The sequence below is a fragment of the Acinonyx jubatus genome, chromosome C2 (assembly GCF_027475565.1).
Source record: "Acinonyx jubatus isolate Ajub_Pintada_27869175 chromosome C2, VMU_Ajub_asm_v1.0, whole genome shotgun sequence".
NCBI classification, from domain to species: domain Eukaryota; kingdom Metazoa; phylum Chordata; class Mammalia; order Carnivora; family Felidae; genus Acinonyx; species Acinonyx jubatus.
Genome location: NC_069384.1, coordinates 120,772,581 through 120,844,669, shown reverse-complemented (window position 1 = coordinate 120,844,669; position 72,089 = coordinate 120,772,581). Strand labels below are relative to the sequence as shown.

General features: G+C 42.3%; 1 protein-coding gene and 1 long non-coding RNA gene across 5 annotated transcripts; one reads left to right on the top strand and one right to left on the bottom strand.

The window, feature by feature from the left end:
* Nucleotides 1–24,944: 24,944 nt before the first annotated feature.
* On the bottom strand, nucleotides 24,945–54,684 carry LOC106985012 (uncharacterized). Of its 4 annotated transcripts, XR_008297968.1 has the most exons (8): nucleotides 43,945–45,574; nucleotides 43,123–43,540; nucleotides 42,935–42,968; nucleotides 41,020–41,163; nucleotides 39,652–39,836; nucleotides 28,648–28,794; nucleotides 28,229–28,341; nucleotides 24,945–27,520 (listed from the first exon to the last, which is right to left on the bottom strand). It is a non-coding gene; the product is annotated as an uncharacterized LOC106985012 (long non-coding RNA). The 4 variants fall into 4 exon arrangements; XR_008297967.1 differs by lacking the exon at nucleotides 43,123–43,540 and having other exon boundaries at nucleotides 43,945–44,784; XR_008297969.1 differs by lacking the exons at nucleotides 42,935–42,968; nucleotides 43,123–43,540; nucleotides 43,945–45,574 and adding an exon at nucleotides 53,894–54,684.
* Nucleotides 44,074–67,808, top strand: TRIM42 (tripartite motif containing 42). Its single transcript, XM_015083235.3, has 5 exons — nucleotides 44,074–44,644; nucleotides 48,443–49,140; nucleotides 54,775–55,598; nucleotides 58,500–58,724; nucleotides 67,564–67,808. Exons 1-5 carry the CDS (start codon nucleotides 44,304–44,306, stop codon nucleotides 67,648–67,650), a joined length of 2,175 nt encoding a protein of 724 aa, XP_014938721.3. The 5' UTR covers nucleotides 44,074–44,303; the 3' UTR covers nucleotides 67,651–67,808.
* The last annotated feature ends 4,281 nt before the right edge of the window (nucleotides 67,809–72,089 follow it).

The window sequence follows — 72,089 nt, the reverse complement described above, 5'->3', positions numbered from 1 at the left end:
CAGCTCACCTTTCTGTACTGCATACCTGCCAAGTTCTATGGCCCAAAGTATGCAGATTTTTGTGTTAATCCTCAGATCAATTTCCCAGGTGTGCAAAATGGTTTGGTGCTGATCTAACTGCATTTCAGGGATGAGAGAAGCCAAGAACTTCCAAAGCATGTTTTGTTCTAATATTCGGTCTAGGAACCTGGTTCCTGACACAGGACTCCTAAATCCCTCGGAATTTCCTGGGTGAGAGGATAGTCTTTTGTTCTACTTAGGTAACTTGGTGGGCTCCTGGATGGGAGCTGCTCACCAGAAAGACTGAATAATGATTAGAAGCTTGGAATTTTCACCCCAGTCCCCATCCTCTGGGAAGGGGAGAGGGGCTTGAGATTTGAGTTAATGGTCAATCAAGCTTATGTGATCCTCCATAAAATTCTCAATACTGGGTTCAAAGAGCTTCTGGGTTGGTAAACACACCTGCATGGCAGGAGAGTGGCACACTCCAATCCCAAAGGGCTAAGAGCTCCTGTGCTCAGAACCCTTCCAGGCCTCACCCTCTCTCTTCATCTGGCTGTTCATTTATATGCTTTTCATATTCTAATAAACCTGTAAACCTAACAGTTTCCCAGAGTCTATCAGCCATTCCAGCAAATTATCAAGCTCAAGGAGAGGACTATAGGAACCCTGATTTATAACCAACCAGAAGTACAGGTGACAACCTGGGACTTGTGATTGGCACCTGAAGTTGGGCAGTCTTATGGGACTGAGCCCTCAGCATGTGGGATCTGATTCTGACTCCAAGTAGATGGTGTCTGAATTGAAATGAATTAGGGGCACCTGGGTGGCTTAGTCGGTTAAGCATCCAACTTTGGCTCCAGTCATGATCTCATGGTCGTGGGTTCAAGCCCTGCGTCAGGCTCTGTGCTGACACCTCAGATCCTGGAGCCTGCTTCAGGTTCTGTGTCTCCCTCTCTCTCTGCCCGTCCCCCACTCGCGTTGTCTCTCTCTCAAAAATAAATGGATATTAAAAAAAACATTCGAATTGAAATGAATTACAGGACACCCAGCCAATGTCACAGAGAATTGTTTGATGTATAGAAAACCCACACATGTGATCAGAAGTCTCTTGAGTGAGTAAAGGAGACCCAAAGGTTGGGGGGGGGGGGGTTCTCTTTACATAAGGCCAAAAATCTTTTTTAAAAATGATCAAAGTGTCACTTTCAATATTGGAAATGGTAGATTCTGGGCCCAGAAAAGTAAATGAAACTATCACCTAACTTTTCTTAAAAAAAAAAAAAAAAAAAAAAAATCTTACCTATGAGCTTTGTTTTCTCTAAATGATTAGGAATTCCCGACATAGAACTTGGTACTGAATGCTTTTCCTTCCAAATAAAAATGTATTGTATAATAAAACTGGGAAATTTAACATTTCACAGCCTAGTAATTTCCTTATAAATTAGAATGAGAAAAAAATTTGTTGGTGAATTAAGTTTTTGTTGAAACTCAATTTCTTATAAGTGACTGTGTTTTATCTCTGTAGTATTTGTGCACTTATTACAGAAAGCAAGGATAGAAACATATCATGACATATTTAAATTATGCTACGATTGGGTTTTACCACAAAAGCAAAATAGCTAAAACTTTTTTACTGTAATTTTCTCAATTTCCTATACTTACTTTCATATAAAAATGACAATAAAAAATCCTCTAGTTACTCTTAATTAAATTAATATTGGAAAATATATAAGTGGAATGTCAATGTGGCATTACAATTAATATTACAAATATGATGTCAAAATCTAAATTACTAGGGTTTAAAAAAAATAAATTGCTTCCAATGAAACCAGACATTGTAAAATGATACAGATGCATTTCCATTTGTATTTGTTTAGATAATTTGCAACGAAAGTATTTCATGAATACTTGTTCATATTAATTGGAAGGTATTTTCTTATTGTTTTGTTTCTCTTTTCCAACCTACATTGGTTTGGGGGACTTTGGATTTATACAATATTGGGTGTGGCAGAGATACACCGCCCACCATATATGGATGTACTCCTCCACATCCCAACTCCTAGGCAGTTAGATGGGGTTGTGTGACTTGTCTGGGCCAAAGAGCTGGTCATGAAAGCAATACATGCCCTTCCGGGACAAAGCACTATAGAGCCAGGGCATGATACAACAGCTCTCTTTTTGTCTGTCCGGTGCTTGAGGAAGCCAAGTGTTCCAAATGGTGGAGCTTCAAGATGATGTACCTTCTGTCAGCCTGGATCCCTGAATAGCCTTAGGGTGCTAAACTCCAACGGACCCTATCCCAGATAGGAAATATGACTGGGAAATAAACTTCTGCTGTGTTAAACTACATAGCATTATTCTAATTAACTGAGATAACGAGTATCTATACTCCTCTACACAGAATGCAACACAAAACTACTATTCCAGGAGTTAAATATTGTCATTAGTAAATTCAAATGCATGTGCAAAGTAAATTCACATTTTAGGCCATAGAGATACCTACAGGATCATTGTAGGCAAAACCTCAACATTTTGTATTTATCCACATTCTCTGCTAGTTTCAGGAAATGTCTGCCTTAGGTACGGAGAACACTATGGTTGTATGGTCCCTCTGAGACAAAAGTAAAAAGAGAATGCAAGTAGTGGAAGTAGCTGGCCCCTCCAATCACCAGATGCTGCCAATGTGGAAAATCACGTGGAACTGTAAAAAGGAAAACATGCTTGCTGTTATCTGGCTTTCCCCAAGCTCTGCCTCCTCCTCTCCTTTTCCAGGTCATGCCCAAATTCAGGAAAACTTCCCTGGAGACTGATCTTTCTCCTACACTTTACCATTTTCTTCCCAGTGTCCTACACACGCTTCTCTTCTCTGCCTTCAGTATTAGTGTTTTCAGGGTTTGGTGCTATGCCCTTGATTCTCCCACCTCCCGCTGACTCCTTCGAGGAGCTCATGCCTGCTTCTGGCTTCACTGACTTGCAAAAGTCATCACTAGGGCAGATTCCTCACCTGTGCGGTGGGTGTGTTTGAAGACCCTTCACGGGGCATCTTTACTCTAAGAACCTCAAGCAGCTCATCACCTTATCTGCTTCTCTTCCTCTGTCCCCTCATTTGACATCACCATCAACCCAAACACCTGGGTTGTTACCCTTGGAAATCCCCACTCATCCAAAGGTTTTTTTCCCCCCTCATTCCTTTTTTTTTTTCCTAAAAAAACAAAAAACAAAAAACTACTACTCTACTCATACGCAGCCACTCTCCCACAGGCTATGCACCAACCTAGTCTCTCCCCACTCCTTTCCAATTCCACCCTGCTTCCAGTGAGCCTTCTAAATGCAAATCACACCTACATCTTCCAGTACCTCCCAGGGCCCATCCTCCCTTTACCATGGTCTCTGCGTCCTTTGCCATCCCCCCTCTGCTTTTCTTTTGAACCTCTTTCTTCTCCTCTCCTGGCACTCGGAAGTCCAGCCATACCAAACTGCTTGTGCATTCTGTACTCTGCAAACACCCATACCTCTGGGCCCTTGCTCTCAATGTGCCCTCTACCTGAAATGCCTCTCTCGTCTTTTTATCCAGCTAAGCACTGGCCACCATTTGGGTTTCAGCTTGGACACCATATCCTCAAGGATGCCTTCCCTGCCCTCTCTGCTGAGCTAGGTCCTGCCTCTCTGACTCTCCACTGTCCTTGCTTCCCTCTGACACAGATCCATCTTATCACCCTGCGTGGCCTGTCTCCTAGCCTGGCTCCCTTGCTCCCTCCCTCCTGTATGAGCTCCTATGGGCACCTAAGGTGGATTCCCCAACAAAGCTGAGGGTGCTTTCCTCAGTGCTCCTCACTTGCCTAGCCTCTTCCCAACACCCTGACAGCAGCCCCAACAATGTGTTCTCATTGTCACATGATTTGTCCAAAATAAGATATGTGAACATAATCAGTTAATAATGCTATCGTTCACCAGCTGACTTCCTCTCTGGGTCATTTCCCTTCCTGTAGGTGGCATTGGAGCAGCTGTACAATCAGTTTAGTGGGCATTTCACAAAAGGGCTGGGTGGTCACTTACTGCCCACTGTGCTGATCCCTCCAGCATCTTGTACAAAGGCACAAATCCAGAGATGACATGTATAAACATGATCCACAGCACCTGGGGGTGGAAGAGAAACCAAGTTCAAAATGCACGGAGTCAGAGCTGGTCTCTTAAACACTCTTACAATCACAGGAAGATTACAATTTTAAGTAAAGGCTTCATTGCCCATCCACCCTCTCCTAGGCAGTGCAATCCTAGATAAAAATGTCTCTCTTCTCAGAATACACCTAGTAATATTGTATATACAATGATAAAGTTGGCATACATTTAAAATTATTTGTTATGGGAATGTAACAAAATAAATTTTATAATTCTTGTGCTATAGGGCACAAACCTGCAGCAATAATACAAACAGAAAACATGTCTATGTAGAAAACAGCTTTATTTAAATGTCCCCGCGAATCAGGGCATATCTTAGTATATCTGACACAATTTCTCCTCTAAAAAATCTGGAAGTTTCAGATAAAACTGCATACAAATTTACCACGGATGCAGGAAAATGGCCTGAAGAAATTTGCCTGGCTAAACTCCTACACAGTCAATGTAGATCGTATAAAAATAAGTTGATTTCACAATTATGCAAATATAAAGTACTAGCATTTAAAAATATGTTTGGATTTCTTTGTGTTCCTTAATTACAGATTTTGTGTATTTTTTGAGAAGTAACGATCATTCCAAAACTCAAATACAACAGAAAGGAAGTATCCTAACAGAAGCCAAAAATATCAACTGAAAGACTAGCAGAGGCCTCAAAACATCTAAACTTTTTTTTTTTTTTCCGGCTGGAGAGAGAAAGAGCATACGTGTGCGCACATGCACGCGCAAGTAGGGAAGGGCACAGAGAGAGAATCCCAAGCAGGTTCCCCACCGTCCACATGGAGCCCAATGCAGGGCTCAAACCTATGAGCCATGAGATCATAACCTGAGCTGACGTCAGATGTTTATCTGACTGAGCCACCCAGGAGCCCCAAAATGTCTAAAGCTCTTACATCGCACTAGATTGAAATGCTGACGTTCCAAATGAAGATAAGGAAGGCATCATGGTATCCAAAAAGCGCAGATCATGGACTAACAGAAGAGATTAAAAATATATATATATGAGGAGGATCAGAACACTACCAAACAAGAAATAAGCAGAAGGAAATACGTTCCATATACTGGACATAGAGAAGTTTTCCAAATTTACAACAATCCTCACATTTCCATGACATACTCTAATGATTCATGAGGATGAAAAATGTTTTCCTAAACTACCAATAACATACAGCAATGTCTGATAAACTATGAAAGAGGGGAGACTGAATCACCTTTCTGTCCTCACAGAAAAAAACATTACAAAATTGTCCCCATCTGAATTGACAATCAAAGAATACACAATCAAAATAGGTTAGTAAAAAAATTTCCAGAGCTGCATCTGGCTGTTAATTCAAGCACATTATTATTTGCCTGTTTTTGTCAGCTTTTAAAATCTGCAATGTCTTTCTTCCTCTAAATAAACATGTACTTTTTACCTACTTTTGTGTTCATCATCTTGTATTATTTTCACCAAAGCTGGGTCCACTGCCAGGTGCATGGGGACTCTGTTTCCACGTTTCTCTCCACTGCTTCACCCTGTGCCTCGCTCAGGAAAGCAAACGGCCGGCTTTGTGAGCCAGCTGTATACTGTTACTGCCCTACCTCGAGTCTCCTTAGGTCACTTCTCAGTTTCACACTCTGCCAACGTCCAGTCCTTTCTTGCCCCAAGGGCTGTGATACCTGGACCTGGGGAAACGCCAGGTCAGAGTGCACACACAGCTGTACATCAGAGAGGAGCAAATACCCTGGGAGCTCTGGTTTTCATGTCCAGAGCCCAACAAAGAGCCCCACCTCCGGGACTGAATCACTGCAGTCAACCCAGCATCACAGAATTGAATAATGACCTGTAGAACCCCCCTGCTCTGTGCTCCCACTCTGGACAGTCTACAAGCTCGTCTGCTTGTTCATGAAACAGGGCTCCTCACCGTTTGCTAAAGAGGGAAAAACTCTCTCCCCCTCTCCCACCACCATTTCCTTGGAAATGTACGCTCAGTGAGGATGTTCAAGCCTGCATCTAGCCAGGTCCTCACTGCCGCTCTTCCTGCTGGCTGCCTGAGTCCAAGACAAGAGCTGTCCTCCCCCTTGAAGGGCTTTTGGATCTTGTTGAAAGCATTTTCTCCTGGGTGCGTTTAAAAGGACCCAGGGCATTGCTTAATGGCTTGCCTCAAACAGTATCTTCCAAAGGGAGGATACTGCTGAGCAGAAGCCATGCATGGAGCCAGGCCTCCACTACACGGACCAGTTCCACAGGCCAGCACAGAAAAGGCCTTTCACACAGAGTATGCAGCAGTCAGAAGGAGCTACAGCTTGTGCAGGGACTGTGCCTCGCCTTTCCTGCTCTGCTAGTAACAACCAGGGGGCACTTCTAGTAAGAATAGCTCTAGGGCAGAAGCACAGCCTAAGTGCCTTATTTTTATGCTTATTCTTCTCAACAACGTTTGAGGTTGTACTATTATTAACCCCATTTTGCAGATGTGGAAATTGAAGTCCAGACGGACTAAGCGATTTGCCCAAGGACAAGCAGCTGGGGATGATATTAAAACAGACATTTAGACCCTGTGTTTAACATTATTTTCTTAATTATAAAATAACAGTGATCACAGCAACCTCATGACCACACGTGTACTTGGTGCCAGCCCCTGGGCAAGGCGATGGCAAGTCACAATGAGAAAGATATTTTCTTTGCCCAATGCCTGTAAGGAGCCCATGGGGTGGCAGGTGGGGACGGACACAGACATTTGAGGAGGGGATTTACAACACAGGGAAAATGCAAATACAACGTGTGTTAATGGAAGGAGGCCTGGACAAGTAAGGAAATACTCCTAACGCAGGTCTAAAAGAGAGCTTTTGGGGCACCTGGGTGGCTCAGTTAAGCATCCAAAACTTTTTTAATGTTTATTTATTTTTGAGAAACAGAGAGCATGCACAAATGGGAGAGAGGAAGAGAGAGGGAGACACAGAATCCTAAGCAGGCTCCAGGCTCTGTCAGCACAGAGCCTCATGTGGGGTTCACACTCCCGAACTGTAAGATCATTACCTGAGCCTAAATCAGATGCTTAACCTACTGAGCCACCCAGGTGCGCCGAGCATCCAAAACTCTTGACTGCAGCTCGGATCGAGATCTCACAGTTTATGACAGGCAGCCCCTCCTCCGGCTCCAAGGCTGTCAGCACAGAGCCTGGTGGGATTCTCTCTACCCCTCCCCCACCCCTTCCCTGCCTGTGTGCTCTTTCTCTCTCTCAAAATAAATAAACTTCTAAAAGAAAATAAAAGGGAGGCGCTTGGGTGGCTCAGTCGGTTAAGCGTCCAACTTCGGCTCAGGTTATGATCTTGCCTTTGAGCCCCGTGTCGGGCTCTGTGCTGACAGCTGAGAACCTGGAGTCTGCTTCAGATTCTGTGTCTCCTCCTCTACCCCTCCTGTGGTCACGCTCTGTCTCCGTCTCTCAAAAATAAATAAACGTTTAGAAAATATATATTTTTAAAGAAAATAAAAGAGAGCTATTTTGTTTCCCATAGTAATTCTCTACAGAAGTCCTTCTGAATTACATCTACAAATGAGCTGATTTTATAGAAGGATGCGACAACAGAGAGGTACAAAACCAGCATCAAATCTTCATTTCTGTGTGTCTTTCCTCATTATTCTTCATAGCAACTCCCATTTCTTTTATTACACCCATTCAATTACCACCATTTCCCAGGCTAAAAAAAAATACTGAAGCTCAAAGAGATAAGGGGACCAAGGTCAGGTTACACAGCACAACCGACATCTGAATGCCCATCTATAAAATTGCCAGGTCCACCCGTTCTCCAGCACCGGCACTGTCTTTTTTTCCAGAATACAGCCGTTACACCACCAAGGGACCAATGCAGGGCCTGGGACACGACAAACTCCAGGCTGAATCCGGAGATTTTGAGTCCTGCCCTCCTCCTGCTCAACCACAGCTGTTTCACCTCACCAGGCCCAAGATTCATTGCCACCGGCATTTGGGCCTGAGCTCAGCTCTCTGGGGACCATGCTGGAGGAGCTCAGTGACTCAGGGCCTCCACTCTAAATTCCTATTAAGTACTCTAGATTTAATAGCTGCTATTAATACAAATTATGCTTCATTAAGCGTGAAGCTAAGGAGAACTCAGCTCGGAGGCTCCAGTTCAATACAGGGCTGAAGGACAAACAGAGCAGCTATTTTTAATACTGGCAATGTCAGTGGGGAGAGAGCAGCCTGACATTGCATGTGCCTGTCGCTACTGCTGAAATTGAGTTTTTCACATTTTCACATAAATATCTCTTGTTTTCAGCTCAAGGTGTATAAGAGGTAAACCTTTCCAATTCTTGAGGGATGGTAATACCCAGAACATTCTTCCTTTCAGAAAACATTTTTCTAAGAAACCTGAGAAGGAGGGGGGAGGGAGGAGCTCTCAGTAGGTCTTCTGGCAGACCCTGCCCCACAGCTCCCAGCAGGCTCCACCTGCCACAGACTGGGGGATTAGCAAGGTCTGTCCTGCTGCCCTTGCAGTCACCTTGCTGGTTGTGTAGGGGTCTCCAGAGGCAACTCAAGAGTAGGCAAAAATCATACCTGTGGCATCCTTCTAGATTAGGGTCAACAAAGATTTTCTGTCAAAGGCCACAGACGGGGTGCCTGGGAAACTCAGTCGGTTAAACTTCTGACCTCAGCTCAGGTCGTGATCTCACAGTTTGTGAGTTTGAGCTCCACGTCCGGCTCTGTGCTGACAGCCCAGAACCCACTTCGAATCCTCTGTCGCCCTCGCTCTCTGCGCTCCCCCTTTCTCATGCTCTCAAAATAAACCAAAAAAGCCAGAAACAAACTATTTTAGACTTCACGGGCCCTGCGATCTCTGTTCCAACTATTCAACCCTGTCATTGTAGCACAAAAGCAGCCACAGACTACCATAAAGGAATGAATGCCCATGACTATGTTTCAATAAAACTTTATTTACAAAAATTGGGGGGTGGGCCAGATTTGGCTCCCAGGCTATAGAGTCTCCTACCTCTGTTTCAAATTTTCTGTTCCATCCTAATGTTTTTGCAATGGGTATAAACTTAGTCTTATATAAAGTTCTATCACCTCACCTAGATCTGTTTACTCCCTACAAAGTTGCAACCACTGGAAATCATTAATAAACAAGTCTCTACAGGGTACTAGTACAAGATTATGGCATAATCATGTTTGGATTCGTTGAATTTACTCATTATCTCCATTATGCTCAATGAAGTCTGAGATACACATTCACGGGGGTGCAATTTGCTTTTGCTGAGAAGTCAGTGTGCATGCTTTTATATTTTGTATAGCACATGATCATTTTTATTTGTTCTAAGAACCTGCAATGGGTTCTGCTCATGAAATTCTCCAGTTCATTCACTGTAGTAGGTGTATTAGTCACGATTCTCCGGAGAAACAGAGCCAATATATATAATGTTGGTTCATGCAATTAAGGAGGCTGAGAAGTTCCATAATCTGCCACCTACAAGCTAGAGAAGCCAGGAAGACCAGTAATGCAGTTCAAAGGCCTGTGAGCCACAGAGCTGATAGGGCAGATTTCAGCTGAGTCTGAAGGCAGAGGACAGAAGATTGATGTTTAGTTCAGCCATCAGGCAGAGAAAGAATTCTCCCACCCTCTGCCTTTTTGTTCTATTCAACTCCTCAGTGGATTAGAGGGTGCCCACCTATGCTGAGGAGGGCCATCAGCTTTACTCTACTCATTCAATTTCTTCTAGAAATGCCCTCACAGACACCCCTAGAAATGTTTACCCATCTGTCTAGGCATCGAATGGCCCAGTTCAGTTGATGCATAAAATTAACCATTTAATAGGTTAGATACTTGTTCAGGTAATATTTATTTCCACATCCTTTGGAGAAGTTCATTGCCCTGGAGTTTGATTTGATTTGCCTTGGCCAAAGAGAGGTCAGAGTACATTAAAGGACAAGAGGCTTAAAATCACAGAGTTGTGCCTGCCTTTCACCAGAAGGATGTGCCAGTAAGGTGGTAGAGCATGTGAGGAACAGGTCTACGTAATCCTCAAGAGGTATTTTTTTAATGTTTGTGTATTTTTGAGAAGGAAAGAGTGAGCAGGGGAGGGGCAGAGAGAGAGGGATAAACATAATCTGAAGCAGGCTTTAGGTTCTGAGCTGTTAACACAGAGCCCAGTACGGGGCTCGAACCCACAAAATGGGAGATTATGACCTGAGCCGAAGTCAGATGCTCAACCGACTGAGCCTCCCAGGTACCCCCTCAATAAAAGGTATTTTAAAAAAGAATGCTTCAGTAAGATTTCCAGGAAAAAAACAAAAACAAAAGAAATTCTTTAAAAAGGATTGCTAGGCCAGATGCAAAACTAGTTACTGTTCTACAGAGCGATAAAACCATCATCTGTGGGGGGTTTGTTTTCTATCAAGCAGAACTCAAGTTAGCAAGTAACTTTACAATGTCTGAGCTTTAATAAATGGTAAAACACAAGGTCAAACACAGGAACATCTCATAAACAATAATTCTTGGTTGAGCCTGTTAATTTAAAATGTCCCATATTTTTGCCTTATTTTCAAGCTTCAAGAAAACTTTCTTTACCCTTGTTTGAGGGGTACACCACACTCAAGGAGAACAGCCTTGGGTTATAAAGGAAACACGGTATCCTGAACAAAGAAGCCCAGGAACGCCTTAGGTAGAGCAGACCTGGCGATGCTCCTGCTGATACATCACACTATGCAGATAAACTACACGTTGTGCGTTCCTTGTTGCCTTGGCTATTCCAGCAGGAGCAGGGGATGGATGGGAAGAAACCCTAAGGAGAAGGAAGACCAGACTCATTCTCCTATCCTCATGGCTTTTGAGGATTGCCCTGGACTGACCACTGTGGTAGCCTGCAGCTCTGCTGTGTTCCTTGACCTTGGGGCCACCTAGAAGCATGTGCTGATACAAATGTGTTAGGATGAGTGGTCAGCGGCTTTTACTGGCTTTACTCTAACTAGATGTCACCAAAGCAAATAATGTAACACCCAAAACCTTCACAAAGATGCAAATAATCACAAATATTTTATTGTTTCTAATATTACACTGTCTTTAGTTCTTTCCCTTCCTAGTGACATAACATCTCAGAGGGAATTAATGGGGCACACGTCAACGCTGAACCTCACTCAGCCTGTCAGACCCAGGCAAAGTTAAGTGCACTTAGATTTATCTTGGTAAATGGATAAGCATCATGAAGACCTCACACACCCAGAACAGGTATAAGGGGTGCAGGAAAGTTTCCTGAATCTCTCAGGGCTCTACCAAAATTCATGTTTCTTCTCAGTAAACTGAAGACCAAACTTTTACTGCAAAGGGTCAGACGGCAAATATTTTGGGCTTTGAGGGCCATACCATCTCCAGTACAACTACCCAATTTTGGCGATACAAAATGTAAACCAACAAATAACTGTAATTGAAGTCCAGTAATTCACAACAGGTGGCAGGCTAATCTGGGGCCATAGTTTGCCAACCCCTATTCCTGACTACAGCAGCCTCCCTAAACCAACAGGACAAAGCCCCCTCCCGTGGTTGCACAGCCCTGATACGCCCACTTCCTACACCTCCATACCTGTGTCCCTAAAGCTTAAAGCAAAATCAACTCATGGTTGCTTTTCCCACCATCTGTGGGAGCTCATCATGTACAAGCAATTAGCACAGAAGTGAGGGGCTGCACACAACATTACCTCCTTAAAAGTGGCCAAGGGAAAGGAGAAGGCTCAGAAACTGCTGCAGCCTGAGTGGCTGGGACTACAGCCCCACTCACCAGAGGGCGACTGGACCCAGTTATGGCCCCCAAGGCCAGGCTCAGCGGCAGGTGCATGGGTGGAGCCCCAAGGGGCTGTAGGGAGGAGGCAGTCCTCGGCCAGCCCCACACAATGGGCCAGCAGCGACACTGACAGGGACGTGAAGGTGGAAGCAGTCAGAGGCTGGGATCGGGCTTGAGCAGAAGCCCAAAGCTGACTGTCCTGGAAGGACCCGTGGACTGTGAGGAGGGGGTAATGCTCCCGCGGCAGCAGCCAGAGCCCCTCTTCACTTAAACAGCAGCAGACCCGAAGTTGGAAAAAACTGGCAAAGGAGACGTCACACAGCCCCATCACTACTTACCTTCAAATACCCTTAAGGGTGCCTGGCTCAGTCGGTTGAGTCTGAGACTTCCCCTCACGTCATGATCTCATGGTTGATGAGTTCCAGCCCTGCGTTGGGCTCTGTGCTGACAGCTCAGAGCCTGGAGTCTGCTTTGGATTCTGTGTCTTCTTCTCTCTGCCCCTCCTCCATTTGTGTGCGCTCTCTCTCTCTCTCTCTCAAAAGTAAATAAGCATTAAAAAAAACTCTAGTAAATTGCACAAAACTAACTTGTCTTGGGGGAAGCAGGGTGGAAAGAAAAAAATTCTGGAAACAAGGCCTTTGAAATGCTGAACTCCAATTCCCTTGGAAAAACTGCTAGTAAACAACCTGTACAGAACTTTCTTTTAACTTTGAAGGAAAAGGGAGAAATGAATTCTGAAAACAAAGCCTTTGAAAGAAAGTCTTGGAAACAGCCTCACTTCTGCTCCTAAAACTCAGCCCGCCAGTCTACAAACGCCAGGGATCAACAAATACCAGCAGGTTAAACTAAGTAAGTGCTTTGTTGTTCTGATCTGTAACATAGGCCTTCCCACGGGAAAGAGACAAAGCTCTGATTCCCCTCACTCTCCAGCCCCCTCCTCACCCCATGCCCATGAAGTTCCTAATGGGCAAGCAAGGCGGGTTCATGGGTCAGTGTATTCATATCCTACCTCTGTCATTTCCAAGTAGGAAATCACGCTCCATTTAAATTAACCAAGACTAAATATTGACCCTCACAACTGCCATGATGAAGCCAGTTCAAGTTCTAAGTGACGAAAATTCATGGTTTTAGGGGTGATTTTGGAATTCTAATCTTATGGAAGGTCCATTTGCGCTACAGTCTCGGCCCTCAAATGTTAATAACCTGAATGTACAAGTGTGGCCTTGTAAGTTGAACATTATCTTGTTGAGAGTGTTTGTGTCTTGTTGATTGGAGCTTCACCTGTTTTAAACCTAAGTCCAATGTTTATCTTGTTGAGGGTGTTTGTGTCCTGGTGATTGGAGCTTCAGCTAGTTTAGGCCCGAAGTGAACGTGCATCTTGTTGAGGGTGTTTGTGTCCTGTTGATTGGAGCTTTGGCTGGTTTAAGCCCGAAGTGAACGTGCATCTTGTTGAGGGTGTTTGTGTCCTGTTGATTGGAGCTTCGGCTGGTTTAAGCCTAAATTGAACGTGTATCTTATCGAGGGTGTTTGTGTCCTGGTGATTGGAGCTTTGGCTGGTTTAAGCCCGAAGTGAACGTGCATCTTGTTGAGGGTGTTTGTGTCCTGGTGATTGGAGCTTTGGCTGGTTTAAGCCCGAAGTGAACGTGCATCCTGTTGAGGGTGTTTGTTTCCTGTTGATTGGAGCTTTGGCTAGTTTAGGCCCTAAGTGAACATGTATCCTGTTGAGGGTGTTTGTGTCCTGGTGATTGGAGCTTTGGCTGGTTTAAGCCCGAAGTGAATGTGTATCCTGTCGAGGGTGTTTTTTGTCCTGGTGATTAGAGCTTTAGCTAGTTTAGGACCGAAGTGAACGTGCATCTTGTTGAGGGTGTTTGTGTCATGGTGATTCAAGCTACACCTGGTTTAAGCCTTACATCCATATAGGTTATAAATGGTGACTCTCTTCTTTATCCTTCTGGCCCACATCCGTGAGTTAATTTGTGTTAGTTTGATCATTTGCCCAAGACACAACTCACATCCCATAATTCCAAATAGACAGAGGACTGGGACTTGGATCCAGACAGCATTATAGGGGTTTCTGGGTGGCTCTGTCAGTTGAGACTCCGACTTCAGTTCAAGTTACGATCTCACAGTTCATGAGTTTAAGTCCCATATCAGGCTCTCTGTGTCAGCACAGAGCCTGCCTCAGATCCTCTGTCCCCCTCTCTCTGCCCTTCCCCTGCTTGTGCTCTCCCAAAAATAAATAAATATTTTTTTTAAAAAGATAGCATTGTACAAATTGGTGCGGCCACTCTGGAAAACAGTGTGGAGGTTCCTCAAAACATTCAAAATAGACCTACCCTATAACCCAGCAATAGCACTGCTAGGAATTTACCCAAGGGATACAGGAGTACTGATGCATAGGGGCACTTGTACCCCAATGTTTATAGTAGCACTCTCAGCAATAACCAAATTATGGAAAGAGCCTAAATGTCCATCAACTGATGAATGGATAAAAAAATTGTGGTTTATATACACAATGGAATACTACGTGGCAATGAGAAAGAATGAACTATGGCCCTTTGTAGCAACATGGATGGAACTGGAGAGTGTTAGGCTAAGTGAAATAAGCCATAGAGAGAAAGACAGATACCATATGTTTTCACTCTTATGTGGATCCTGAGAAACTTAACAGAAACCCATGGGGGACAGGAAGACAAAAAAAAAAAGAGGTTAGAGTGGGAGAGAGCCAAAGCATAAGAGACTCTTAAAAACTGAGAACAAACTGAGGGTTGATGGGGGGTGGGAGGGAGGGGAGGGTGGGTGATGGGTGTTGAGGAGGGCACTTTTGGGATGAGCACTGGGTGTTGTATGGAAACCAATTTGACAATAAACTTCATATATTGAAAAAATAAAAAAAAATTTTTAAATAAAAAATAAAAAGATAGCATTGTAAGTACAAGTACATCGTTTGAAGCCACTTTCCTTACCTCCAATCTGAGCACATGTTAATGACAGATGAAATATAAAAATAAATATAAAAAAATTATAGCCAAAATCAAGATGACTGTGTCTATGGATGTGAATTGGAGGAGAAATCCAAAGTGGTGACTAAAAGCTGGAACAGCTGTCTTGCTAAGCTCTCAATGAGTCTGGGATGTCTGAGAGTTTTGTTCTTGCACAGCAGGCAGGCAATATATGCGTTGAACACCAGGTGAAGGACCCAAATCAGGCTCACTGCTCAGGGTTTCTGGGAAAGGTTTTCTTCCAAATAAAGCATTTGTGGGGAAAAAAACTGCTGTCTTCTGCTTATATCTCCCATGTTACCTGGGATGTTATTATGCAATGACATGATGCCAGAAGCTGAGACAGCCTCTTGCAACTGCTGAAGAAAAGGAAAGATACTGACGTGGAATCCTGATGTTGTTGGACCACTTAATGAACCTGGGACCACCCATCCTCTGTACTCCTAAAGTCAGTAATACATTTCATATGGTTTAACCAGTGTTGGTTGGATTTCCTCCTACATGAAGTCAAATGCATCCTCTTTGAAATACCTTCCAAGGATAGGGAGGTGGGGCAAGACCTCGCTCTTAAGATGAGCCTGCAAACAAAAATTCCAGTACAAATGAGGAAATCAAATTCGATAAAAGACTCAAAACAAAATACACTAATAAATTACCAAACATGAATTTACTCCAAACAACAGTAAAATTATAATCTAAAAATGGCTTTAAATAATATGTCTAGGATCCTCCGTGAGAAGAAATGATCAATAAAGAGACAGAAATTATGAGACAAAATCAGGCAGAAATTAAAATAACAATAAACTATTGAAAAAATAATTTGAAACCCTGAAAATGAAATCTATACTCATTGAAATATACTTAATAGGCAAAGTGTACAAGAGACTGGACACAGTGTGAAAATGGACTCAGAGGAAGTGAACTATAGGAAAACCATAACAAGGATAATTATCAGAAAAATCTGTTAAGAGACATGGATGAGAGTGAAGAAGCAATACTTGAGAGAGAAAATTAGAACATTTCTAAGATTTAAGAGAGACATAAATTCTCAAAAGTTTGCTCTGAGCACAAAGCAGGATTGACACAAATTAATCCAAAAGTTGATATGAAAAAGATAAAGAGAAAAATCTTTAAAATACCCAGACAAAAAAAGATCGCTAACTAAATAAGGCATGGTGATTAGACTGCCCTGGGGTGTGGCTGCAAACTCTCCTTCCTCATCCTGAGCTGTCCTCACTGCTCTGATTTCAGTACATTATCTTTGCTAACACCCTCTCAAATCTTGATCCTGTCCTTAATTTCTTATCCCTCCCCCCACCCTGCTCCCCACATTTCTTCAATATTCAAAGCCCACTTCCCTCCCATTTCAGCTTTTTTGTTCATATCCCCTCTTGCTCAACTCCACATCAGCCATGCTCCCTCAAAACATCATCTTTTTTTTTCATTTATATCTCTATTATTTTTCCAAATAAGATTTGTGGTGCTTTGAAATCTGTATACAATAGACAAAAACAGAGTAATTGATTAGCAACCATCAGAATAAGGCACTGAAGCCACAATTCCTAAAAATGGACATTACATGGTCCTTCACTCTTACTAAGGTCACACAATTCGATGGGACCTTCCAAGTGACCAAAGCAAAAAGAGAAATACATTCAGCACAATATTTTTACTTTCCATAAAATACAAGTGTACTAGTTGGTAAGGAGAAGTATTTCCATACAAAAGTCAGGCATATGGGACCATGTTACAAGCCCTCTCTTGCTCTCACCCTCAATACCATTTCTGTGGCACCAAGCAGGGTGGGCAGGTGTTAAGTCACAGAAACACAATTCCCTGGTGGCCTGTTGAAGCCTCTGAAGGACTCCGGCTGGAACAAGAGCATGATTTGGCAATCATGTCTTCTCCCACCGAGCAAGCTGCAGCTGACCAGAGCACACAATTCCTCTGAATGTGCTTCTTTGGCAAATAGATATTTATCACACGTGCAATTCTTCATATTCAATGTACCTGTGTAGCTCCTTTAGAGCCTTTTAAATTTTTCATTTTTTTTCTCATTCACTTATTTTTAAGCATTTTAAATATGCTTTGGTCAATTCCTCTCAGGGCATATCAGTTGGACTGGGTAAAAATCTTTGACATATTAAAGAAGACAGGAGATAAAACGATGCCTCAAAGAATGCAGAAATTATATACAGGACCAGTTGTAACACTAGTTACATACACTGTCCAATTTTGTGATGTTAAGCACGAATAAATTTAAGCACATATGTCATTAGATGACACAACAATCCTAAAAATTTACGTGACATTCCAAAAATAAATTATTAAGCCAAAAAAAAATATCTAAAATTATCAATAATAAAAAGGAAATTTGAATCAGCCATGCTAGAGGAAAGGCTGAATTACCATTTAATTCTGTCTGTAAACAGTGATATTACAAAATTATTGACATGTGAAAAGTCAATCAAAGAGTATATAGCCAAAAAAGCAGCAAGAAAACTCCGTTCTAACTTACAAAAGTTTTGCTGAAAAATCAGCTCATAGTCTTATAGGTTTACCCTGGTAGGTAAACTTTCTGTTTCTCTCTTGCAGCTTTTAGGATTCTACCTTTAACCTTTGACATTTTAATGATTATGTACCATGGTGTGGACATGCTTGGGTTCGTTTTTATTTGCCATTCTCTCTGTGCTGCTTGGGTTTGGACATCTATTTCCCTCCTTAGGCTAGGAAGTTTTCAGTTATTATTTCTTGAAATAACTTTTCTATACCATTCTTGCTCTTCTTCTGGGACCCTTATAATGTTTGTTCACTTGATGTTGTCCAAGAGATCTCTTAATCTATCCTCATCTTTTTTTTTTTTTTTTTTTTGCATCTTTTTTTCTTTTTGCTGTTCAGCTTGCGTGCTTTCCATTACCCTGTCTTCCACATCACTGGCATATTCTTTTGCATCCTGTAATCTGCTGTTGATTCCTTCTGGTGTGATTCTTATTTGTTATTGTATTCTTCGACTCTGATTGGTTCTCTTTAACATTTTCTATCTCGTTATTGACAGTGTCATTGAGTTCTTCCATTCTCTTCTCCAGCCCAATGAGTATCTTTATAATCATTACTTTGAATTCTTTATCAGGCATATTGCTTATCTCTTGCATTTAATTCTTTTACTGAGGATTTTTCTTATTCTTTCTTTTGGAGCACATTCCTCTGTCTCCCCAATTTGCTTGGCTTTCTGTTTGTTTCTATGAATTAGGAAAAATGACTATTTCTCCTAAAGTTGAAGGAATGGTCTTGTATATGGTGACTCCTACAAAGACTGGGTATACTTGATGACTTTTGGTCGCTGGCTGGAGCTATGACTATATATATGCTAGTTATTACTCTTTTAAACCATGACTTTTTACACAAAGAATAAAGAAATAATAATAATGTAGAAAAAATAAAATAATAGAAAAAAAAGAAAAAAGAACAAGAAAGAATAAAGCCAAAATGAAAAAAAATAAGAACAAAGCAAGATAAATTCTAAAAAAGTCAAAAAAATACAATAAAACAGTAAAAACAAAGCAAAACACAAAATCACAGCTTCTTTGTGACCCAGCACCACAGGGTGGCTAGTGTGGACTTGTGGACCCCAGACTCACTGAGGTCACAAGCTTGCCAGGAGCTGGACCCTGCTAAGGTAGAGGAAAAGAGAACATTCCTGCAGTTCCTCAGCCCTTTTAATCTACAGCATTTATTTATTTATTTATTTATTTATTTATTTATCTATCTATCTATCTATCTATCTATTTTATTTATTTTGTGTTTCAGTGTGACTAAGGCTGGTGTGAGCCTGCAGACCCTGGGCTTGCTAAGGTCCCAAGCCCTCTGTGATGATCTGACCTGCCAGTTATGGCATCGGGACCCTCAGATTATGGCCTCTGAACTGGCCCTTTATGGCAGCCAGACCCTGCTCTGGTCTGAACTCTTGATGGAGGGAGAGACCACAGTTCCCCAGTTCCCCAGCACCTCTAAACCACAGCTTTTCCTCTGTCCAGTGCATCTAGGACTGGTGTGGGCCTGTGGACCCTGGGCTCACTAAAGGTGCAATTCACAGACACGCCTGGACCTGCCCGCCAGAGTGTCCGGACCCTGCTCCAATCCAAGCTTCGCCAGTGAGGTGGGAATAGAAACCGTGTCGTTCTCCGGTCCCTCTGACCTGCAGAGATTTCCTGGGGCTCCTCTGCCGCTTGGCAGAGTCCTAGTGTTATCTCTGTTATATGCTAGTTGCTCTTTTAAACTGCAGCTTTTTTCTGTGCCCAAGGACAGAAGAATCTCTTCTGCTCCTGTTCCCTCAGTGTTGTCCCTCCCCACTGCTGCTCGCAGCACTGGGGGTGGGGGGTTCCCTTTGTTACCATGTGTCCACCTCTCTTGCTGTTCTTTTGCTGTTCTCTGTCTTTGGTCCTTCAACAGCAGTTCAGTCTGCCCTCAGTTCTTCATGTTATTATTTGGTGTGTTCCATGGAGGAGGTGAGTTCATAGTCTTCCTATGACACAATCTTGAACTGGAATTCCCACCTTGAAGCCTGCATTCACAAATGAGGGATATGCATGCAGACTAAGGTATTCTGTCCACCAAACACTACCAAAGACTTGTAGCCAGGTGACATTTCCACTCACTGACTCAAAAGTTTTAGCCGTCAAGGTCATTGGCCTTTTGGCTTTTAACCCAGAGGCCTGTACTGATTGGTGAAGTTGTCCAAGCAGCAGCAAATGGCCCAGCTTCAGCCTTTCCCTTGAAAATTATTGTGTTAAGGCTACAGAGTCTGAAACACAGGCTGCTCCCCTCCATTTCTCAGTTCGCTAGGTGTTTGGTGGGGTTGTGTTCTAAAGACAACTCATATGGAATATAGTCCCCAAATGTAAGACAGCTAATCATAGCTCAGAAAATCAGCTCCAGACCCCAAAGGAAGTTACTTCTCCATTATAGGCCTTCAGACCCCAACCATAATCTACACCATTGGATCTCTGGTTCACAGACCTTCAAAGTACACCACTGGCCTTCCTGAGTACTCCAGTTTGCAGAGGATCATGGGACTTTTCAGCCTCCCAATCTCATAAGCCAATACCCTCTAACAAATATCTTTATTCAGTTATTCATTCTTATTATATATATAAAATACATATATATTCTTATTATGTATATGATAGATAGATAGATAAATAGATAGATAGATAGATAGATGATAGATCGATCTTCTACTGATTCTGTTTCTCTGGAGAACCCCGACTAATACACCCACCACAGTGCATAAACTGGGGCATCTCACTAGTAGAACTCATTGTGGTGCACTCACTGCCAGATTCCTAGAATAAATAAAAATGATCATATACTACATAAAAAAAACTAAATTCCACCCCTAGGAATACGTACCACAGACTAGGTTGAGCATAGTGGAAATAATAAGGAAATTACCAACTGTGATAGTTAATTTTATGTGTCAGCTTGGCTGGGCTACAGTGCCCAGATATTTGGTCAAACATTACTCTGGATGTTTCTATGACAGTGCTTTTGAATGAGGGTAACATTTAAATCAGTAGACTTTGAGTAAAGCACAATGTCCTCCTTCGTGTGGGTGGGCCTCGTCCAATCAGTTGAAGGTCTCCTCTGTGAAAGACGGCATTGTGCAGCAGACAGCCTTCAGACTTGAACCGCAACACTGCTCTCTCCTGGGTCTCTATAGCCTCATCAACCAATTCCTTAAATAAATCTCCATCTCTTTCTCCTACACACACACACACCCTATTGATTCTATTTATCTGGAAAACCCTAATACACCAATGAAGATGGTTTAAAGTAGCATATGATCCAAAACTCCAATACAATATGTCACATCTTTGAACATAGCCTATGGCAAATTCCTTTTTGTTGTTGTTGTTGTTGTTGTTCTTAATATCACATTACAATAAAATTATGTAGACCAGATGTTGCAAATTTTGGGCCTAATCTAACCCACAATGTTAGACTTGCTTCGTTAGACTCCCAATGCAAAGTTTTTGTTAATTTTGAAAGTATTTAACAATTAAAACTCAGGATATTTCACTGCTGCGTTCACTTTTAGATTCAGATTTCTGCTTCTCTTGGAAAACCAAGGGAGCTAGCCACATGGAGCTGGCACTCGTGTTTGGCAAAACTTGGCTGGAGCTGAGGAGCTGCTGATTTAGACGGGGTACATCCCCCACAGCTCAGCCCCCACAGCCCCACCCTCCTGTCTGACACTCTCTATCTCCCTCTTCTACAACACCTACCTGGCTCCTGAAGGCATTTAGGTGTGTGATCCCTGATAACAACAAGAGGATAAGGAAGCCAGGGTAAGACTAAGAGGAAAAAGAAGACAGGGGGTCCTGCCTTTCTATCCATCTTCCATCAGAATCAGTGCTCACTGGCCAGGTGACTTTTGACAAGTCTATAACTTTTAGGAGACTTGCTTTTCTCCTGGGTAAAATAGGGCTAATGGTATAGATCCTGCACGATGTTTATGAGGATGAAATTGTATAATGTTTGCACAACACCTGGTAGCTATTATTATGATTTAGTTTATTCAGACGCAAGCCATATACTCCATCCAGGAAATATGGGGCTAAGCCAGCCAGAGCCTCGCACAGATCAGAAACATGCTGTGAATGCTGCTTCCTTATGCAACTTGAGCAATGTGGAGTTTGAAAATGCAGTGTTCGATATTCTGTTAGTGCCTCACAATGATTTTGGGAGGTTGCTATTGCTGTCACCCACATTTAATAGGTGAAAGTGCTGAGGTTCAACAGTCCTGGCCCCTGTTCTCTCCTTCCTACATCTTTGTATCACAGCCCTCACCAAATGCATTATGACAATTACTTATGCCCATGTCTGCATTTCCCCCTGGGCAGTGAGAACCTTGAAATGAGTCGCACCATAGCCCTGGCGAGTCACAGAGGGCCAGGCTCAGGAAAATACTTGGCCAAATCAGTCAGTCCATCAACAGAGGAAGGGGCCCAGGTCAGACATTCAGCACAAGTCCCCGAGGCAGATGCTGCCCTGGCCTGGCTCTGAGACCACTGTTCTCTCTCCTTGACAAAAACAGCAATGTTTTCCCTTCCACCTCTTCCATCTGCTCTGGGGCTCACTACTCCTTAACCAGCTAGCCATTGGGGGTTTCACCTGGGCAGTCAAATGTGGATCCCAGGTAGTGATGGGGACTCCAGCAGAAAGAAATGTGACATCACACTCCCATGATGTGCTAGAGAAGTGGGAAACTTCCAGAGAGTTGCTGGCACCTGAGCAACCCAGGCTGCAGACCTGACCTCCAACCTCACCATACCCCACCGCCTCCCTAACCCAGGTCCTACAGCACTCCTCCACCCAATTCCCTGCACAACAACACGAAAACATTGTATCAACACAATAGATGCTTCAACAATTTTAAAAATCAGATTTACTGCAGTGTAACTTACAAAAAGTCACTCATTTTAAGTGCACAGTGTGGTGAGTTTTGACAAAAGTGTGCAATCTTGTAACTACCACCACAGTCAAGATATATAGTTGACCCTGGAACAACATCGGGGGTTAGGACTGCCAACCCCCGCCCACAGTTGAAAATCCCAGTATAACTTTTGACTCCCCCAAAATTGAACGAATAGCCTACGGTTGATCAGAAGCCTTATCAATAACATACACAGTCAATACCACATATTCTGTATGTTATACATATTATATACTGTATTCTTCCAATAACATAAGCTACCGAAAAGAAAATGTCATTAAGAAAATTGCAAGGAAAATGGGGCGCCTGGGTGGCTCAGCTGGTTAAGCCTCCGACTTCAGCTCAGGTCATGATCTCACAGCTTGTGGGCTCAAGCCCTGCGTCGGGCTCTGTGCTGACAGCTCAGAGCCTGGAGCCTGCTTCAGATTCTGTGTCTCCCTCTCTCTCTGTTCCTCCCCTGCTCTCACTCTGTCTCTCTCTCTCAAAAATAAAGATTAAAAAAAATGTTTTTAAAGAAAATTTCAAGGAAGAAAACATACATTTACAATATTGTACTTTATTTATTAAAAAAATATCCGTGTATAGGTGGACCCCACAGTGCAAAAGTTCCTTGCTTCAGGCTACTGATGTGCATTCTGTCGCTACACTTTGGCTCGTTCTAAAATGTCATAAAATGGAAGGTTAAAGTGTATAGTTTTTGGAGTCCTCCTTCTTTTGCTTACCATAGTGCTTTTAAAATTCAGTTCCATTCTTGCATCTACCATTAGCTTGTTCCTCTTTATTGCTGAGTAGTACTCCATTGGGTGAATATACAACAGTTCATTTCTCCATCACTTGACAGACATTTGTGCTGTTTCCAGGCTTTGTCTATTTTGAATAAAGCTGTTATGAACTTTATGTAAAAACATTTATTCAGGATATGTTTTTATTTCTCAAGGATGAATATCCAACACTGCAATGGCTGGGTCATATGGTAGATGTATGTTTCACATTATAAGGAAATAGCAAACTATTTTCCAAAGTGGCAATGACATTTTGCTCTCCCCCTAGCAATTGACAAGCAGGCCGGTTGTTCCACGTCCTCTGTGGCACTCGGCACAGACAGTCTTTTAAAAAAAAATTTTTTTTTTAAAGTTTATGTATTATTGAGAGACAGAGCATGACCATGGGAGGGGCCGAGAGACAAGGAGACACAGAATGGGAAGCAAGCTCCAGGCTCTGAGTTGTCAGCACAGAGCCTGATGCGGGACTTGAACTCACAGACCATGAGATGATGACCTGAGTCAGTCAGATGCTTAACTGACTGAGCCACCCAGGGGCCCCTCTCAAGCAGTTTTAATTTGAATTTCCTTTAGGAAATGTCCTTTAGGACAATTGATGTTAATCATCCTTTCATATGTTTATTTGCTATACCTATATCTTCTTTGGTAAAAAGGGTCTTACTAAATCTTTGTCCATTTTTTTTTTAACTGGGTTGTTTGGATTCCCAATACTAAGTTTTAACAGTTCTTTAAATATTCTGAATCCAAGTCCTTTACCCAATATATGGTTGACAAATATTTTCTCCCAGTCTGAGGCTTGTGTTGCCATTTTCTTAACAGGGTTTTTCAAAGGGCAAAAAGTTTCATTTTCATGAAGTCCAATTTATCAATCTTTTTCTTTTATACTTTCTACTTTTTTGTGCTTTATCTAAGAAATCTTTACCTAAGCCAGGGTCGCAAACATTTTCTGTTTACTTCTAGAAATTTCATATAGTTATAGCTTTTATATGACAGTATGACCCATTTTGGGTTCCTATTTATATATTATATGAGGTCAAGATGAAGGTTCATTTTTTTTTCCATATAACTATCCAATTGCTTCCACTCCATTTGTTGAAAAGACTAGATTTTCTCCAGTGAATTTTCACAGCACCTTGTTGAAAATCAATTGAACATGTACATATGTGTCCATTTCTGAATTTTTCCTTCCATTTCATTGAGTTATATGTCTATCTTTATGACAAATCCACACTACCTTGATTACTGTAGTTTCATGTAGTGAGTTTGGAAATTAGGTACTGTGCATTCTCCCCTGCTATTCTTCTCTGCGAAAATGGCTTTGGTTATTCTAGGTTTTTTGAATTTCTATAAAAATTATAGAATGAGCTTGTGAAAGAAGCTGTAAGGAGCCTACTATGATTTTGATTAGAATTGTTTTGGATCTACAGATCAATTTCAGGAGAATGGACATTGTAACAATACTAAGTCTTCAAATTCATAAATCTACTCATATTACTCTATTTCTTAAATCTTTTTTAAGCATACATAAGCATATACATATAAGATATATACATATAAGATATATACATAGGCATGTATAATCAAATACAATAGAAATCACTTTTTAATATTTTATTTTTTTCTGAGAGACAGAGACAGATGTAGCATGAGTGGGGGAGGGGCGGAGAGAGAGAGGGAGACCACAGAGCCCGACACAGGGCTTGAACCCACGAACCGTGACATCATGATCTGAGCTGAAGTCAGATGCTTCACCAGCTAAGCCACCCAGGCGCCCCTATGACACAAGTCATTTTAAATGAACTGTTACCTATTAGATCAATTAAAAATAAGAAAAATAAGTCTTTATTTTACCTTCATGTATTCCTTCTTCAATATTTTCCTTCCTCAGTATTCTTGTTTAGATCCAAGTTACTGATCTTTGTACTATTTTTCCTCTCTCTAAAAAACTTCTTTTAACATTTCTTGCAAGGTATACTGGAAACACATTCTCTCAATTTCTGTTTGTCTGAGAAAGTCTTAATTTCTCCTTCACTTTTGAAGGATAATTTCACAGGGTACAGAATTCTAGGTCAATTTTTTTCCTCAAGATTTTAAATATTTCACTACACTCTCCTTGCTCTCATGGTTTCTGAGACATCAGATGTAATCTTGTTCTTTTATAGATAAGATTTCTTCCCCCTCTGGCTTCTTTCAGAATTTTTCATTATCTTTGATTTTCTGTAGTTTGAAAATAATATGCCTATGTGTAGCTTTTTGGCATTTATCCTGCTTGGTGTTTTCTAAGCTTTCTGGATCTGTGGTTTGATGCCTGACATTAATTTGGGAAATTTTCTGTCACTATTGCTTAAAATATTTTTTCTGTTCCTTTCAATCTCCCTTCCCTCCTGGTACTACCATTATTTGTATTTTATACCTTTTGTAGTTGTCCTATAGTCCTTGGATATCCTGTTCCGTTTTTTCCAGTCTTTGTTCTCTTTGCTTTTCAGTCTTGAAGGACTCCACTGAAATTGCCTCTAGCTACAGATTCTTTCCTCAGCTGTATCCAATCTACTAATAAGCCCATCAAAGCAATCTAAATTTCTCTTACAGTGTTCTTCATCGCTAGCATTTCTTTTTGGTTCTTTCTTATGACTTCGATGTCTCTGCTTACATATACCATCTGTTCTTGCATAAAGTCTATTTTATCCATTAGCTTCCCTTAACATAACATAACATAACATAACATAACATAACATAAAAAAATAAAATAAAATAAAATAAAATAAAATAAAATAAAATAAAATAAAATATTATAATCATTTTAAATCCTTGGTGTGATAATTCCAACATCCCTGACATGTCTGGTTCTGATGCTTGCTCTGTCTCTCAAAGTGTGTTTTTTGCCTCTTGGTATGCCTTGTGATTTTTTTCTTGATAGCTGGATATGATGTACTGGGTAGAAGGAACTGCTGTAAATAGGCCTTTAGTAATGTGGTCATGAGGTGTGATGGGAGCAAAAGCTTTCTACAGTCCTGTGATTAGGTCTTAATCTTTTAGTGAGCCTGGGCCTCTTGACTTTGAACTTCACATGCGTTTCTTGGTTTTTTCTTCCCCACCTGAGGTGGGACAAGACTGCTACAGCCAGTTAGAACTCGTGCTCTCCCTTTCCCCCAGTCAGTCTGCAAAATACCCCAGCAAGTTAAGCTCTGGTTAACTAGTTTCCCCTGAGTGCAGACCTTGTTAAGAACAGAGTACCCAGGCATATTTCAAAATGATTCCTTTTCCCTTCTGCCTGCCAGAATCACAAGGGGGCTTTTCCTGGATATTTACTGTGGGAAAGTAGTCTAACTCCTAGAGATAAATCTCATAGAATTATGAGATCCTCCCCTATGACTGGGGTCCTCCTGGAGTTTTTAACTCTCATACTTGTCCACACTGATCTCCAGCAGTTTGTCAATTATAGTTCAGGGTTTCCTACCCCGGCACTGGTTCCTGTGCTGGCTTCTAGTCATGACTCCCTGCATTTGCATGTCTGCCTCACAAGTCTTGGGTATAGTAACTGGCCCTGTGTCCTGTGTCCTCCCCTCTCCTATGGATCTAAGAAGAGTTGTTGATTTTTTGCTCATTTAGCTTTTTACCTGTTGTTAGGACAGAGTGGAGACTTCCAATATCTTTACTACAGAACCATAAACTGGAAGTCTCTTAAGTCTTTAAAAATTTTTCTCAGCAAATATTTTTCAGTACACTAAAAATATATTCAATATGTACAGATTTTGTGTGTAAATGTTTTCCATAAATATTTTATATTTTCTCTAAATGATTTTATATTTTTGATGTTATTTTAAAAGGCATTATTAATTTCAAGTCTGATACTTTTGTTGCTAATATAGGGAAATACAATTTATTTTTGTACATTTTGTACATTTTGACCCTATGTCCTATAAGCCTATAAAATTACTTAATTGTTCTAATAGCTTTTTAATAGATTTATTAAGATTTTCTATGGAGACAATTATGTCATCTGGGAATACAGTTTATTTCTTTCCCAATATATGTTATCTCTTACTTCTTTTTCCTGTCTTATTGCACTGGCTATGACTTCTGTACAATGTCAAATAGATGTGGTGAAAGTGGTCATGCTTTCCCTTATTTCCCAACCTAGAGGGAAATTATTCAATCTTTCACCAGTAAATATGATGTTAACTGCAGGTCTTTCATAAATGCTCTGTCAGGTTGAGGAAATTCCATTTATCCCTGGTTTCCTGAGAGTTTTCATCACATGTTGTTGTATTTTCTCAAATGTTTTTTTCTGCATCTACTGGGATGAATACATTTTATTTCTTTGTTAGTCTTTTGCAATGGTGAATTATAGTGATACATTTTAAATAATAAACTGACATACTGCTTTATTTCAAACTGAAATGGCCCATATATCAATAGGACAATGGTTTAAAAAATGTGACTTACATACATACATTTCTCCTTTATTCTCTATTGTATCAGCAACAAGTAGGCAAGAAATTTAAAAAATACAAACAATACACATGGGGAAATCACAGGAAAGGAAACCCCAGGTTATTGATGAGTTTATGAATTTTTTTTTTTTTTAACCTCACTGGTAACCAGAGATTGTACAGTGAAAAAAGAAAATGCCATGTTTCATCCAGTGATCTCAATAGTCATGAGCTTCTGGTTACTTCCCCCTCAGGAGGACACAAGATTTGATGCCATGATAAGACACCCATTTATTGACAAAAAATTAAACAATTACTATCTAATGCCTGGCTGAGAAAAGCGTAACTGGTGTTGCTGTGTTTGAGGGGGCACGCAGCAGACATGATTGACAAGCAGCGGCCCCACACCTTCGTCCTTACCTGGAAGAAACTCTTACACAATCCAAGGACAAGGATAACCATGCCAGAATGTTTATCACTGTGTTGTTTGTGATAGTTATGGCACTGAGACCCCGCATCTACTGAATAGAAGTTTTTCATGGGAGCTTGTGGATTGAATTGCTTCTACTTACTTGTATCCATTCCTCCATTGCCCTGCCTTCTGGTCTACGCAGCATAGCTCCCTCTTCCCAACACTCTCAGATCACTCACTGTCCTAGAACAAATTCGCCATTCTATGTTCACGCTAAAATATGTGAAATAATAATAATTAATATTTCATGATTAATAGTTTGCTTTCCTTCTTGGAAATTTGATGAGCTTTTGAGGAATCACTTGGTTAGCCTGAGTCTGTTAATAAAAGATGCCCAAAGAAATTTATGCTGAAATTTATTTTTCACCCCGAAAAGTTTTGCACTGCAAGAAGAAGCAGTCCAACATCTTTGAAGCTATGGGTATTTCCCTTAGAATTTCAATGATGAGGTGGCGTCTCTCCCACCGAAACCATTAGTAAAAGGCCTGCTCAGCATTTCATGCCTTTATCCTCTCTTACCTCCTTCCTCAGGTCAGGTGCTCAGATTCAGACGGAAAGTAAGCTAATGCGAAACAATAATGTATTTTCCAAAGGTTTCTCTTCCTTTTTCTGTCAATGGGCTGACTTGGCATTTTGTTGGCAGCCTTCAAAGCACTTCACACGTCCCTGGAAAGTGTTGAAAGCTTATAAGTTCTCAGCACATATAATAAATAGGTTTTCAAAACAATCTCTTTTAAAATTGCCAACAATATATAGACTGGGTGAGACACTGTTTCTTCTCTGCTGGTTTTCCCTGGGAGATATTACCAAATAATTATAAAGACCATAGAGATTGAGGTAGCAGTTCAGCCACGATAAATCACTGAAGTTCTGTGACAGGCTTGTCATGCACAAAGAAAAATATGTTCCAGAAATGACAATACACTGACATGAAATTACTTCTCTCAAGCTGGTTTTAGGTCTAGAAGTTCAAAATTTTTGGTCAGATCAGGTGTGGTGAATACCTACAGCTTTTGCCCCACCCTCACCCCCACCCCTCATTTGCCACTCTGCTCCTAAGTAACCCCTGCCTCCCTCTGGAGAACTAGCCCCTCCCACACTGAGACCCCATCCTCTGAGTCCGAGCCAACCCCAGGTCCAGGGTTGAACATAGAACTTGAGTCTAAGCCAATCAGCACACTGCATTTCCATGGCCCTATCCATTTGCTTAGGAATGGTCACATGAGCCAACAAGAGCCAATAAAAATGTAGTTAAGCTTCGGGGAAACAGGTATTTTCATTTCTGGATTTAAACTGTGGGGAGGAAAGCATTGGAGATTTGTTCCCACCATCATGTTATACCACATGAAACCTGAGGCTCTAGTCAAGACAGAAAGAGGCAGAGCAGAGATGTGGAAAGAAACTGAGTCCTTAAATTCAGCAATGTCTGAAACTATAACTGTACGGTCCTGTTAAATGAAACAATTTTTTTCTTTTTTCTACTTAAGCAGGTTTTTTTAAAGCTTATTTATTTATTTTGAGAAAGAGAGAACCAGAAAGGATGGGCAGAGAGGGGGGTTGACCGAGGATCTGAAGCAGGCTCTGTGCTGACAGCACAGAGCCAGACGTGAGGCTCGAACTCACAAACCCTGAGATCACAACCTGAGCCAATGCTTAATGGACTAAGCCACCCAGATGCCCCATAGCAGGTTTTGATATGATATTCTTTTACTTCAAAATCAAACCAAACAAAAACCCTCAGTGTTCCACCATATACCCTGATTTTAGGTTTGAAAAATATATTCAGTGTAGGTAAAAGTATAAATTAAGTGATGTGATAAAGAGCCTGTATTTCTACATTTCCCAAAGCAGCAAGCACATTCTGGCCACACTCTAGCTTTCCAAGATGGGGTGTGTGTGTGTGTGTGTGTGTGTGTGTGTGTGTGTTGGACTGACTGAGTGGGCCCAGAAAGAATAATTCTGTCGGGAATAATTCATGTCAACTGTTAGGGAATCCCTGGGTTTCAAAGCAACAATCACTGGAATTTGGAAGTTCTCTAGTAAATATGCAACTGCCTGTCAATGCTCAATGAGTAGAACTCACTAAAAGCTGAGCCACAGGATAAAATGTCTGTGAGCAAGAAGGCTCTCACTGACCATCTCCTGGCAAGGCCACCTATCTCCCTGAAACAGGAACAAACCTGAGAGAAGGCCCCTCCATCCCCACCTCCACATTGCAGATGCACCCCTGGAGCAGTGAAAAATCAGAGTCAGGGCCTCAGAATGCCTTCCACATCAAAGGGATGTGAGGGTGAGAGCTGACATGGGCAGCACGAGTTTACAGAAGAAACTCATGCAGAGCCTGAGGTCCATGGCAGGAAGAAGCTGGCTTTCTCCTGACAGTACAAGTTCAGCATTCTCAGCAATTCAAAACTCTTTGTAGACAGGGAAGGCACAGGACTCCAGAAAGAGGAGTCCTCACAAGACCTAGAATTGAAGGAAGAACCGAGACTTGAACAGGAATGGCTTCAGAAAACTATAAACTGAGCAAAGTTCTGTTCTCACTACTGAAGCCTGTGTCCCTTATCAGCACCTCCTTCCCAGAGATCCAGGGCTCTTCCATGGCTTCAGTCACTGAAGAGATGAGCCAGAGACTTCTTTGTACAAAGGAGTTAGAAATCAGTGTGAGCAAAGGGACACGAAGGAAGGAAGGAAGGAAGGAAGGAAGGAAGGAAGGAAGGAAGGAATAGAGTGGGGAGAGAGGAAGGAAGGAAGGAAGGAAGGAAGGAAGGAAGGAAGGAAGGAAGGAAAAAATAGAGTGGGGAGAGAGGAAGGAAGGAAGGAAGGAAGGAAGGAAGGAAGGAAGGAAGGAAGGAAGGAAGGGAGAAATAGAGTGGGGAGAGAGGAAGGAGGGAAGGAAGGAAGGAGGGAAAGAGGGATGCAGAGGGTATAGTGAGCCTTCGGATGAACTCAAGTGGTGAAACTTCTCAGGCATTGACAACATTCTCAGGCACTTCCCCAACTTCCTTCTCTATATAAGGAATGAAATTCCACTGCTGGAGTTGTATTCCTTTAGCTTTTGGCTTTAATCTCATTAAGATACAGATGTCTTTGGAAAGAAAGTGGTTCAGACATTAAACTGTTGCTCCTCTGTGTGAAAGCTTTTTTATTACAGAAGAAAGTGTGATATCTAGGAACAAAAATACAAGAGGAAGACAAAGAAATGGGATGCCAAAGAGGGGAAATGGTATTTGGGCAAGTGGTACCCTGGGATGGGCAAAGCACAGACTTTGGAGTCAGAAAGACATGAATTCAAATCTTGATTCTCTTACCTACTAACCTTTACATTTGGCTAGTTACTTCACTTCTTTGAAATTCTACCTTCTTTGTGAAATAGATATATATATGCCATCTCTGTGCCTTAGATCATTGCATCCTCTCTGTCTCGAATGCCCACATAGTCCTTGCCATTTGCCTGCTGACTCCTATCCAGGCTATATTTGATCCGTGTCTTCCTCAGGAAGACTGGACTACAGCATCCACTTACATAGAACAGAGGCAACATCAGTTGTAACCATTGCTATTCCGCACTGTGACCTCTCCCTTTGACTGTCTCCACTACAGTGAGATGGCTTTGAGACCCAGGGTCTGTGTGTTACTCACTGGTGCATCCCCGGTGCTTAGGAAATCTGAAAACATCAGGGAACGGGATCTGGAGAGCTCTCTCCTAGGAGAGATGGAGACACTGGTCTTGAGTGAGCCAGGGGAGAAGCAGGGACCCCTGTGGAAGGCTGTTCCTCCACCACATGGGGAAACAAAAAACAATGTCCACAGAGCTGAGAGAGGGATAGGCAGCCATACCACTTTTCCTTTCCCCAAACCAGCTTCTTAACCTGGAGCAGAAGCCTGAACAGAGACAAGGCAGGAATTGTGACCACTGTTATTAGACAAAGTTGAATTCAAGGTCAAAAGCACTGTGTGCGGCCACTTCACAATGATGAAGGATGCAATCCACAGTGGAGATAATACTGTCATGATCCATTAGGAATCAAATAACAAAACATCAACATCAGTAAAGTAAAACCATAGGAAATACAAAGAGAAATTGACAAAAATATGAAAGTAATAGAAGGTTTTAATACACGCTTTAGAGCTCTGACAGATCAAGTATATGAAAATAAGTAAAGATATAAAATATGTTAAGGATATAATTAAAATTATGTCTTTCTAGGTTGCTATGGTGCATTTACAAAAGTTATCATCTTTTGGGCATAAATTCCAAGGTGTTATAATGCGAAGAACTACATTCTAAGATTGCAATACAATAAAACAATAAATAAGTAGCAAACAGAAACATAGAAAAGTCAAATACTTGCAGATTTGGGGGAAAACATCTCTCCTAATTAACTCTTGGGTCACAGGTAATAGATAAATTACAACTATCAAATATTTAAAAAATAAAATAATAGCATTACCAATTAGAACTGGGAAATGTTCAGGGTCCCTGGGTGGCTAAACGTCTGACTCTTGGTTTCAGATCAGGTCATGATCTCATGGTTCATGAGTTGAGCCCCAAGTGGAGCCCCTGGTGGAGCCCTTGCTTTGGGCTCTGCTCCAACACTGCAGAGCCAGCTTAGAATCTCTCTCTGCCCCTCCCCCACTCGTGCACACTCTATCCCTCTCTCTTTCTCAAAATAAATGAACAAACTTAAAAAAATAAAAGGAACTAGGATACATTCAAAATTGTACTTACAGGGAAATTCACAACTTCAAACACTTATACTATTAAACAAACAAGAATAAAAATAAATAAGCATTCAACATAAAAAAGTTCAAAGATAAAGAAAAAAAGAAGTTGAAGAAAAATATAAACTCAAAAGACCATGAATCTGTGATCAACAAATAGTAGGATTAAATTAAGAGCAGTTTCTTTGGGGAAAAAAATCAATACAACGAATACATCATTGGGCAGCCTAATCAGGAATGAAAGAGAGAAAGCACAAAATTATAACCTTAAGAATCAATAAAGGAGAAAACACAAATGCAGAGAAAAATCCAAAGATACATAGGAGAGCATTTTGCCCAACACTGTATTAGCAACTTTGAAAATATGAATAGAACATATCTTTCCTTATCCCAAAATGTCATATTAGTTTTCTTTCCCACAGGCTTGCTGCTTCTAGATGACAGTCTCACATCATAATGGTGATTCCTCACAGACCAGACATCGTAGGAAATTCCGCAGCATCTCACTGATATGTAAAAATGGCCCATGAGGTAGGCATTCCTATCATCATCCTTCTGATTTCACAGATGAATAAACAGTAACTTTGAGAAATTAAATGGTTCATCCAAAACTACATAGCTAATTAGGAACCATACTGAAACTTGACCCCAAGCAGCCTGACTCAAAAGCCACACCAGCGTGCCTCCAGCTGGATGCACTGGTGCTGCTAGTCCAGAGCCCACACTTGCAGCGCAACGCAAGGCTCCATCCTGCCTCCCAGCAGACTGTCCACAGACTGGCACCTGCCACAAGACCGACAGGGCACAAGACGTTCTACAGATTCTACTTACTTCATTGCCATGACCATCCTAACACTCATAGGTATTATTATAATTCCCACTTTATGGGGGGGGGGGGTAGTGAGGCCTAGAGAGTTAAGTGCTTATCTAAAGTAAGACAAATCTAAGAGGCAGAGGCAGGATTCACACCCAGATCTGGGAAACCCCCAAACTGGTTTTTTTTTTTTTTTTTTTACACTTCACCAGGCACTCTGATCTACTTGTCTCCATGGGAACTGCCAAGTTTATTCACAGTGTGGTAGTTCATGGGATCAAGAAATGAAACACTGCCCAAGAAAATTAGGAGGCCACGGCCAATAATAACTACATAAGAAATACTGCCACAAACTGTGGTGCTTTTGATAATTCTCTCAAGAGAAGATGCATTATGTTAGTTTATCATTTTAAATAAATTCTCAACAAGCTCTTTACCTGTCAGTCTGTATCTGTGGAGACGGTTTTTGTAACATCAGATAAATGAGCAATTAGAGACTTTAAAAGGCTCTTAAATGTGGTGGAGCTTATAAACCTAAACTCCCAGGGATAGTAAATGTCACATCAAATGGCTTCAGTACACATTTCCTATCTACCCTTTGTTTCAACAGCTGTAATACGGCACTCCATATCCCAGTCTGAACACATCTGCCTTTGAGCAGGATGTAATGGGAAAATTGGGACCTGGGACATAGGTCACCTGGACTCTAGACCCACCTGTCCTTGGATGACCTTGACCAAGTCAACATTTCTCTCAGTTATTTGCTAATAAAATGAGAGGGTTGCAACTAGAATATTATGAAGAGCTCTCCAAGCTCCAATGGTCTATAGCTTCACAAACCTATGACTTTGACTATGCACAGCATCATTCTTTATACTTTTCTATGCAGAATCCTACACAAAGGCAAGTTTAGCCCTTGATAAGTATTAGTTATCATTGTCATCATCATTATTACCTGATGAAGTCATAAAGTCTATCCATAGCAAAAGAAGCAGAACGAGGATCTAAAATTCTACCATTACAGACTCATTCCTTTGGTTTTAAAAGGTTCTAAAATACCTCATATAGGAAAAATGCTCTAAAAATTTATTGTTTTTAAGAAGCAGTAATCTTTTTTTTAAAGTAAAACTCTTTAATGAGCCCCGATAGACAAACAATGGATACTGAGTTTTTCTGGATGAAGTGGGGAACGGAGCAGGGACAGGGCGGGAATGGGCACGGATACCTGGAAGTTTCTCCACTTATTTCTTTCATTCACATGGACACCAAGGCACTGCCTCAAAAACCTGTGATTCCTCAGAAGACCATTTACAATTCATTTCTTTAAGCCAATACCACTTTCCCTCTTTACAGATTAAGGAGCCAATAAAGATTAAGCTGAGTGATGGAAAATGGAGAACAGCGGGGCAGTTGCAGAGGCGGCCAGACTCTAGGACGGAAGGGAGAGGAAAGAAGCTAACCTTTGCTGAGGGTCTTCTGTCCGTTGTGTATTTTGCTAGATCCTTTAAATATGCAATAAGGGGAAAGCATTTAAATTATACATATTTACCAAGGCCCGGTTCCCATGTCAATCCCTTTTCTTGTGTACCAGATCCCATCCTCGCTTCTCTACTCAGGACACTGCTCTCTTCTAAATCAGTATCTCCCACCTGAGTCACAGCTGTGGCTTCCTGCCTCCCACCAATCCGCAGTGTGCTGTCAGCGTGGCACCCTGACCAGAACCTGCAATCCCTGTGCTCAGAGTAAAAGCCAAAATCCTCCACTGGCCTCCAAGGGATGCGTGGTCTGGGCCTGATGCTATCTGGCCTCATCTCCTGGTTCACCTCCTCACACTCTGCTGCAGGCACGCTGGCTCCCTGCTCCTCTGGGAAGATCCCAGGCACGCTTCTGCCACAGTACCTTTGCACCAGCTGTCCCCTCTACCCGGGACACCCTTCTACAAACATCCACGTGGCCCTCTCTCTACCTCCTGCAAGCCTTCTCTCCAACCCCTCTCAACAAGTTTCCCTATTTAACACGACTGACCACTCACCCGCTTGGGCACTTCAACCTCCCCTCCTGTTAAGCCAATTCATACACTGAAGTCTGAACCCCCAGTAGCTCTGAATGTGACCTTATTGGAAATAGGGTCATTGTCAATGTAATTAGGATGAAGTCATGCTGGAGTCACGTGGACCCCTGATTCAACATAACTGGTGTCCTTATAAAAAGAGGAAATTGGGACGCAGAGATGGACATGCCCACAGGGAGAAAGCCATGTGAAGACTGAGGTGTTGCTACCACCAGCCAAGGAACAACCAAAAGCCAGGAGAGCCACCTGGCACAGATCCTTCCCAGACCCCTGGCCTCCAGAGGTGAGGGCAAGGAATTTCTGTTGCTTGTACTACTCAGTCTGTGATACTTTGTTACCACAGCCCTGGAAACTAACTCACTCCTTCTGTTCTGCTTTTCCTGTTTCCCATGGGACTTTCTAATGTGTCACACAGTATCATTTCTTGCTGTTTTTTAAATATATTGTCAAGTTAGCAAATATGCAGTGTATACAGTGTGCTCTTGGCTTCCGGGGTAGATTCCCATGATTTGTCACTTACACCCAGTGCTCTTCCCAGCAAGTGCCCTCCTCAATGCCCATCACCCATTTTCCCCCTCCCCCTTCAACGCTTAGTTTGTTCTCTGTATTTAAGAGCCTCTATGGTTTGCCTCCCTCTCTGTTTGAAACTATTTTTTTCCTTTTCCCTTTCCCTTTCCCTCTCCGCATGGGCTTCTGTTAAGTTTCTCAAATTCCACATATAAGTGAAAACATGTATCTTTCTCTGACTGACTTATTTCACGTAGCATAATACCCTCCAGTTCCATCCACGTTGTTGCAAATGGCAAAATTTTATTCTTTCTCATTGCCAAGTAGTATTCTATTGCAAATATAAATCACATGTTTTCTATCCATTTTTCCTAAAATTTGTGTGAAACCACAAAACACCCTGAATAGCCAAAGTAATACTTAAGAAGAAAACCAAAGCAGGAGGCATCACAATCCTAGATTTTAGCCTCTACTACAAAGCTATCACTATAATCATCAAGACAGTATGGTATTGGCACAAAAACAGACACACAGACCAAAGGAATAGAATAGAGAATCCAGAAATGAACCCACAAATGTATGGCCAACTAATCTTTGACAAAGCAGGAAAGAGTATCCAATGGGGGGGAAAAAAGGCAGTCTCTTCAGCAAATGGTGCTGGGAGAACTAGACAGCAACATGCAAAAGAATGAAACTGGACCACTTTCTTACACCATTCACAAAAATAAACTCAAAATGGATGAAAGACCTAAATGTGAAACAGGAAACCATCAAAACCCTAGAGGAGAAAACAGGTAAAAACCTCTTTGACCTGAGCCACAGCAACTTCTTACTCAACAGGTCTGCAAAGGCAAGGGAATTAAAAGCAAAAAGGAACTATTGGGGCTTCATCAAGATAAAAAGCTTCTGCACTGCAAAGAAACAATCAACAAAACTAAAAGGCAACCAACAGAATGGGAGAAGATATTTGCAAATGATGTATCGGATAAAAAGGGTTAGTATCCAAAATCTATAAAGAACTTACCAAACTCCACACCCGAAAAACAAATAATCATTTCTTTCTTTTAATGTCTATTGTCTTATCTCCTCCTTCTGGATTATAACATAACCTCTAAAGGGGCACAGATCTTGGTCTACTTTACTCACTGATGTCTAATGTAAGTGGATTAAGCAAATGCTTCCAAATGAATGATTAAACAAATACATTTACCTCCTTTCTTCTATTTCCTCCAGAAACTAGCATTAAATTTGGCCTTACTCTTGTGTACCTTAGTTCTCAGACTTATCTTCCTGACCGACAGCCCTCCCCCACCTTACCCACTCTCACTACCCATCTTCCCACCTGGAGGGACAATAAGAACATGTTGAGAGGGATGCGGCCCACGAGGGTGCAATTACACTGATGTTGCACATATTTAATCCTCATGTGAGCCCTGTGAAGCAGACGTTGTAATCCCATTACATGGATAAAGACACTGAGGTTCATAAAAGTCAAGTAATATGCCCCTAGCATCCTGTGTGGAAAACACTTACACATGTTGACCTACTCTCTTCCTTCTTTAGCATGGCAGCTTCCGAGGGGCAGGAACAGCAATGGTCATCTCTGTGTCGCAAGCACGCAGGCCAGACCGGCACACAATAGGTGCTTCGTGAACACTGCTGGACTCTCCACTGTGACACCACTGGCAAGCGGCAAAGCTGGACTGCAGCGCAGGCTGGCCCCACGGCCCATGCTCCTGCCATATAGCCCACCCGGCCAGAGGAACATGGGCACATCACAGCTGCCTTTTATTTTTCCAAAGTTTTTCAGCGGCCCCATCTCCCCACCATCCACCCAAAGCACTTTCCCACTCCCCCCGGCCCCAAGTAACCATGTTAACACCTGCTGAACACCCTCCCATATACACAAATGCAAATGTGCCTACGTAGAATTTTTGCCTGTTTTCTTTTTTTTTTTAATGAGGTCTCCTCCATTCATGTGTGCATCTTGCTTTTCTCATTCAGCAACAACATTCCTGAAAACTCATCTAAGGTGAACTGGTTTGCCTCCAAATATTTCCTTGTAATGACTGCATGGTGTCACAATTTATTCAACCATATGTCACTGTTGGGGATTCAGCTTATTTGCAGAATCTTTTTTCTCTTGTGTTAGTTTTGCTACATTAAACATTCATACATGGATAACACCTATGGACAGATTCCCAGGAGTGAGATTATTATATTAACAATTAAATGTATCAGGGCCCCTATGTGGCTACGTTGGTTGAGAATTCAACTCTTGATTTCATCTCAGGTCATGATCCAGGGATGTGGGATTGAGTCCCATGTCAGGCTCCACGCTGAGTGGGGAGCCTGCTTGAGAATCTCTCTCTTTGCCCCCACTCGCTCTCCCTCTCTCTCTAAAATTAATTAATTAATTAATTTAAAATGTCTCTCTCAAAAAAAAAATTAAGTGTATACATGCTTCTATTACTTATAATGGAAATTCTCAAACATATAAAAGTAAAGGAAACCAAATAATGAGCCCCCCTAAACCTAATGCTCACAGCTTCAGTGGTTATGAAATCATGGCCAATCTGGTTTCATCAAATCCATTACCCACAGTCTAGAATGTTTTGGAGGAAAACTGATATTCTATCACATAATCTGTAAATATTTCTGCCTGTATCTCTAAACGTTGAGGACTTTTTAAAATAATACTACCAGAATATTATTATCAAACCTAAAAAATTAACAATTATTTCTTCCTATCATCCAGTCTTCAGGCAGTGTTAAAATTCCCTCGACTGAACCATAAACAATATTTTCACAGTTTGCTCAAACCAGAATCTTATTAAGTTTCAAGAATTATAATTGGTTAATATGTTTCTTGTCTCTTAAGTCCCTTTAATTTATAAATGTTCCCCTTCATATCTGTGTGTGTGTGTGTGTGTGTGTGTGTGTCCCTTGCAATGTCTTTGTTGAAGAAACAATGGTCATGGGATGCCTGGGTGATTCAGTCAGTTAAGCCTCTGGCTGTTGATCTCACAGTTCGTGAAATCGAACCCCATGTTGGGCTCTGTGCTGACAGCAGAGACTGCTTGGGATTCTCTCTCTCTCTCTCTCTCTCTCTCTCTCTCTCCCTGCCCTTCCCCTCTTGTGCCCTCTCTCTCTCTCTCTTCCCGTCTCTCTCACTCATACACAATATAAATAAATAAACTTTTAAAAAATGTTTTAAAAAAAAGAGTCACATGCTTAAATGCAGGCCTAGGCCACTCTCCCCTATTATGATTTTACCCTGCATGCTCGCTCTCTCTCTCTCTCTCAAAATAAATAAACATTAAAAAGAAGCAAAGAAAGAAAAAAGAAAAAACAGTCATTTGTCCTAAACAGTTTTCCACAGTCTTCATTTTACAAATTGCCTCACCCCAATATCATCTTGTCCCCAACAACTGGTATTTAGATCTAGAAGCTTGATCAGATTCAGGCTGGAACTCTTTGCAAGAACACTTCATCGGTGGTGCTGTATACTTCCATCCGGAGCACACAATGTCTGGCTGTCCCTCTTGTGCTATTAGCAGTCACCGATAATATTGCCTAGATTCATCTTTTCTGTAGGAGATAAATGTAAATGGATGGAATCTTAAGTTCATCATTCTTCATTTCTCAGCTGGCATACTTCTATAAAGAGAAAACTCCCCTTACCAACTCATTTATTATCCTAAGGCACAATCCATATAACCAAGTCTGGATAAATTATTCTTTCCCTTTATTTGCCAGGTTTCAAAATAACAAGGTAGTTTTCTAGTGTCACCTAAATGAGGGTTGTTGGGATTTTTGTTCTGTTTCAATTATCTTTACAAACTTGCGGGTTTTCAAATGCAAATATAGGGTTAACAAATTCCTTCTCCTTTTCTATGGAAAACTGACCTTGGGTTAACTTTCTAGCTCTGTTCCCCTGGAAACCTAATAAAGGTGGAAAGCCATCTATGTTACCAGGCAACATTGCTCATGGTAAAAATGACCTCTAATTAGTAAACTATACCTGGCCTGGGAGGACTGTGAATTAACTATAAATACCCAGTGAGAATCCATAGTTTGAACTCCTCTGAATGCAGTGCATTCTTGCAACTGGGTATGTCCCTTGCTAGGCCTCCTGAAAGCTATTCCCGTGGGAGGAAATAAAACATATTGGCTCTTATGGGGAATGGAGCTTATAAACCAGAATAGCACCTATACTCATTCACGTGGGCCAGATTCCACCAAGAAACAGACTATGAAATGGAGATTTGTGCACAGGAGGTTTATTGGAGAGGGCTCTCGGGGAGTGAGGGAAATCAGATTTTGCAGAGGAAAAAGCTAAACTACAGTATAGTTTCAACTGTAAACCTCAGCCAATCCAATCGGACTTCCTCAGTAGCTGGGATGGCCATTTAAAGTCCTAATTTAGGAAGCTCCCTGCTTCCTGAATAGGGGCGTACTCTTGGGCAAGGCAGCTTTTTTCCACAGAACGCAATCCCCAGAGATTGGTTCAAGTGTGAACTGTGAGCAGCCAGCACTCATACAACTGGGGGAACAATTATCTGGGTCTTAACAAGGATCCCCAGGCTCAAGTACCCCAGCATCACTACACCTGCTCATTTGGTCTCATTCCTTCACACCTGAGCCATCACACCTGCCTCTGCCCTGCTGAAAAGCTGTCCTTCCTGTCCTACCTCCACCAGCACAGCTAACAAACGGATGCCAGAGGGGACCTGTTCAGTTTTGGGAAACGTAGATCTAAACCCACATTTACCTTGTACATTTCCTGCCCCACATCTGGTATCATCCATTTCTTCAAAGAGCCTGGCTTCTTTTCAGTAATATTCAGGACCACAGTCCAGGAGACGGAGGGCTCATTACTACTGGTTAAGTCATGGTTTCTGGGACTTTTCAGTGGCTGGAGTTAAGAAATATGTTGCTGTTTGGTTTTTTTTTTCCCAGATAAGATACGTCATGAGTTTCATAGTCAGGACTACATAATTTTCTTAACTTCATCAGTTGTCCATCTGTATGCCCCTTCCCCGTTGTCCAAAATGGTGATTCTCACTGACATCAACCTAATTCCTTGTTTGCTTTACTGTACAAACAAAGCCTTACCCGCATAAGATTTCCAGAATAAGAATACCAACACTACATTACTGAAAGAATTTAACTTCTCTTTGCTTTGTTTTATTTGTTTGTTTTGTTTCCCCTTAGGGATTAATGCCCCCTCCCAGGGATATATCACCAAATTAACTGTGTTTTAAACTAGCTTAAAATAATTCCTCTTCATATGTGCCATAAATTCACTTCACAGATTCTTTTGTTTCATTTTGCTTTAATTTTTAGGATTGGGCTTTTTAGTTTAATTTTGTTCTATAATTATGTAAAATATTTAAGTAGTTTCAAAATCAATTCTATAAATTAGGTCGTATAGGCCCCTCAATCTTTTTTCTGCCCTCCCTCATAAATCTAATCTTGTGGTTTATTTTTCAATATCATAGGAAAAGATTAACCAGTGACTTAAGACCTTTCTTGAAATGAATAGTAGCATATTACATGCACATTTCTACACCTGGCTTTTTGTACTCAACAATATATTTGAGAAATCATTTTGAAACAGTCAACACAGGTCTTTTTCATTGGTTTATATAACTGCATTAGACAGTGGATGTACCTGTGTGGATATGTTTCGGTTTGTGTAGATATATGTTAGTTTATTTGATCAGTTCCCTACTGATGGGTATTTGGATTGTTTCTCACTTTATGCTCTCAAAATAGTGCTATGATAAGTAACATAATGAGTGAAACTCTCTTCTCTTTTTTTTTTTTTTTTTGCCAGTATATCTTTGGGAGAGATTCTTATCACTGGAATTGCTAGGTAAAGGGATGTAATTTTGAGATTCCACTTCCAATGCCCACTATGATGGCTAGAATAATAATAATTTTAAGAGAATGATAACAAATTTTTGCGAGGGTGTAGAGAAATTATAACTCATATATTGCTGACAGGAATGGAAAGATGTAAAATCCATCTGTTTTGGATGCACAGTTTGGCATTTCCTCAAAAAGCTAAACACAGAGTTACCATATGACCCAGCAATTCCACTTCTAGGTGTATACTCAAAAGAACTGAAAACATGTTCATACAAAAACCTGAACACAAATGTTCACAGCAACATGACTCGTAATAGTCAAGAAGTAGGAAAAACACCTATGGCCATCAATGGATAAGCAAAATGTTGTATATACCTACAATGTTACTCAGCCATAAAAAAATAAAACACCGATACATGGTAAAACATGGATGACCCTTGAACACATTATGCTAAGAAGCCAGATACAAAAAGCCATATGTTATATGATTCCATTTATATGAAATGTCCAAAATAGACAAATCCGTAGAGACACTAAGTAGATATATGGTTGCCCAGAGATGTGGGAAGGGGGCATAGAAAGTGATGGGTAATGGGCACAGGGTATCTTTTTGCGGTGATGGAAATATTCTGGATTTAGCAAGTGGTGACGGTTGCACAGTCTTGTGAATATACTAAAAACCACCGAATTGTTCACTTTAAAATGGTGATTTTCATGGTAATTAAACTATATCTCAATAAAAAATTTTAAGTTAAAAAAAAAAAAAACTAAAACACCAAGGAGCCTTACACAGACCAGTGATGAAAACGTACTATAAATCCAGGAGTAAAACTCAAACCTCTGTGCCTGGAGGATAGAGAAGAATATTTGAGAAAATTGGGAAAATGGGGGCAGGGGGGAAGCATCTCCCATGCATTGTTGGTGTCAGTAGAAACTGACACATTCATTTAAATAAGCAATTTAGTAGTAATCTATCAAAAAATAATAATAAAACACACACCCTATGATCCAGAATTTCCATTTGTAGGAACTTGAAATCAATGTGTGGCTGGCACAGTTAGCACTCAGTGAATGTTCTTTCCTAATATAAAGGTGATAATCACAGGGAGAGATAATAAATTACACAATAAACTCCTACAGCCAAATTCAGCTCTCACTTCTGCTCCCTTTTGGAAAAATACTGAGACAGTGTTTATACCATAGGGTAGTATGATCATGAAACCTTTCTCTTTTAATCTTTGCAAGCTGCATAAAGTAAAGGAAAGCGAAATTCTCCCCTAAAATATAAGGCCATTTCTAGAAATACTGAGCATATGCTAAAAGCAAAGTTAAAGATGATCATGTAGAGTTCCAGCCGCTTGATAAAAGGGAGATCACGGGGAGGAAAACAGCTTGAGCCTCAGCCAAACACCATGAAGCTACAAAAAAGCCAAGAAATATTTAGAGTGACATATGCATGAAGCCTCCTGAAACTCAGCAATGACTATGCAGCAATTGACAAACTCAATGCTACTGAAAGGCATGCCTAAGTGAACTTCTATCTTTTTTTCCCTTTAATTCTTTCTCCAAATGTTGATTTCCCTTAAATGTGGCATTGCCATGATTTGTAAATACGGTGCTTTGTTCATTGCATTAAGAGTTTAATCAATGCAGAAAAGCCCAGGGAGAGGAACATCATGTCAGTCCACTCCCAATTAACCATTCCAGACCTTTCAGTCCATGAAGACATACCCTGAAGTCAACCAGCCCAAGTGGCAGGGAAAACCTCAAGCGAAGAGAAATAGCTTCTTGAATCCACCCCATAGCCCAAAAGGTGACAAACCTCCAGGATGCTGTTTGCATCAACCCTACTCTGGACCTGATCCTGTGGAAGCATGGAGTGTCCTTCAGCGGCCCCTGCCACTAGCCCCAACATCTCACCCACTCAGCATGGTGAGACATGGTGGGGAGACAGGGATTGTGACATAAGCAAATGGCCTCAGGCTGATACAGGTAAATGCCAACCCAGGAGCTTCCTAGTAGGGACGCCGCCTGTAAAGGTCTCACAACAGCCAACCTCTTGCAACCTCCAAGCCGAGGACTTCATCAGAGGGAGGAGGGACTCCTGCCTGGGAGCCCACAGGATTCTGGTAGAGAAGGCGTCAAGAGCTCTGGGCAGCCGGTAGCCATCATGTAGGCGCCATGGAGACTGCCATGTGTGTTTGCTCTCCATGTTGTACATGGCAGAGATGTTGTCCTCAGCTATGCTCCTGTCTGTGCTGCAAGTTCCTCTTCACCTCAGAGCGGAACTGCACCTGCTTCCCCTGCCCTTACAAAGATGAGCGCAATTGCCAGTGCTGCCACTGCACCTGCTCTGAGAACCCCAACTGCCACTGGTGCTGCTGCTCCTGGGCCAATGACCCCAACTGCAAGTGCTGCTGCACGACCAGCAGCAACCTCCAGTGCTACTACTACGAGAGCCGCTGCTGCCGCAATGCCACCATCACGTTCCACAAGGGCCGCCTCAGGAGCATCCGCACCTCGTAAGTGCCGGGCGCCCGACGGGGCCCTTGCCAGCTGTGGGCTCCATACGTACCCCCGCCCCAAGTCCCTTTCTCCCTCTGAAAAAAGGAGGCCAAGAACTTTGTAGCAATTAAGCCTGTCCTAAACAGCCAGTGACCACATCTAGCCCTGAGTCCCACATCCACGCCCCACCAGCTGTGTGAATAGGCACTGGGCTCTCTCACCTGCACTAAATAGTAGTGGCTAATACTCAGCGTGTAAGCCACTTGCCAGGCACTGTGTGCCCCCCAGCAACCCTCACAGCACGCCCACCACACCAACGAGGAAACGGAGCCTTTGGAAGGTGAAGTTGCCCAGGATCACACAGCTAGTAAGACGCAGCCAGATTTTAAACCCGGAATCTGTGTCTTAACTTAAAAATGTTGCACTGCAAAATGGAGAGTATAGGATCTGTTGTGATTCGGTGGGTTTGGGGATTAACGTATGCACCTTGTAATCTGTTACGGGATTTAAAAATATAAGTTGCCCTTTCTCTTCCTCCTCTGAACTTTTGATACCTTCAACACTTACTGGAAAAGTAGTAACTTCCACAGGCCACTTTTGACCCCCTATATCCTTTATAAGTACCCTGGACCAACTCCTGCCAGCCTTCTCATTCTTCCCACCTGGAAGTCATGCATCTCAGGGTCTCAGTTACTCATGTGGGGCATGAATGCTCTGTGACAAGCAATTGCATATTCTCTTCCTGCTCTGACCAAGGCAGTCCTTTTATGTCACATGTGAGGGGAGTTTGGAGTAGCAAGGGCAGACTTCTTAGAGAAGGAAAGATCACAGCTCAGAACCATAAGAGGAGAGCTTTTGGAGAGGCAGAAAAATGAGATGCAGGTTTGAAGCCTTTCAGTCTGGAAAAACAATTCTGTGAGTAAAGTTTCAGTGAATTCAGGAGAAGGATATGATCCATCTTGCAGTTCAGCACTTAGGAGATGCTTAACAGACACTACTCTCCATTCAGGGAGCTGTTGTGGTGTTTGCATGAGTAGAGGATCCAGGGGTTCTGGATGCAAGTCCAGAGGTTGTCAGGTGCAGAAAGTAGCATCCACATTCCTCTCTCCTGACTCAACGCCCCATTTCCTGCATATCAGCCATGGAGAGTCACTGGCCACAGTTCAACGGAGGAGGGATGACATTGGTGTTGTGGGAAGATGCCTTAGGTCAGTAACTCCCAAACTTTGCTTTACAGGAATCACCTGGGGGTCTTTACAAAGGTCCTCACTGCCAGACATTCTGATTTCATTGGTCTGGGGGATCACCTGGACATCAGAATTGTAAAAGCCACCCCAAGTGATACTAAAATGCAGATGGCCTGGAGGGATCAGAGGGAAGCCAGGAGACTTCCGGGTGACACAGTGAGAACCCAGGTGCTAGGGGAACAGGCCTGAATTGAAGGGAGGGTGCGTACAGAGGAGGAGAGGCCAGATATCTCAGCAAGAAGGCAAGGCTGCTGGGTCTGGTGGCTGTTTGGGCATGGAGCCACAGCCACTGAATGCCCGGGTCCCCGAGCCTGAGGCTTTCGGAGGATAGTCAGAGATGCTATTGCAAGTGTCAGGAGGTGGGCAGTGGGTACACTGAGGCTTGTCTTCCATCTGGCCTCACTCCTGGTTTCTGAATCCCTACCTCCCCCTGCTCCTCATCACCACTTCCTGCTCAACACCTTGCTCATCCAGCCCACTCTGGTCTCAAGTATCTCTTTCTGACTTTCTCATTTCTTTCCCACTTCCTTTTTGACCTCCACCCAAACTCCCTGGGCTGCCTCTCAGCCCTGCTGTTTCTTCTACCAATGTCACCTTCCCTCCCGCTTTATATTACACCATGCCATCTCCCTTTTTATATTACACCATGATTCTCAGAGTCCTACCTTATTGAACTAAAGAGGTTCATCCAGCTACCACATGTACAACTCACTGTCCCTCCAGTGACCCCTTTAGGGCCCAGGCAGGAGACTGAGAAAGCAGAGAGGGAACGGGCTGAGAACATCGAGGCCAGCAGGCCTAGGACCCAGCATCCAAATCCTTAAGGGATGAACTTTCCAGGAGCCTGAGTGCCACAAAAGGCATTCTCTGCCACCACAGGGCCATTCCCATTCAGTATGCTTTGGTAACACCTTTGACTGTCTGGGCTCTGAGACATAGGTCCATGGGGAAGGAGATAGGAGCATATAGGAACCTCAAGAAGTCAGAAGCAGAAGAAAATACAGCCACAATGTCAAGATCAACACCCAAATATCACTAACGTGAACAGAAGAGACAGAATCAGTCACAAATTGTGTATCTGTTTACCTCCATCCCCACAGCTAATTCATTTATTTTCATAAATTGCTTTTGCCCTGATTGTAGCTTCTCAAAATATGCATTTGAATTTTACAAGTATGCTTTTACCTCATCCATGGTTCCTACAATTAAATACATGAAATCCACCTCAGACAAATAAAGAATCAACACACACACACACACACACACACACACACACACACACAAATAATAGAACCATATACTTCTCATGGACGTGACCACTCTTTTCCTCTACTGTGGACATTAGCTGGCCAGTACCAGAGGGGACTAATTGCCGAGGCCACATTTATTGAGTCCTTACTATGTATCAGCAGTTAGTCACTTTATCATGGATTACCTCATGTAGACTTTGTAAAATTCTCATGAAGGAAATAGTATCGTTAGCTTTGACCATTGGATTACAGATGAGAAAAGTGAGAATGGGAGGGATTAAGAAATTTGTCTCAAAGGTGCAGCTCTAAATGGGTACATTCCATCATGAACAATCTGTCCCTAGAGCCTAGACCCTTAACTCTTACCTGTCGGTCTGCTGGTTCTAGGCTTGGTTCTAGGGACTGACCTCCTGGTGTCCTGAGGACACTTTATCCAGCCTCTTCTGTGTTCTACCCTACATACCGTAATACTGATGATGCCAATGCCTGCCAAGCAAGAACATGCTTGTAGGTGGACAAGATTGGATTTACTGAGTCACTGCACCAAGTGAGAACATACACCATGGTGAAGAGTAAGGTGTCTCGGTAAGAAGGCATCTGCAAGTTATTATGAAATTTAGGCTCATTTCAGGTGAGGACGTGGGGGTAAATCTCCTATCAGGTATCTTAATAAAAATCTGGTTTACAAGATGGGAAGGTCACAGGGCACCAAATGCTGCAATCGGTGAAAAAGCAGCAGTCGCTCCCATGAACCAGGATAGGCAAGATCTGGTCGTTTTGTGGTTTGGACGATGTTCTTGTCTTGCCTACGTTCAAACAGGAGGAAGTGGTCTTATTTCTGCTTTGCTCCATCACAGTCCCAGAATGGCTTTGTCGAGTGTTGGTGTTCTGTAACTTTGCTGATGGGCAACAGAGCACTGAGGCCCCACTGATGGTGCCAGACCAGTCTGCCCTGCTTTCTCTTCTTCAAAATTCACAATGTGCAGTCGTTCAGCACTTACTGTGTTCCCGGGACTGCTCTCAGTCAAGCTTTGTAGCTATTAAATGTAGTTTTAGTCCCCTCAAGAAACTATAATGTGACTACTAATTTTATAATGAGGCAAAAGGCAGAGAGAGGTCAATTAACTGCCCTGAGGTCACCCAGCTAAAGGATGTTGGAGGCAGGCTTAGAACCCCAGTGCCCTGACACAGAGCCTGTGCTCCCCACCATCACACTGGCCTGCCTGGCAGTGACCCCCCAGTTCTTCCAGAGGCCAGAAATGGGGTGAGCTCTGGAGCCGGCCTCCTGAAGTCCTCCCGTGTCCGCTTCTCCTTCCAGCTCCAAGACCGCGCTGCGCATCGGCAGCAGCGACACCCAGGTCGATGAGGTGAAGACGATGCCCGCCAACAGCAACCTGGTGCACCATCTCTCGTGCCCCCTGTGTAACCGGCTGCACCTGCACTCGTTCATGCTGCCCTGCAACCACAGCCTGTGCGAGAAGTGCCTGCGGCAGCTGCAGAAGCACGCCGAGGTCACCGAGAACTTCTTCATCCTCGTCTGCCCCGTGTGCAGCCGCTCGCACTGCATGCCCTACAGCCACAAGATGCAGCTGCCCGAGAACTACTTGCGCGGGCGCCTCACCAAGCGCTACATGCAGCAGCACGGCTACCTCAAGTGGCGCTTCGACCGCTCCACCGGGCCCACCCTTTGCCAGGTATGCCGCAGTCGGCGCATCGCCTACAAGCGCTGCATCACGTGCCGCCTCAACCTCTGCAACGACTGCCTCAAGGCCTTCCACTCGGACGTGGCCATGCAGGACCACGTCTTCGTGGACACCAGCTGCGAGGACCAGGACGAGAAGATCTGCATCCACCACCCGTCCAGCCGCATCGTCGAGTACTGCAGCCAGGACAACCAGCTGCTCTGCACCTTCTGCAAGACGGCATTCCACAGCGGCCACGACACCGTCAACCTCATCGACGCCTGCTCCGAGAGGGCGGCCGCCCTCTTCAGCGCCATCGCCAAGTTCAAAGCAGGTCCTGGTCCCCTCCCCTCCCCTGCACAGTCACCCCTAGTTCAGGTACTGATGGGGAGAACGGCTCCAGGCAGTCTACTTGGTGAGAGCCTCCCCCACCTGGTGGGCCAGTCCAAGCACTGGGAAACACTGAGCCAGGCTGCCAGGCACTGGCCTGGTGTGCACGCCGGGCAACCATCACCAGCCTCCTAACCTCCCTGGGCCTTGGCTTTCTCACCTATAAAATGGGCATAGCGGTAGTAACTCCGCTGGGTGATTGTGAGGATTAAATGGGTTATTCTATGTGAAGCAGGCAAAAAAGTATCTGGCACATAGTCAGTGCAGAAAGATTCTATAATCTTGGTTATAATCTTCATGACCTTGGGCCTCATTTCCTCCTTTGGAAAATGATGAGTTTGATCTTCCAGTATCCTGAAGTTCTGTGAGCCTTTCCAAAGGGTTTTGTCACAAAAGTTGAGTATCTTCGGTGTTTTCCCAATTTGCAGAGGGAAAAAATTAAATCGATGTTGAGAATTATTTCAATTTAAAATTTTCCCCGACAGCGTTTTCCCCAAAACTTGCAAACACCAAAGTAAAAAAACTGGTAACAAACACATAATAACAGAAAAACTCAGAAATAGCCAATAACATTCTGGTCAACGGCTGGTTTTTCCTCTGCATGCCTGCTCAAGGTTATTTTATATTGGTTACCTATAAAATAGTACATTTTGGTTAAGGGAAACTGAGCCTAGTTTCCATGCTGGAACCCAGTACAACAATATCTTGCAGGGTTCAGTCAAGAGCCTCATAATTTCTGGGTGTGGATCCACTTGATTAGACATGAGGATCTCCGGCATCCTTTTAGGGCTCTTAGCCCCTGGGAATAGCTTCCTTGAATAGAGGCCTACTTTGCCCAGGCCCTTTACAAGAAGTATGCCTGGTCTCCTCACTCCTCCTGCAGTACAGGAACTGAAATTCCCTCCATGAATAAGACAATGGGGATTCCACGAATTCACTGGCACAAGGCAACTTGTAAATGGCAGACCCAATCTATCTGACTCCAACATCCATGTTAAATCCATAACATTCCTTTGACAACCTTCTCTGTGCTAAACAGCGACCAGAATCTAAAGACTGGAGGACTGGAACACAACAGAAACCACCACCACCACTACCACCCTCACAATCTGTGGTCTATCTCATTTCCTTAAGGACCGGCCTGCATCAAGTGACCAAAGTGCCCCAGATCACCCCAGCCCTTTCCCTTTGTGTCCATGTGTAAATATGCCTGAACATATGAGTGGGAGAGTTTTTCTCTGAGCTGCACATAAAGGTCCTATTGGATGTAGAGATGGGTCAGAGATGGACTTTGCTAACTCCGTCACCTAGGACCTCTCACCAGCATGGGTGTTTCAGGAATACCTTCATTTCTCAATTGCTTATACTAGGAAACATTGTTTGTCGATTGATATTTATTCTGTTTTAGAACCACCATCAGGGAAGTCTCTATATTAAAGAAACTCTATAGGAGCCACATTACCAAGCAAATGGGTAGTCCCACTGGTTCCCAGAGGGTTTCTTAAGGTGGACTCACTGCCTGGGCTCGGCTGGATTCTCTGGGGCCTCAGCATGGGAAGGGGTTGCTGCCTGTAGTCTGCTGTGCCCCCCATGCAACTATAAGAAGCCTGGGCCTTTAACACAGGAGAAACCTAGGATAGTTTTCTCAGAGTCCAGAGCACCTAGAAGCCAGACAATGAAATTCAATTCAATATGAGGGGACATCAGTTCAAATTCCAAAGAGCCCAGCAATTGGAAGGAGACGGGGGTCACCTTCATGGCATATCCATTTATTTATTTACTTATTTTATTTTTTTAATTTACATCCAAATTAGTTAGCATATAGTGAAGCAATGATTTCAGGAGTAGATTCCTTAATGCCCTTACCCATTTAGCCCATCCCCCCCCCAACACCTCCAGTAACCCTCTGTTTGTTCTCCATATTTAAGAGTCTCTTCTGTTTTGTCCCCCTCCCTGTTTTTATATTATTTTTGCTTCCTTTCCCTTATGTTCATCTGTTCTGTGTCTTAAAGTCCTCATATGAGTGAAGTTATATGATGTTTGTCTTTCTCTGACTAATTTCGCTTAGCATAATACCCTCTAGTTCCATCCACATATTTGCAAATGGCAAGATTTCATTCTTTTTGATTGCCAAGTAACACTCATTGTGTACATATATACCACATCTTCTTTATCCATTCATCCATCAGTGGACATGTGGGCTCTCTCCATACTTTGGCTATTGTAGATAGTGCTGCTATAAACATGGGGGTGCATGTGTCCCTTCGAAACAGCATACCTGTATCCCTTGGATAAATACCCAGTAGTGCAATTACTGGGTCCTTAGGTAGTTCTATTTTTTATTTTTTGAAGAACCTCCATACTGTTTTCCAGAGTGGCAGCACCAGCTTTCATTGCCACCAGCAGCGCAAAAGAGATCCTCTTTATCTGCATCCTTGCCAACATCTATTGTTGCCTGAGTTGTTAATGTTAGCCATTCTGACAGGTGTGAGGTGGTATCTCATTGTGGTTTTGATTTGTATTTCCCTGATGATGAGTGAAGTGAAGCATTTTTTCATGTGTCTGTTGGCCATCTGGATGTCTTCTTTGGAGAAGTGTCTGTTCATGTCTTTTGCCCATTTCTTCGCTGGATTATTTGTTCTTTGGGTGTTTAGTTGGTAAGTTCTTTATAGATTTTGGATACTAACCCTTTATCTGATATGTAATTTGCAAATTCTGTCAGTTGCCTTTAGTTTTGCTGGTTATTTCCTTTGCTGTGCAGAACCTTTTTATTTTGATGAGGTCCCAATAGTTCATTTTTGCTTTTGTTTCCCTAGTATGGAATATCCATTTATACGTAGGTAGAGAATTTACCCTGTCCATCCTTTCTGAGGGAACCCCCTCCCCCACCCCTCAAATTTTTTTAATTTAAAAAAATTGTTTTAAATATTTATTTATTTTTGAGAGAGAGAGGGAGAGAAACAGAGCATGAGCGGGGGCCGGGGGGTGGGGGAAGGAGGGCAGAGAAAGAGGGATGCACAGATTCCAAAGCACGATCCAGGCTCTGAGCTGTCAGCACAGAGTCCAATGCAGGACTCGAACTCACACACCATGAGATCATGACCTGAGCTGAAGTCAGACTCTGAACTGACTGAAAGGTGCCTCCACCCCTCAAATTTTTTTAACCAGAGTTCAAACTTGCTTTTAAGGACTCAACTTACTTTGGGGGAAGGTGCCATAAATCTACATTTTAAATAAATCTTCAAGTAATTCAAAATCAGGTGATCTGACAGTACACTGAGAAACTCTGGGTCCTGGAGGAAAGATCTAGTTTGGGTCGATTGAAGCTGTGGTGTCGACCCCCAGGTGCACACTGGAACCCCCTGGAGAGCTTTACTAACTAGGGCCAGCAGCAATGACACCATCCAGGAGCCCGGCAGGCATGCAGAACCTCAGGCCTCACCCATACCGATTTTGTGGGAATCTGCACTTTTAACAAGATCCCCAAAAGATTCCTGGCAGCTGCTAACTGCCTCACCTGGATTCCTGAGCCCCAACTCAGGCCAATTCATAATCTCAGCAAGTGAGGCCAAGAGGAGAGTTTTCTTTAAAGTTCTCCCAGAAGATTCTGGTGCTCACAGACGACTGAGAACCATGACTGGAACAATTAAGAACATAGGCTTTGGACTCAGATAAATAGAATTAGAGACAGGCCTTGGTTTCTCCCATATACTTGCTGTGTGACACTGGACAGTAACTTAATCTCCCTGAGCCTTAGTTTCCTTATCTATCAATAGGAACAATATCTTCCTCATAGGAAGATACATGTAATATATTATAATAGAGAGATATGATCCATAATATGTGAATTATATAGATCTGGCCTATAATATTTAATAAATAATAGCTACTTTTAGTGTATTTCCTGAGAGAGATATGGACTTAACTTTGCTCTAGGACCAGCTCTTGCAAAGCTGCCATATTTGTAAGATGGGAGGAGGGGTGCTTCTGGCCTCCTCTTTCTTTTCTCGTGGTGCTGCCTCTTTCCCCCTCACCTAAGGAATTTTTATGCTACCTCTCGGGACTTTACATAAACTTAATTAATCTCTAATGAAGCAAGGAATTTCCTATGCAAGATTCTTTGGCAGTGAATAACTATTGAATAGCCAAAGAAATTAATGAACAATGTGGAATTTCAGCTGCCATAAGCCACAGTAGGGCTTGCACTGGGGAGGGCGGGAAGCATTTCTCACCTCCTCTGCAATCACCCTGATAGTTTCCTGTTCAGCCCCTGTCTGCATTGCTTCCTCATCCCTTGTGTGCCAGCCTGAGGGAGGAGGTGGGCAGAGGAAATAGCAGCTTCACAAAATAGGCCGGAGAGTAACACTTACCCCAATGATGTCAGAAAACAGGACAGAATGGCTTTCACTCAATAAATACCTTTCTAGCCCTTCTACACACCCTAGTCATAGTGATAACTAAGAGAGCCATGCTCCCTGTTCTCATGGTCTGACAGGACTCCTGGGTTTCTCTTACTCAAATGCACATCATTGTTAAAATGGCCACAACCCACAAAGGTCCAGCTGACTGTGCACCTGGGAATATGTTAAGAACAAAGTACAAAAAAATCTTGGGCACGCCTACTCCTGAGTAAAATCTGATGAGGATTATAGGCCATCAATTCACTACAAAGTTGGCCTATCAAGGGAGGACCTTACCTTTAGACTAGGCCACAGAAGGTTGACATGTCTTCACATCACTGTCACTGCCTGATGCCTAAATCAGTGTAAAGCCAACAAAGGTACTCATTTCAGAGAGATGTACCACATACTCTCAATCATAGCATCCTCTACACTATAGTATCCTTGGATTTATGAGTGTCTTGAGCATCGGTGCCCTCTCATATTCATATCTGTATCCCTAGTACCTTGGAAGGCATGTGACATAGGTATCCAGTAAATGTTTGTTGAATGACTGAGTGAACTTAAAATCCAAAAACCATGTAAGAGGATCCAGAACAAACTGGGTTCTCTTTGAAGTGCAATAGCAGACTCTTTTTTAGAAAGAAATGAGGAAAAGGCAAGAGAGGAAGCCCAGCTGATTTCCTACTGTTGTCTAGGGCTGAGTTTTGGTGAATGAGGCAAGGCAGCATTTAGAAGAAGTCATCAGAAATTTAGTTCTTTCTCTTGCCCCTGCAGAAGCTTAGCTTTCACACAGGGAAAACCAGTCACTTTGAGACATCACCTCTTCTCAAGTCCAACATGCTGACACGTGATGTCTGAAACTCATATCAAGGGTGGCCTTGAACTTTCAATTCCAACCCAGAGCCGCAGGGATTACTATAGCTATAACTATGCCAAGGAAAGAAAGGCTGGGACTCCTGAGGGAAGTATTAGACAAGGAGGTGGCGGTGGGGGGGATCCTGAGGGAGGCCAGATGCATCTCATAAACCTGTTCAGGCCTATTGCAGTTCAACTACAAGGGCCCTCCCTCCCTCTCCACCCACTTTCATGGAATCTGAGGGAATTCCCTGCAGTCAGCTTTGACACCTGGGGAGATGAAAATTTTAACCAAAGTAACTAACCTGGTTGTTTTGCAGTCCGCTATGAGATTGATAATGACCTAATGGAGTTCAACATTTTAAAAAATAGCTTTAAAGCGGACAAGGAGATGAAGCGAAAAGAGATTCGAAATGGATTTCTCAAGCTGCGCAACATTCTACAGGAGAAGGAGAAGTACATCATGGAGCAGATAGAGAATCTAGAGGTGTCCAGGCAGAAGGAGATTGAAAAATACGTGTACGTCACAACCATGAAAGTGAACGAAATGGATGGTCTGATCGCCTATTCCAAGGAAGCACTGAAGGAGACAGGCCAGGTGGCATTCTTGCAGTCGGCCAAAATTCTGGTGGACCAGATCGAGGATGGCATCCAGAGCACTTTTAGGCCTGACCCACAACTCCGGCTACACTCCTTACACTGCATGCCCTTGGACTTCGCTGAGCTCTCCAATGCCATCCACCAGCTCTTCCCCACAGGGCCCAAGAAAGTATGCTCCTCAGGGGAGTCCCTGCCCTCCCCTTATCCCATGCACTCAGAAATGATGATCTCCAGGAAGGTCACTTTCAGCACTCACAGCTTTGGCAACCAGCAGATATACCAGCGAAGTTCCTCCTTGCTGTCCTTCAACACCACCAGTGGTGAGAAGGCCAAAATGGGTCTGGAAGCCTATGGGCGAGCCCAGTCAGCCACACCTGCCAAACCCACAGATGGCCTCTGTACCTACTGGAGCGCAGGGGCAGAAAACCAGCCTGTGCAGAACAGCAGCAGCTTCCACAACTGGTTCTCATTCAATGATGATTCTGTGAAGACCCCAGGCCCAATTGTCATCTACCAGACTCTGGTGTATCCTAGAGCTGCCAAGGTAAGGAAGGCTCTGGGCCCATGAGGAAGGCAGGAGGATGGGCGGTATGGAATGGAGGTGGGTAGTCAGAAAAGGTTGCACTTACCTCTTTGACCTCTGGGGTTCAGTCACTCAAATCTGCTCCTAAATTCCTAAAATCTTAAGTAGCACAATATCGGCTTAAACCAAATAATGTATTTAACTCATAGTCAAAAATCTATCTGAAGGCCCCAACCCCATTTCAAATGCAACCCAATTTGGGAACCAAAGTAATTTGAAGAGACTGCTTGGAGGGTGTAATGTTTCCCAGGGGCAAAGCCTGTAATTGTAGAGAGAACACAGAAAATCCAATTAGAAATATAGGCTCCATTATCTATCAGCAGTGATTCCTCTAAATTGCTACCTTTCCTAAAGAAAGTATTCATACTCTCTATGATTTGGAAAGAATAGAAGGATAATCCCCAATGGAATTCCAATTCTAATCTCATAAGATTCAGTTTCAGAGGGAGGGAGTGTTGATCTCTCACAGACCTCTACAACTGCCATCATCTGACTTCAGGAGACACGACTCCTCCTTGACCCTCTTGACCTAACACGGACAAATAACCATTCCCTTAACATTCCATTCAAATCCAGCTGAACCTAAATCAAACTGTTTATAGAATGTGTTATTAAAGTTCAAGGAAGGAAAAAGATTAACTTGCAATTAGAGATCCTGTTAGAGCATAACTTGCCTCTCTTGGGGTTCCCTACAGGGACATCTCCCAGGCCAGCCCATGGCCTGCTTTCATGTGGCAGAGCCCATCTTTTGCCCTCATAATCTGAAAACATTCCCAAAGACCTTTAGCATCCTTGAAGTCTAAACCATTGGTTCTCAAACATTAATGTGCACCTGGAGGTCTTGTTAACATGCAGATTCTGTTTTAGTGGGTCTCAGGGGGCCCTGAAATTCTGTTTCTAACAACCTTCCAGGTGCTGCTATTGCTGCCAGTCTGCACACCACACTTTACTATCAAGGGTCTAAAAACAAGAAAATGAAAGCCAGACACTGACCAAACTTTACCTTGCTGTTCTCCTGAGACATCATAATCTATGTTTTAGAGTCTATAATCAACAGCAAGAATGACCTTACTCTGAAAAGTAGAATATACCTTCCCATGGGCTATCAGACACAGCAAAGTATCTCTACCCTTCATATAAGAGACACCTACAACTGAGTAACCAAACCTTCATTTCCAAATGATACCAGATCAGCAAAGCCTCCAGTGTATGTGACATTAGCTCAGTGATGGCATTAGGTCTCTCCATGCAACTTAGACCTGGGAGATTGGCAGTTTCTCGCTCTGGTGATGTCTGCCCCATAATTGGGCTTGGAAAATAGTCACCCCAGCCACTGGTTAGTGGTCCCTGCAAGAGCCCAAGAAAGGGGCCTAGGAAAGTCAAGTCATTGCCTGTCAAGAGAGGACACCTAAATCTACTGCCAAATAGTGGTATTTGATGTGAAGATATCAGTGATCCCTATTAGGATCATGGAATGGAAATCATACAGGAATCCTAGTGTTTAGTGATGCCGAAGATGAAATCTGTGCTGACTTCTCTCTCAAATGATGGTTGACTAATAGCCCACTTTAGGCTTTTGGCATAGAAAAGATTCTCAAAGTTAGTCTTATAACTTGTCAAATGCGTATCTTAAAAATCCTAAGGATTTTTTCCTAAAAACTCAATTTTATTTCTAGAAAACTTTCCCAGAGAAATGATTAAAAATTCAGGTGAAGATTCATGCCCCCAAAGTCCTCATTGCATCATTATTTATTGGAGTGTAAAATTAGAAACAACCTAAATGTTCGACTACTGAAAGATTAAAATATAAAAAATGAAAGGAAGCAGGAATCAAAGCAATATAATCCAAACTGTATGCATTTCTGTATTTGTGAATGTTCTAAAATTGGAAGGAAATGAATTTTGAACTGAATTTTGGGATTATAAGTGATGTTTATTTTTGTCCCTTGTATTTTTTCTGCATTTTCCAAGTCTTTTATAATGAGTATGTTTGTTTTGATACTCAGAAAAAATAAGTTAATTTTTACTGACAAGTTATACAAATTTATAAAAAGTTTTAAAAGTATAAATATATAAAAATAACTACAAATTAATTATAAATTCACAAAACTTTATGCACTTAGGAGTAATTTTAAATTAACTTTATAAACATAATAACATTTAAATTTGTTAAAGCTTAAAGAATACAATATCTGTTTAGAAATATAATCATTTCAAAATATTTATGTGCCAGACACAATCTGCTAATTGATATTTGTTAATATATCTCTTTCCGAAAGCTGATATATTATGTTTTGAGTGTGAATATATATTCTTCATGCCTTGGGTAAGCCATTGCACCTCTCTGGTACTCTACTTCCTTGTGTGTAAAATACAGGCTTGGAACAGATACACTTTTCATTGTCTAGTAGTCTGTGGTTCTATGGGAATTTGCTAAATGTAACCTTTCTGAGCCTCAACTGTAAAATAGGATAATAAAATCTCCCTTCCAGGGAGTTGTGATGACTAGGTGAATTAGGCAATGTCTGACACAGAATCTGACGCATAGAAGGTATTCAATAAATGGCAGCTACCTTGGTAAATGGTGTCAAGAGAACAATGGTCACTGCCATGTTGACTGATGGTAACAGAACCCAGAGGAGCATTCTTCTGTTCTTGAAATGCATTATGAGCATCATGTCAGGTCTTATCAGGTAGCCTTTCAAGACTGCTGCACATAGTCCACATTGAAGTCCTCAGCAGCTAGAGGGGATGGGGTCAGCTTAAATCCGCCCCACTGATACTTAATGACACAAATCTTTACGGGAAAGAAAACTGAATGGTGTATATTAGTACCACACCCATATGTTCATTGCTTCATAGGTTTATTGGACATGCCCAACAGAAGATGTGGACTCTTTTGAGATGGAATTTTATGAACTCGTTACTACCCCTCCTAACAATGTACAGACAGAGCTCTGTGGGCAAATTCAGGATATAATGCAGCAGAATCTGGAGCTGCACAACCTGACCCCCAACACTGAGTATCTGTTTAAAGTTAGAGCCATCAACAATAATGGTCCTGGACAATGGAGTGACATCTGCAAGGTACTGTGCACATTTTTTTTCTCAGACTTTCTTTGTAAGCTCTGGATGCAGCTCTGTCAGGATGATCACAAGATCACAGAACCCACAGTGTGACTGCCCCCTCTAATCCCAGAAAACTTGTTAACTCAGAGTCAAACAGAGGGCTGCTGGCCTCAACCAACTTGGCAAATGAGGCCTAAGAATTGTTAGTTCAGTTTGATTCAAAAAGCATTTGGGCCAGGCATTCTGTTAGGATGTAGAGATTCTGAGGAAAATAAGGCATAATCCTTACCTTCAAGGAGCTCAGAGTCTATTAAACAAATAATTGTGGTATGAGAAGGACAAAAAAAGAGTTCATTGTTAATCCCAGTGGTGATTCAAAGCAAGCGTAGGGTGCCAGATTTAACAGACATAAATAGAGGGCACATACAACAAATAATTTTTAATGTAAGTATGTCCCATGCAATATTTTATTTGTTGTTTATCTGAAAGTCAAGGAGTAACCACTGAGCATGTCAGAATGGTATCCCCCAGAAAGAGGGACATGATTATTCCTATCTTTCTTTGTGATTCGAAGCTGACTCTTCTTTATATCTCTGGGGGATATACATTCATGAGTATAATTTTATTGATACTCAAAGGAGAAAAGGAAGAAAAATACCAAGAGCTATCGTACTGTAGAACCATAATGATGTTCTTTGGGATACCAGTAGATTATGGTAGACCAGTAGATTATGGCTTAATCAGGAATTCTTTAGAGGAAAGACAGTAAGTTCATTCATTTCAGCTTCTGAAAAGGGAAATGTATGGTACAGAGAAAGAGGAGTCTCATGAGACCACTTCCAGCCAGGACAAACATCTAATCCTCAAGGGAACTAGAAAGCCATCAGTTTCTCTCCCTTCCTCTGTCCATCTCTCTGTCGCTGTCTCTGTCTCTCTGTCCTCCCTCTGCCCACACTTCCACGTCTGCTTCTGTTTGAATCTGCACCACTTTCAGCTAGTTTGTAGTATTTCCTCCCCTAAATTCAGCTTGCTTGTGGCTTTGGATTGTCCTGGCCCAACTTCTGTGTGACCAACACAGTCTAACTAGCAACCCTCCCTTTGTCTCAGGTCAAATGTTTGCAGAAGAGAATCTGATTGGTTGCTACTTCTAGTGATGAGGGAAGCACAAGGTAGGGTGGGGGCAGGATTATGCTGTAGGTCATTGTACCAGTAGCAAATCAGCTGAAGGCAGAGGCTCTCTAGTCCATCTGGACTGCTTCTGGAGCCAGCACCCACATGAACCCCTTCCCACTCTCATGGAGGCCAGATACTCACCTGGGCAGGAGGCAGAAGGAGAGAGTCGGCCTGCCTGCTCCTCTCACTCTACCCCAGCCAGCTACCCTGTCAATTGCCCAATTCTTGTTGCCACCCTTCTTTCCCAAGCATGGAACACCCACAGCTGCTACCATATTTTGCAGCATGTCCTTTCGACTATGGATTTTTTCCTTCATCTAATTCCATCTGCCTTCTCATTTTTTAGAAATTCCCCAGACATGTCTTGCCCATGAAAGGCACTCAGTGCTGTTACTAATATTTTTAAATGTATCTCCTGTCATTTTTACATGCTAGGCACAAGGACAGGGAGTGGAGAGACTGAAGTGTGTCGGCCCATCTTAAGTAGATGTTTTGTCCTCCCTCTTAAGCTCTGAACTCCCTGAGAACAAACTTCACATCTAATTCATCTCTCTTTCTCCCACAATGCTTACCACAGCAATGTGCATATCACAGGTTCTTAATGGTTATTGAATGAATACATGACTGAAAATGTGATCAAACAAATGAATATATGAATGAATGTCTAAATTAAAGAGTGAAGAAATAAATGGATGAATAAAATTAATAATTACAAAGTACCATAAGATGCCCAAAAGCTAAGTGTTTTATGCAATCAGTCAAGAAGTAACATTCCCCCTAAAATTGTGTTTATGCGATTAATTTGTACTCCCTATATGCGAAGGAAACTCATTCCAGTTTCTTTGCTTTTTAACACAATTTCTAAATGAGCAGAGCACTAATTAATGAGGTTTTCTGGAAGCTTCATTTTTATCTGACTTGCAGAGCTGCAATATAGATTTTTCCTTCAGAAGTAATTCTTCCTCCCTCTTTGTGATTATATTAGCATTCTAGGGGAAACACTGGTTTCCTTAACATTTGTCATGATTTGCATAAGTAAAGGCTTCAATAGCAAATGAAAATAAGATGGTGTGTTTGAATGACATTTATAAAGCTTCATAAAAGTAATGACTTCAGTTCTTTCCCATAAAATCGAAATACTTTTCCTTTGGCATCGGTCCTACGCAGGTATTCCTGAAAGGTTTCATTTAAAATGCTGTAATGAGGTAGCAGAATCATTTCTTATCCAAAATACAATATTTCCATCATACATACTTTTGAAAAGGAAGCGAAATAACACCTTTCATATTTGATTTTCATAGTCTGTGACTTGCTGATTTTTTTAAGGGATTTTATTTGAAGTATAATATACAAAGCATGAAAATTAACGTGAATGCATTTTAAAGGCCGACTTATTTATTGAAGGCCGACTCCCTGTCAGATACTGTGTATTCGTTACCACTGATCATGCCAACCACTGGAGGTGGGGAATTATTGCCTCTATTTTACAGATGAGGAAACTTAGGCTCAAGAGGGAAAGTGCTCTCATGTAACTGAAGAAAGAGTTGAGTGGGAACTCAGTTCTCATCCAAGGCTGGAGCTCTTTGTTCTCCTGCACCACAGATTCAGCTAAATCTGGGCCAGTGGGCCCCACCCTGGGGACCTGGCACCTCATTCTGGGAGAATATTGTCAAAGCCAACAGCTGTGAGAGCAGGAGTTTTTTTCTGAGAGGCAAGATTGAGCATTGGACTTGACCTGGTGTGCCATGGCCCAAGGCCCAACTCCACTAGGCTGTAAGCCCAAGGTGGACAGGTGCCTTGCTGGCCTTCCTCACTCCTCTCGGCCCACAACCTTCAGCCAAGAGCCTCTTACATCCAAGAGCCTGATAGTTTTGAAGGAATGAAGAAATGTGTTTTTAGGCAAGTCATATATCCTTTATCCTCAGTTTCTCTTCCTGTAATCCACAGGGTACCTCCTGACCACCATCCACATTTCTGAAAAGAGCCTCCTTACTTTGTCTCCCTCTGACTTCAAATCTCTGCTAACTTCCAGGAAGTCTTCCCATGACAACCCTAACTTTCTATCTGTGCATTGGTTTCCCATTGCCACCATAACAAATCAGCAGCTTAAGCAATACAAACTTACTTATTATCTTACAATTCTAGAGATCAGAACTTCAAAATGGGTGTCACCCAGTAAAATCAAGGTGTGAGCAGGGCTGTGTTCCTTCTGAAGACTTGGAAAAGTTTATTTTCTTGCCTTCTCCAGCTGCTAGCAGCAGCCCACATTCCTGGGCTCATGGCCCCTTCCTGCATTTTCCAAAGTAGCAACATCAGGTTGAGTCCTTCTTACACCTTCATCTCTCTGGCTCTCTTCTGGCTCCCTCTTTCTTTGAAGGACTCTTGTGATAACATTGGACCAACCTGATGATTCAGCATAATCTCTGTCTTAAAGCCAGCTGACTAGGAACTTTAATTCCCCTTTACTGTGACACATAACACATCCACATGTTCCCAAGATCACAACGTGGATATCTTTGGGGGCCAAAATTCTGCCTACCGCAGTCTATAAACCAGATATCCCCAGCTACATCACATGTGGAGGTAAAAATTCAGGCCTAACAATAGTCACAAACTGCTACTTTTCTGGGCTTTTCCTGATTACCTCTTCAGGAAATGCACCCATTCCTGCCTCCACTCATCCCCGCAAATTCCTCCCCAGTCTGTATTGGGGGTCACCTCTGGTGTCTCCCATGTGCTCAGGAAACAGCCCTGCCAACTACTCTCAGTCTCTGCAGTGCTGACCCCTTCCTGCCCAGGCTGGAACTCTAGGCACAGAGCCAGGCTGCCTGGCCTTCCTGGGCATCTTACCTGGGTTTCATGAAATCCCCCTACTGGTTTTACCTCTGTCTCTACTTCAGACCTCCTGTCCAAGCTGAGATATGCATCTTCAGGAGGTGGGGTTGCAGGGCAATCTGAGAGACCAACACTATCCCACACTATCATACACTCAGAATAACTGCCCCAAACCTACCTCACCCACCCACATACTCACAGCCACCCCCTGCCCTGAAATGAGAGAAAAATGGTTTGCACTCCCTATCTCCTTAGGATTTATTCTTTTCCAAATTGCTGCTTGATCCTTCATGCAAATAGAGAATCCTATCACCTGCTCTCTACTTGCTCTGCAGAAAGACATGAACCCTGGAGTGAGGATAATTTAGATCAAGCTGGACCTATTACTTTTAACTTCATACACAGAGGGTTGAATTAATCATACACTTCAGTTCATGGTCCATTTTCAACAATGGCCTATGCAAGGCCCTTTTCTTGTCTATGTATGTATTCCCTTCTTCAGCCATTCCTTCCCAGACATCCATTCTAATACGTTTCATGTGTATCTTATTGCTTTTATGAGTTCTTACATGGTATGTATTGTTTTGAATGTGCTGGTAATTTGCACAAATAGTGTTGTGCTACTTAACCCTACTTTGTTTCTCACCTTTTCTCCCAGAACACTGTGTTTTTTATGCTGTAGCAATGTAGTTATACACATTTAGTCCCTTACTCCTAATCCGGCCTCATCTTTCACAATGTGCATTTGGGCACCATATTTCACCTGTTCACTTAGCCAAGACAGACACCCAGATGATCTCCAGTAATGATGCAGTGAACAGCCTCATTCGTGGCACTTTGTGGGCAGGATAGGGGTATGAGAATTTCTCTGGAACATTGTATTTGTTTGCTAGGACTGCTAAAATGCTACAGGTTGGCTGGCTTACACAACAGAAATTTAGTTTCTCACAGTTCTGGAAACCAGAAGTCCAAAATCATGATGTTGGCAGGTCTGGTTTCTTCTGAGGCCTCTCTCCTTGGCTGGAGACACTTGCCTTTTCCCTGAGTCCCTCACATGGCCTTTTCTCTATGCCAGTGCACCTTTGGCAGGTCTCTGTGTGTCCACATTTCCTCCTTTTATAAGGACACCAGTCAGATTGAATTAGGGCCCTCCCTAATGACCCCATTTTAACGTAATCACTTCTTTAAAGGGCCTCTCTCCAAATACAGTTGACCCTTGAACAACATAGGTTTGAACTGTGTGGGTTTACTTATACACTGACTTTTTACAGTACAGTACTATATTTTCTCTTCCTTATGATTTTAATAACATTTTATTTTACTATCTTACTTTATAGTAAGAATACAGTGTATAATAAATACATAAAATATGTTAATTGACCATGTTAATGGACCAATTGACCAAGTCATCAGTATGGCTTCTGGTCAGCAGTAGGCTAATAATAGTTAAGTTCTGGGGGAGTCAAAAGTTATACATGGATCTTTGACTGCATGGGGGTCAGTGCCCCTAAGCCCTGCATTGTTCAATGGTCAACTATACAGGCACATTCTGAAGTACTTGGTGTAGGACTTCAACATATGAATTTTGGGAGGACATAATTCAGCCCTTATTAGAATATACCATGAGTGAAATTGCCGGATCACAGAGTATGTGCATACTTGATTTAAATGTGTGCATGAATGTGTCCATAAGGAATGACTGAGGGACTCTATAGCCTAAGCCCCACCTGTATGTGGCATGGTCCAGCTTTCTACTATTTTGTTAATCCAATGGGTACAAAATGCGATAATCTCCTTACTGTTTGAAATTTCATTTCACATGCTTGTTAGTTTTCAGGATTTCCTCTTCTGTAAATAGCCTGCTAAATATCTTTCACCCATTTTTCTATTGCATTTGTTCTTTTTCTAGGTGATTTGCAGTATGTTCTTAAATATTCCAGATAATGCTTTTAGACATTGCTAATATCTTCTCTGTTCTGACATTTGCCTATTAACTTTGTTCATAGTGTATTTCATGAAACAACAGAAAACTTCCATTTTGATATGACTGAAGTCATCAATTGTTTTTTTCTTCTGGTTTGACCTTTTGAAGTTTTATTTAAGAAAGTCCTCCCATAGGCTTAGTTCACAAAGATAATCTTCCTCATATTCTTTTATTATTCTTTTATTAACTTTCACTTTACCTGTCAAACTTAGGACTTTAATCCATCCAGAGCCCACCTTTGTGTGTAGTGCCAGGTAATGATGCACATTTTTGACTGTCTAGTGAGGCAGTTTTTCCAATAGCATCTACCAAGCAATGTCTTTTCCATTAGTATATGGTAAATGTGCCACTGCGATCTTATATTAAAGTGCCATATATTCAAAAGTTGTCTCTGAGCTCTCTATAGTCTCCTGTTGGTCTATTTGTCTGTTTTTATGTCAATACGACACTGGTTTTATTGTTTAACCTTAGCTCTCTGCTTTGTCTTGATGAACTGCTAAGGTAAGTCTACCCATTACCCTTCTTTCTATTTTAAGGTTTATTTATCTAATCATAGGAATTTGTTCCTTCATATAAATTTTGGAGTGAGTAAATTGAATTCCTAAAAAAAAAAAAAAAAATCCAGATAGAATTTGATTAGGATAGCATTGAGTCTCTAAGTTAATTTGGAGACATTTGATATTTTTGTAATAGGTCTGACATTTATTAAATCATCTTCAATGTGCTTTACTAGGGCTTTTAAATTCTTCTCATAGAGGTACTATATGTTCCTGGTTAACCAGATAGTTGACACACTTTGTAGATATTATGAATGTTATCTTATATTTGATTATATTTTCTAATGTATTGCTGGTTTAGAATAAAAGCCATTGGTGTTTGGAGGTTAATCTTGATTCTAGAAATCCTGATAAACTCTCTTATTATTCTGAGAGTCTATCTGTTGATTTTGCTTGCTTTTCCAGGCTATGGTCCTATCATTTATGAATAATGATAGTTATATCTCTTTCTCACAATCCTTGAACCTCTATTTCTTTTCTTTCCCTATACCTTTGGCCAGGGCCATGAATCCTACAGAAAATAGAGGCTGAAATACTTGATATCCTTGTCTTATTCCTAATCTTAATGTTTCTCCATTGAGTTATGATGATTTTTAATTTAGTTTTTGTGGTGTATAATTCTCATTGAGTTAAGGAAATTTCCTTCCACTTCTGAATTGCTGAGAGCTTGTACAACCTTATGCAATTTTTTTGTATTATTTGAGACAATCATATGATTCTTCTCCTTTAGGCATTAATGAAATGAATTACATTGATTTTCTGATGTTAATCTTGACTTGCATTCATGGAATTAACCCCATGTGATCATGCTGTGATTATTTAATATACTTGGTTTTACTTAGCTCATATTTTATTTTGGATTATTGTATCTATGATCATAAGTGAACTAGCCCTATAATGTCTTGCCTATATTGTTTTTATCTGGCTCCAGAATCAATATCTTATTAGCTTAATAAAATGAGGTAGGAAGCTTTTGCTCTTTTCCTGCTTTCTAGAACAAACTTTTCTTAAAAGTTTCTTAGAATTCATTTGGAAAACCATCTGAGCATTTTGGGTAAGGAAGGGGATGTCAATTATTTCAATTACTTCAGTATCTCATAGACTGTTCTCTGTTTCTTTTATCCTTTTTCATATGATCCCCTTGTTCATAGACACGCCCCAATCCTTACTGCTCCATCCACACATCACACATGATCTTTGTCTCTGGAGACCCTGACTATGACAAAATTCAACTCCCCTATGTTGTATGAGTCAATTCCCAACTCTGCCACAACACTGTTATTCCTTCATTATCACCCACCCCCATTGCTCAGTTTCTTTAACACTATTTTTATTACCCTTACCAGGGCTGTCTCTTTGTGTTATCTCAATTTTTATCCAGCAATGGGTAACATAAAGACTTACTAGCTTTGTATATAGGGACATTGTACAAACATCGCTCTTTGCCACCCAAACCACACCTCCACCCCATCTGCCCTGTGAGTCCTGATTCATCTAGACAGAGCCTACTGATCCAGTGGGCTCTCATTCCTGGATCTCAGCCTCACTCCCTAACCGCCTCTTCAGTCAATGTGTACAGGGAAGGAACGGGAATGCTGCCAGACCAGAGGCATGGAGAAACCTAGCACCTTCAAAGAAAAGCAGGGAGATCCACGTGTAAAGCTGAGTCGGTTAGACTTGTAAGAAACTTGCTCAGTGCAGTCTCCCCTTTCCAGGTAGTTCTGACCACTCACTGCGATCACAGACAGTGTGAACCATCAGAGGGAGGCAACTGGCAGATATACATATTGTGGTTCTATTCACCTTTCATCCACTTCTCTAAGAAGCTTCTCTTTACCATAGCCAATGTTGGGATTACAGAGATGAAAGATGGTCACTTCCCCCACACCCCAGTCAGAATGCTCAGTCTGTTAAGAGTCAAACACATTTGATGGAATTTACAAATGATAAGAGCTATGACAGAAGCAATCTCCAGGGGCTGGGGGTCACCTGGAGAGCTATTCTATGGTGAAGCCCACCTGGGGTCACAGCATGCAGTTAAATGAGGTGCCTTTTAAGGAAATGGAACCTGGTCTGTGAAATCCCAGTCTCACCACATATTAGGTATGTGACTTTAGAAAAGTGAGAAGTTACCCAGTCCTTCTGAGCCTCAGTTTCCTCTCACTCATACAGTGGGGTCAGTGGCACCTGCTTCATGAAGACTTAATGAGATGTTGTGTGTAGGGTCTGGTGCACAGCAGTGGCCAAGCTCCTGGAAGCTGCTGTTTCCCTTGTGACTGGTGCCATGGTTCTCTGCTTCTGATTGCAGGTGGTAACCCCAGATGGGCATGGGAAGAACCGAGCTAAGTGGGGCCTGCTGAAGAACATCCAGACTGCCCTCCAGAAGCGCTTCTGAGCTCCTCGCAGAGCAGGAAGCAACCTCAGCAATGTACCACAGATAGACATATATACACACATACATACGTATTTTTCTCAACACATGCTTCAGTGAGGCTATCACTGTAGGCAATGTTCCCAGGACCTCTGAGTCTTCTAAGAGCTAATAAAAGGAAATGCCTGATGTCATGGCTTGCTGTTTGCTGATTACTTTGAAACTAAGATGGAAAACAGTCCTCAAGTCTCTATGCCTCCAGTAGCTCTGAGCCTAACCCTTGGCTCAGAATTCGGTGGTGTTGTGTACATGGCAGCCACCGGGCCTCGGGGTGGTAAAAGGGGTGGTCTTTTTGCAGTCAGTTCCTGTGGGTATACATTCTGACCCTAGTCTAACTAGATTTTAGTGTTTGAGCAAGTCAATGATTGATGAGAAGCTCATTACCTCACCCTGTTGTCTATTTCAACAATAAGCAGCCAACATTGTTAGAATGCTCTTCCTAACTATGGAGTCTGGACTTGCCTTCCCATAACTTTCCCCATGCTCTGAAGCTTGCCCCTGACCCATAAAAGAATGAGAGCACTCCCTCCCCTCCACACTTCTGCTGGTCCCCAGAGCAAAGAACAGTAGAATGCTTGGTTGGAGGCTCCTCTATGGTCCTTGAAAGCAAGGTAAGAAAGAATGGCAGAGTCACAAGTCAGCTCCAGCCTGTCAGAACTTGCCCTGGCCCTTCAGACAATAAGAGGCCCCCAGGGTCTCTTGACTGACAAGGCCCTATCTGCCTAGAATGACCTTCTCCTGAACCCCACCTCATTTCTGCTGGTAAAACACCACCAATCTTTAAAGACCCAGTTCAACCATTTCTGGGAAGCCTTTGCTGATTTTCTAGGTAGGGATGACACCTCCTTCCTCCCCTGGATCCTCACTACACAAATTCTCCTCCCCCACTCTCATCCCCCACAGAGATATCTATTCCAACCCTTGAAACTCAGGCACTTGCATTTGTCCCCAGTCTGTAGGGCAGAGATGGGACCTCATTAATTCTGTTCTCAGTGCCTGGCTTGGTGAGGCTCACATTGCACATCAGTACTGGGGAGGGAAAGAGTATGGCTAGAAGGTAGGCACATAGAATAACCCTCCTCTGAACCTCCCCACATGTCAATCTGCATGACGAGGGTCTACACACAGAAGTGGGAGTGGGTGTGGAAAGGCACATGCAGTCACTGGTCTCCACCTTCTCTAATTCCATCCTTTTCATGAGCTGTTCCATAAAACAGGTGTGGCCATCCCATCTAGCTTCACCCATAGGACCACTGCTTTGCAATCCTTTATTTTGCCCTGAGCCTCAGCATCAAAGGCAGAGAAGGCCTTTTCCTACAAGAGGTGCCCTGTGAGGATCTTCTAATAATGTAGGATAAAGTCGAGCAGATTCCTGCCCCGCTCCATAACAGTATTACAAGAAGAAATTCCCCAGGGAGCTTCGTTATGATCCTATTACTGTAAATGATGGCTTGAATCCACCATCAGATTTGGTATTACCATATAATCATTTCTGTAAAAGGCTTCAGAATCATCATTAGCACAGGGAGCAAATTAAATGACATGCCAGCAGGGATTTTACTACTGATAAACTAAAATGAAATTAAACTTAAAAAAACAGAGTGGTATGAATATTGCATTACAATGATCACACCTACACACAGAAAAGCAAGTACAGCCAGAATTGGATAAGCCACGGCACCCAGACCTTCCTTCTCTAGAGGACACATAGCCTTGCCTTCAGTGACCACAAGAGTTGGCTGGATTCTCTGAGAGGTCCACTTAACCCGTAGCCAAGCCATTCTACCAAATGCAAGGTAGGATTTCTAAATGGCATCGAACCCCTTACACGACATGCAGAGGCCCCCTTCCCAGGACCCTTCCTGAGGTACAAAAACGGATGCAAGGATCTGGTTTTAACACCAGCTCTTCCTGAACTTGAGGAACTTGAGGAAGTCTCGCTCTCACACTGGGTGTCAGCTTCTTTGTCTGTACAATGATGCGGTTTGATGTGAGATTTTACAAGTGATCTTTAATAAAATGAGAATAATGCTCCTTTCCCTGACTCCTAGGATTGTTGTTGGATTCAAATGAGCAATATAGCTGACAGCATATTACAAAGTGGAAAATGCTGGTAAGAGGAAGAGGTTTTATAAGATGAAACGATGTATATGCACCGAAGTATATATACATAAACATGTATGCCACTTATAAGCAAGAAATTCACAGGCATATGCCACTGTGTTGAGCCATAATCTCTCTGTATATCTACCTATTTCAACATCCCTATTAGTCTTTCCTCAGAGAAGAGTTTAGGGCTACATGAACAGATAATTAGTGGTCACATCTATTCTAAAACAGCTTGTAGCTGTACAGTTGCTAGCTAAGTAAGCCATGATTTATTTACACCTCTCCTCTTTTTCCTTTTTTCTTTTCTCTTCTTTTTTTCCTTTGATATCCACTCTACATTTATTCATTCATTAGGCACATCTGTACTGAGACCTGGGTGCAAAGCGTGGGAATACAGTGGTGAATTAAGCAGACACAGTCCCTGCCCCATGTATTTTACACTGTAATGAGGGAGGACAGATATAGATATGTTGATGACTGGAAATAATGACAATTACTACAAAGCAAAGGAGTATGGAGCCTGGGAAGTACCAACTCTAAAGAGGGTCCAGTGGACTAAGTATTTGTGCCCCCCTCCAAATTCATATGTTGAAACCCTAATCCCAAGGTAATCGTATTTCAAGGTGGGGCCTCGATTAGGTTGTGAGGGTAGAGCCTTCATGAACAGGATTAGTGCCCGTTATAAGAGAGCTAGCTCACTGTCTTTCTACCATGTAAGGATATAAGAAGCCAGCAGTCTGCAAGCCAGAAGAGGGCCTTGCCTGGATCCTGACCATGCTGGCACCCTGACCTTGGATTTCTAGCCTCTAGAGGCTAGAAATACATTTTTATTGTTTATAAGACACCCAATCTATGACACTTTGTTATGGCAGCCCTCGCTGTTAAAACAAAGGATGTCAGTGAATGGTTCCCCAGGAGGTGAATTTAAAGTTATTTCCTTAAGAATGGGGAAGAGCCAGCCATATGACAAACAGAGGAGAAAAGCATTCCAGATAGAACGCAGTAGATGCCAAGGTCCTAAGGCAGAAAAGAACTTGGCATGTTCAAGAAACAGGAACACAGCTGGGGAAGCTGGTGTGTAGGAAAGGAGGAAAGAAAGACAGGAAAGTGGCCTTGGCAGGATCTATGGGTCATCACAGAAGGTATGTGCCTCAGGAGGCTGTTGAAAGATATTAAGCTACACAATATAACATCCTATTTATATTTCAAAAGTAGTAGTACTTTTGATTCTGGGTAGGAAATGAGTTGTGAGGGGCCAAGAGAAAAGGCAAGAGGACTGTTAGTACAAGCATGGATACCTGGGCTGGGGGAGATTCAAGGTGGAATCATAGCCCCTTCTAACCAATGGAAGGGCGGGGATGGGGTGGGTGCAGGTGAGCAGGAGAGAGGAATGAAGGATGGTGCCCAAGATTCTGGATTAAGCACTGAACGGATGGCAGATCCAGGCAGCGGAAATTGGACAAGCTCTGGAGAATATCACAGTTCTGACTTGAATGGGTGAAGATCTTGAAGGACTGGTGAATCAAAGAGCAGCAGCTATGTGTTGTTATCAGTTGGGTTCAGCTTGGAAAACAAACACCACACCAGTCCTTTTAACAGAGAAAACTGAACATAGTGGCTAGTTGAACAGACTGGAGGACTGATGATAGGAAAGGGACACTGAAAAGACACAGGCCAAAGAAAAGGCTACCATGAGGATGGCCTGCAGAAGAGCAAGAAGGAATGGCCCCTAATAGGTACAGAGAAAGCGCTCACTGGTTTGGGTTGTTAGACTCTGAATTTGCCATGTATGTATTTCCCTCTTTTTGTTTTGAGAAATAATAAGAAACAAGGTATGTGGGGAAATGTTGATATAATTTAAATTGCTGATATCATTTCCACAGCTGCTCTACCCCAAAGTAAATAAGGAGGTATATGCAGAAAACAAAGACAGATAATACGACTACCAATGTGCTGGGAGAACACCTACATACAAGTGTCCCTAATTCTGCCTACTGCCATGACTTCCTAGTACTAGCTATCACCCCAGTACCCAGCCCCACATACTCAGTTATGCCACATACACACACAGACACACAAGCACATATGTACATATATATCAACATACACATGCACACACACACACACATACACACATATGCTTGTATACATATATCTGTGTGGACACACATATGCTCATGCACACACACACTAGTATGCACGCATACACTTGTATGGACACGTATACACAGGTGTGCGTGTGTGTGCATACACACAGGCACATTCCACATTCATTGCCTCTGAGCCACATATCC

What these genes read in the sequence shown, in the direction of transcription:
- TRIM42 (XM_015083235.3), top strand. Translation starts at nt 44,304, where the DNA reads ATGGAGACTGCCATGTGTGTTTGCTCTCCATGTTGTACATGGCAGAGA. An exon ending in CTCAGGAGCATCCGCACCTC is followed by an intron (nt 44,645 to 48,442) that starts GTAAGTGCCGGG and finishes TTCTCCTTCCAG; the next exon opens with CTCCAAGACCGCGCTGCGCA. An exon ending in AATGGAGTGACATCTGCAAG is followed by an intron (nt 58,725 to 67,563) that starts GTACTGTGCACA and finishes TTCTGATTGCAG; the next exon opens with GTGGTAACCCCAGATGGGCA.